A 72,089-nucleotide genomic window follows, 5' to 3' on the forward strand; every position below is an offset into this window, starting at 1 on the left:
AACTGAAAAATAACTAGTAACTCCAGCTGTCTGATAAATGTAAGTACGGTACAAAATGAAATGCACTTACTTTCTAGCACTGGCTGTATATGTGAAAGAAAGCAAGCAAACCTGAATTAAAGTGCTTTAGAAAATAGATTTTAAAACTCTCAAATCCCCCTCAGTGATGACATGAATCAGACGAAAACATTACAGCAAGATTAGACTTTGTCGCTGTGTTTGTAACTGTGGCTGTTACTCATTCTCTATCTGGCCGCGAGGCTGCCATGCACCAAGTTGTTATAGTTCTAACTTTGTTTGGCAGCCAAATATGATAAGATCTTCTCTTTAATGCGTTCCAGATGGAGGAAATGGTAATTTGCATCCGTTATCAATGAGACAAGATGAGGCTGTGTCAAAGAGTTTGAGAAAATTCGATCTCTCCCCCTCTTCTCTTCCCCCTTCTGTATTTGTGATCTAAGTCTCAAGTAGTATCTGTCGACCTCAGATACTCTCAGAGCAACTTGAACTTTTAAAACAGTTAATTAAGAGTTGTTCTGACACTTTCAGTGTTGATTTCTCAGGCAGGAAATCCATATTCATATTTCAGAGAGAAGAAGGTCATGCAGTGCAATGCCAAGAGACCAGTCACCCGTAGATGTCTTTGAGCAGGACTTTGCATCACCTCATCAATTTTTAATTGATTTATTCATCTATTCATGAATTAGCTTAGCTTGTCTCCAAAGCACACATGAATATCTAAAGTACACACCAGGCCCCTAATGTGTAATTGCATTCCCTTGTTGTATCAATAGTCAGCTGACTGTCACTCATCATCATTGCTGCTAATGGTTCCAGGTTGTTTGCTGCTCAGGGAAGCTGACGAGGAACTTTTACCCTTAATGAAGTTGCTCCCAAGAGAAGATTGTTGAAATTAGAATTAACAGCTAAGTTCCCAAGACAAAATGCGGAAAATAATGTCTTTAATCAGGCGTGTGAGGACTATCGAGGCATTGATGGGTCTGCTGGGCACTGAAGACTGTTTTCTGTTTAAGTGGACTGAACATTGACAGTTGCTTTGGGCTCCTGATATAATCACCATGTTGACTCTTGCTGCATTTCTAACAGCACTGCCTAAATAAGTAAGAATTTAGAGTTTGCATGCATTGCAAAGTTCCCCTTGAAAGGACCAGTCTATAGGATTTAGTGGTGTAGTTGCTGATTGCACACAACTTGCATCTAAACGATTATAAAAACATGGCAATTCTCATTGTTTTCAGATGATTACATACTCATGGAAACATAATTATGTTTATTGTATTCAATTACTGCCATATCGGTAAATAGAGCCCACTAAATCTGACACACTGGCCCATTGAGTATCTTGTCACATGTGACACAACTATGCACATACAATACAGCAAAACATTGATGCAGTAATGTCAATAATAACATCAACCATTTAACACAACCATGCAAATCTGTATGAATCAACATAACATCAATGAGCAATACTCAAATAAAATGTTAACATAATATTAATGTTATATAAGAAATTGTTCAAAAGTAAGTAAACTGGTAAAATCACACACAGTACTGTAACTGTAAAAATATAACACAATGGGGTATAATACACCCCATTGTTAATAAAACACAAATACACCCTTACATACCCACGCCATGCAATGGAGACCATCAGGCACACAGGACAGGACAAGTTAGCAGAATAACAATAATGAAAATAAATGTCTAATATATTTTGTTCTTTCGAGTTACAGCACTTGAACATTTTTATTTCACTTCATACCAGAGCATGCAGGCTCGTGTGGACAGGACTTTGTTTTTATAACAGTCTCATAATTTTTAAGATGTGATAAAATTGCTGTGACAACGCTTCATAATAAAATCAGATCACAGTTAAAAACTACAGTTTAAAAACGAGTTAAAGGATCATAAAGTAGACTTTTGCTGATTTTAGCCCATTAGCTACAAACTGCATTCACTTTACACTGCTGCTGACATTCTTCCACACATACTTTTGTTCATTGATTTTTATCACTGCCAGGTAGACACAGGTTTCAGCTCATTTCACAATGTATGATAATCAACTAGCAGTGACTTAAATGTACTTTAGATACATAATCCATCTGAGTGAACATTTATTTTTCGTTAAAGCTACACATAATTGCAAGATAATTGTGCCATTGTTGCATGAAATTATGTTCTAAAAAATCCCACCGTTGGCTTCTTCAGGAACGTTCTGACATCAGTGGTTCGTGTCAACAGGCTAAACAACATTTAACATAGAAAACAATAAAATGTACAAAGTGTTTTTCACAGCAGCTACATTTTTATTTTTATCTTCTACATTAGACGTTCTAACATCACAACCCATGAATGCAGCAGTGTGTCCTTGAACTATCCTCCTTTTATAATTTTTCAACAAGCAACTACTTAGAAGGTAGGAAATAAGACTGAAAACATTTTATTCTTTCAGAGAACAAAGGCACGAAATAGATGTGATGTTAGAACACGCAATGCCATCTTTCTTTAATCCCCCCAAGACCTCGTTCATAACTGGAACTGACAGTGCTTTTAGAAAGATGAAGTAAAGTTAAATATTAATCTAATCAAAATATCAGACATCTACCAGAATTCAAAAGTGCAATGTGCAATAATGTTTTTATTGCCACATCTACAAAGGAATGTGTTACAGCAGCAGCTTCTCCGACAAACACAATATTTGTAATATTGTAACAATATCTTGTAACGGTACACATCCCAAATCTAACTCTGAGTCTCCACCAAAGAAATTTGTGCACTAAATCTAAACCATGTTTAATTGTATGTTCTTGAAGCTAGTAAACAGACCGGCGGACAGCAAGTCATACAAACCCACAAATAAAAACTAACAAGAAGTGCAGACTCCTGATTACGACAGACACTCCAGTTCCCAATAAGAGCAGGACAGATGTTCCAGCATTCCCCTTCAATTTCCTGTTCATATGAAAGCTGCTGCACTTGAATTAGACTAATGCTTAGGGAGTATTGTAGCAGCAGGGACTCTGTGTTGGTGCGTGGTCTTACACGGTGTGATCTGAATGATTAAAAACGCTTACATTTTAAAACAGCCGCAGCATGCACATTTTCAGATACACAAACACGACGACACTGAGAGCACTTCACGCCCTCAACACGAGCGCTGCCATTAATCCGTTTTTAATGCCGAATTAGGACGAATATCACACGAGGACATGGCAGCATGGAGAATATATGTAATCTACATTTTAAGGGGCTTGAAGGCTAATTACAATTGCAAATTGCAAACTTGACTCCTGGCCCTCTTTTGGCACAGACCCAGTTTGAACTGATCATTAAAGGCTGCATCCACTCAAAATTTGCAGTCCTCAGATCCTCTTAGTGAGAGGAGAAAGTTTGGTGTTCTTCTGTTTGAACTTGTATTTTTTTTATTAGTTAGATTTCTAAATTTAAAACAGAAATCATATACGCTCATTTTTAAATAATGTATTTTCATTTTCAGCAGTTCCACAGTCGTATTAGGTTATGAAGAAAATAAATAATCATATATATTAACTTGAACGACACTTGCAGAGTCCAGACCTCCACCAAGGCCAACAGTGCAGTCTTTTATTTAAATAATTTGTGTATCCGCCCCATGATATACGCTCCTCCTCCTTATGTGGGAGGGAGGGTCAGCTTTTACACATCTAGTTTAATAACTTAATGGCTACCATTGCTGGGATTTGTAAAAAGCCATGCTTTCAAAGCCCTCTAAAGTTCCCTCTAGAAGAAACCTAAACTTTGTGGAAAATTATGACATAAACCTGCTCAGACATTGTTGGCAGCTTTGTGGCAGTAAACTAACCTCATGTCACGCATAGCTGATGGCTTGATGCAGAGGTTGAGATGAACCTGTATTTATGTTTGGTTTCTCAGTCAGCGCTGTGATCATGAAATGGTGGACAGTGACCTGGCAGCTTAGTGAAACTTGACAAAATAAGTGTGTAACAGCTCGCATATGTGACCCACAATCAAATGGCTATTGATTGACTATAGAAACACATACAACAAGAACATGAATAACTAAACTAAGTTTCAGCTGTATGAAAAGGAATGGAGTGGACTGAATGAAGGTTTTACCTTAATAATAATAATAATAATAATAATAATAATAATTAATAATAATAATGGACCTGTCTCTGTCCACCTCTTATGTGGATGTTAGCTGTGATCAACAGTTTTGTTGTTTGTCAACAGAGACAGGAAGAGGAAGAACACATTTATGTATTATCCTTTTATTTAGAGGCTTTAGTGCGGACAGCGCTCTACATAAGGGTCCTGAAAAAGCTCTTCATGCATGGGTTTCCACACATAAACAGTGTTTTTGAATACAGCCGGCCGAGTGTGGATGTACTCGACTTGAGCAGCTGTGGTGTGATGCATTGCCTCTTTAAGGCAGACAATCCAAAGAGAGAGAGAGAGAGAGAGAGAGAGAGAGAGAGAGAGAGAGATGGAGAGGTGGTGGGGGTAGAGAAAGAGACAGAGAGAAGTGAGAGCCAATAAGAGGCTTTGGGTGCAGACACACTGTGACACCTTGTGGTGGAGAGTGAGGGGGTGGCAGAGATGGAGAGAGAGGGGGGCACCACTGGATAGAGAGAGAGAGAGAGAGAGAGAGAGAGAGAGAGAGATCAAAGCAAAGAAAGAGACAGAGGAGGAGAAATGAGGGTGAGAGATAGCAGCGTTGCAGTGAGAGTGAGCGAGCGAGCGCCCTGCCTGCCTTTGCAGCGAGTGTTTACTCCACTTTTCCTGAGAGCCGGTTATCTTCCCTCTGCGTGAGTCATGGAAGTGATTTAGGTGAGTGGAGCGGCGCAGAGCGGCAAGCGAGAGCCACAGATCTGTTTGTGTGTCTGCGCCGTGGGCAGGTAAGCTCGCTCTGCATCTCTCTCTGGGTTTAATTTCACAGTTTTTCTCCTTTTATCTGCTTTTCCCTTTTCTGTCTTCTGTGAAGAGGAGCAAACAACTTCTGCAGAGTTTGTGTCTTGTTTCTTCTCTTTTTACCCCTCCAATAGACTTCATTCTCTCAGTTTCTCCTCTCAGTGGAAGGATAGTTTGTGCTCATGCAGGCTGTACAGTGAGACTGTGTAAAGTGTGAAAAGCGTGCTGCAGTTTCTCTGACAGTCTGAGCAGCATTTAGTGTCTCTGTATTGACAGGCAGGCTCTGTGGGACTGAGGTTTGGAAGAGGATGAGAGGGAGATGAGTCAAATCTCTGCTTGAGGGATCAGGAGGGGAACAGCATCAGTAATGATCATCCTGATCTATTCGAGAGGAGAGAAAGAAAAAAGATTATCCTGCACAAATAAGCCCTGGCTGCTTGTCAGACTTTACGCATTTTTTTTTTTGGTTTGTTTTATCGTTTCACATCACAGCGTATCTCAAAATGTGTGCATCCGGATTTTGTGTGTGATGGATCTTTCCCCCAGGCATCCCATCACGTCCACGCTGGCTCAAGCGTGCGGGCCGTGGTTTTTTTTGGAGGCGTAGAAGGCAGGTGATCAGAGATTTGTGGCTCAGCCCTCCTGAATGACAGCTGAGCTCTATCACAGCTTTCATCATGACTCAAACTGGTAAACTGCAGCTCAGCTTGTGACACAAATCCCCGTCCCCTCAGCAATGTGGGAATAACCTGCCTTCATCTCACGGTTGGATTAGAGTGATTTACTGTTGCTCCTCATCAGTCCGGGTGTGTTTGTGTGGGGTGTGACCTATAATGGTGCCTAATGGCATCATGTGTTTTCCAAGAGGACACTGTCAAACGGGACACTGTCGCCAGCCCCATGTAGTTGTAATATGGCATTTGTTATTAATGTTAGCTCTCCTCGTGACCCCCATCGAAACTACAACTGGCAGAGGTGCTGGACAAGAATTAATGGACCTCTTAAAATTAGAAATTACATTTATTGCAGGCTGGATTTACCGTCAGCAAGGACCTCCATCACTCTCTGTGTGTAAAGGACAACTCCAGAGGATACTTTTATCTTTGTTGGCTGGCCCACAAAACAATCCTCAACACAGGCCTTGATTGAATATACAAAATATTAGGGTCATCTCACTCACTCCTTCTCCACATTGTTATCACGTGGCTTCAAAATGCTTCTCATTGATGTAGCTGCTTCTCCTTACCTGCATCCGCTCTGTTGTGATTGGTATAGATTTTATACGGGGGAATCAATGTGGAACATGACTTTTACCTGGACTGACCTCATCTGTGTGCTCCATGGTAAATAATAAAAAAAAGCGTCCCTGACATGTTTTTACATCCACTTCATGGATTTCTTTCTTGCTCTGTGTGAGCTGTCTTGAACTTTTCAAAACTTTAACCACCTTCCTCAATCCTCAATATTAAAATTTCAGTATCACAGCTGGGTGAAATAGCTCACGCTCCAGGATCAATAAACAGGCAGGAACAATGTGAGGGAGAAGCAATGCGGCTTGTAAACAAATGTAACAATTTGTGCCGAGGTAGCTACGCTTACAAATCAGTGTAATTTTGTTAACGTCAAAACTATTGAGCGAGCACAAAAACTAAATTGGAGGAATAAAGATTTCAGATTGTGCAGGGACGAGTTTTCAAAACAAAACCACTGTTTTCTACATCGAGCAGAAACTTTGACAACTCATATTAACTGAACTTGCTTAGATCTGGGGCGCAAATCATCTTGAAGATACAAAGTTGTCAGTGCTGACGCAGGTCTGGCCTTATGTGGTCTCATGTGTTGTCCCATTGTGTTTACAAATCCTGTGCTTTATTGCAGCAGTAACCACACCCAGCAGTGATTTCACAGTGCACTGACACACCCCAGAGTACACTTCAACATCACTGCAGCGAGGTGACAAATTAAACCACTAGAGATTTTCAGATCTTCACTTAGATGTCAGGTTGTTTCTTTAAATATTGCAAGTGTCAAAGCTGATATGAAGCCTGAGGCAGGACATGTTTACATGACTGAATATTAAACACAATCACAATCCTTATTAAACCTAACCATAACCAGAGTTCTTTCTGCATAAACTCTGAACTTCACTCTGTGGTGCTGGATGCTTTGCACATCCAGCATCCATCTAGCTTGTTTGCGTTTCTGTCCTGAAGCAAATGTCAGGCAGCAGTTGTTTTGGTAGCAAAAACAAATTAGTAAGATAGTTTCTTTTTTGAGGAGACTGGATTGCACATCGATTCCTGATCAGCTCTGTTGTTAGCAGACCTCCTGACAAATCATGATTCACGGTTCAATCTGGTAAAACCGCCATGTACCTCCTAGTCAGCAATGTTTCTCACTGCTAACACAACACAGAAAAACAAGTAGAAATCAGTAGTCAAAGATCAATTTCAATATTTTAAAACAGCCAAAAACAACCTAATTTTTTATTTTATTTAAAAAAAAAAAGCATCAATCCAGATTGGAACAATGGAGAGTATGTTTTGTTGTTTTCTCCTCTTCAGCTTTCCCTTTAACAAAATAAGGTGAAAAATGTGGAAGGTGGGTGGACTGCCTGCTTTTACACAACAAGCAAGCAAAGTCTACAGAGCCATCTGCTCGCACCAGAATTTAGTTTTTAATCACGGCTGCAGTCTCACAAGAACCACACTCCCTCTCACTCCTGCAATTTAGCATCTTGTACTCAGAGTGAACAGAACACACAGCATAACATGTTACGTGCATCGAATCCAAGAAGAAATCCAAGCATGGCTTCAGCGCCATAAACAGATGCTGCATTTGGAAAATGAGTATGCGATTTGCTGCATGTTGCCTCGGTGTCGACACTGGCAGAGTTTTTTCTTCTTTTATTTTTTAGGGTTTCTCTCATGTTACAAAAAGGTGAACGAGGCACACTTATCTTAGAGTGGTCCTATTGGATGTAGAAGAACATGCGTGTGTTTGTACGAGATAAAAATTGTTCTACTTCTCACATGGATCTAAATGTTCAAATTGATGAAAAATATCTTGCTTTCATTAAGGACAGTGACTGACAGCGCCAGAATAAATCAAATCAAGATTCAAGATATGCAAATCGACAAACCTGCATGTTTTTAGATGATAGAAAATAGCTCCACAGTGGAATTAATAAGACAGCATTGCTCTGGAGACGGTCGATAATGAGCCTGTTTTTTTCTTTCTGTCTAAACACAGATGTAGTGTTTTGGAAAAAAAAAGAGCACTTCCACTGGAGATTGCTCTGTTTGTGAAAGTCTGAGTAAGTCTTAAGTCTGACTAACCACGCAGTTCCCTGTATCAAATGGCCAGACAGTTCATTAGAGGGTGTGTGGGTGAAAACGCATTACAGTCTTTTAAGTTCAAAAACAAAATGCATCACCACATATTGCTTTGTTCTTCCTCCTCATGTGTCTTTTTCTCTTTCAGGCGGTCTCATTTTATGATCACGGATCCATGCCAGTCCACAGAATCCTCCCACAAACAACATACGACCTGACCACATCAGCAGGCAGGTAAGAGGTTAAGTCAAAGACAAAGTTTGTTTTAAAAGTGCTGAGACTGTGAAGCATTTTCTCACACTGCTGATAAATGAGTTATGATGGCACATTTTAATTGTTTCCACTTTTGTCACCAGCACAACCACAGCACCACCTAACAGCCTCTGTCACCACTACATCTCAATGTGACAGTTTTCTGCTTTAATTAGATGCAAAATCTAAAAACACCCTTTGTGTCAAATTGATGATTTATGCCTTCGAATAACCAGGAAGAAAGAGCAGCAGAGATTCAGCTTATCATTCTACTCATTGATAGGATCTTTCCATGTGATCCTGATCAAACTGAGGTAAAAAAACAAACACTATATCACCTCAGAGAAGAAAGGTAACAGAGAACTCTGTATAGATTAAGCAAAAGTTGGTGACACCTCAGAAAATTAGACACATTACTTATGTTAACTTCGTAGCATTAATCATTCAGAAGGAGTAGCTGCTTCTCAATGACAGCAACAATTAAAAGTTTCCCATGGCTCGGTTCGCTGATCCGCTGTGGTGAGACCCCAACGTACGTGTGCATTAAAGATTCATCTAAACAGCTGCTCCTGGCTCAGGACAGCATGTGTTCATGTTCCAAACTGTGTTTCTGAGTAGGAAAAATCACAGGCTCTTCTTTGATAAACATCCAGGGCTGTTTTCACTGCAATAAAAAAGGAGAGGTTTTTAACATCAGTAAACTTGAATCGATCCTGAGAGGGGAAAATATGGTGCTGCCCTTCTAAGTGAGAGATGCTGAATGAAGAAGGGCTGCAACTACTTCGGTTTGACTTAATAACTTATGAAATGTTCAGCCTGTACAGTGTTAGAAAATAGTGAAACAGACTGGTGATGTCTTTGCTTGTGTTGTCTGTCCGACTGTTCATAATGTCACATTTAAAAAAGCAGCAAATGATCACGTGTGAGAAACCACAGCCTCATTCTCAACCACGGCTATCAATTATCCAAATTGTCCTTGAGTAATCAGTTAATGGACTAACCACTGAAGCACTAAACTCAATCTTCTATGTATTTCAGTATCAAACTCTAATGTGTCTTTCTGTCTGTTGTGAATTGGTTCAGTGTGATTTCTAACCGCACAGAGTTTGTGTGAACTTTGATCTTGAAGTGCGAGATGAGAGTCAAAGGAGAGCAGCATCTTCGGCAATGCGTCTGTTGTCTCTGGAAGATTAGCTTTTTAATTTCTCTTGTGTTTCAAAGGCGTTTGATCAGCCTCTCTCTAACTTTTGACAACTTAGAAGAGGAAAGCCTACAGCAGTCCCACAAGGCTTAATTACCCCTCAGACTGATAACAACCCAGTAAGAAGGGAGGACGAGAAGAGAACAGGAACTAAGAGGAGATAGAGATGGTAGGATTAATGTAGATTGCCTGATATTACCTGGCCTCTGATCAAAAGACTGTGTTGGCAGGCGGAGCACATAATCCTCTCAATTTCTCTTTTCAGTGCCAAAAACTGCTGGTGCTGTGTAGCTCAATGGGCAGAGCAAGACATCACTGACCAGCCTGTTCCCAGTGGGAACACTCATTCTTCTGTAAATACATATCTGAAGCACTGAATCACATTAAAGCTTTCATCAAATAGCACAGGTCAGGGCACCAACCTCACAGTTCTGATGCTGGGGACATTTTTGCAGCATTTTTTCCATGTCCATTCTTCCATTTGGCTCAATTGTATTCATAATCATATTCATATTAAGCACTTCTGGACACATTTTCTTCTTTCATCATTATCTTTTTCTCCTCTGAAGCACTGATCAAAGTTCTCTGAAGTTATTGTCCGGATATTTACTTGAGGTCGTTTTAACATTTTGTGTCAGAGGACAAGAGAGGTGCTCGAAACGCAAAACACTGACAGAAATTTAGATCATTCGCGTACAGAGTACATTTCAAAATTATGACTAGTTGCTTATTAAAAATAGCTTTATTGCTTTTAGTATAACATGATATGGCTTCTTATACAGATAAAAGTCATTCTGTTTTTCTATCTTATCTTAATATGGATGAATATATTATTGAAGGAGTTTGAATCAAATAGCTGATGTGTATACACAGAGGAACAGACACATGTTCAATACAGAAAGCACCTAAACCTTGTTAACACAAGAAAAATCTCTCTCTGCTGCAACTTCTCATTAAAATTAGTCATGTGTTTATGTCCTCTACTGAACGTAAGATCACAAACCATGCTATATCAGGTCTTGTTTTGAATGGCATAGATGTAGTCAACAATATTCAAGTCAATAAACCTGACAGAAAATGTTGTTTGCAACCCATTTTTTATGGCTAGAACATACTGTTATACAGTAGCGTTTTTGAGTGTGCTTTTAGCTTCCAGGTAAAACAACATGTATCTTGTCTTTTAAAGGCCTAATGGTCAGTGAAGAGCTACAGCAGAGTGGTTCAAAGGTCCAGTGCGTCAGATTTAGGGGGATCTATTTATAGAATATGACAGAAATGCAATATAAAGTTTATACCTATGTTTTTATTAGTGTATACTTATCTGAAAATAAGAATCATGATGTTTTTATTGAGCCTTTGTCCCCCAGTGTTGCACCTCCATGTTTCTACAGTAGCCTAGAACGGACAGACTAAACACTGGCTCCAGACAGGGCAAGCGGGGATGACTGCAATGCAAAACTACACTCGTAGATGCCACTAAATCCTACCCAGATTTATACATTGGGGGAAACTTTCTGGCTTGAAACACAGCAACTTTATCCTCACAGAGATGTCATGATGTTACGCTGCTTGAAAGGAAAAAAAAGATAAAGATTATAAGATGCACTTGGTCCCTAAGATAAATCTTCTTATAATTGTGTCATATTAACAAATAAAAATAAGTTATTATATTGTCATAGTCAATATTCCTGATGTTTGGATGAGTGTTTATTGTTGAATAGGTTTACACCAAAAGAAACACTTCCATGGTGTGATCCACCTCCACACTGAAGGTTAACTTCTAGAGGAGATATCAAATGATGACATATGATGATATCAGATATGAGAAGAGGTGAAAGTAGTGTCCGTGTCTAATGATTCAAATATCCACTTTCACCTCTGTTGGCAAAAGTGTAATTATGACAAAGTCATGTGGGGCGGAAAGAGGACGAGTGGATGAGTACCATCGTCAGAGAACACACACCATCCGTCTGACCGAGGAGGCGATAATCAGACGTTCAACAATGGTGCTCAAGCTCAAGTGACTGTTGTGTTCAAAGACTTGAAGAGATGTTTTATATTTTGCAAATTAGTGATGTTTAAAGTCAGAATGAAATGGATCATGATTGCTGACACAGGATGTGGGAAAGATGATTTAATAGCGCAAACTAATGGGCTGACATTGGTCAGACAGAGAAAAGCTGTTTTATTTTGTTGGAGGCAAAAAGAGATCGTTCAGTAATCTGCAATGTTTCTATTGATTATTGGTTTATATGAAATCACTAACAACTAATGAATGAACAAACAACTACTGAGCTTCTGATGAGTATGTGTCATCATTGTCACATAAATAATCTAAATAATGTGTTGTAGTTGGAAATGGCAAAAGTCTCAGTTAGTGTTAGAGTTGCGATATCACAATATAAAACTATTATTATTACTATATACTATACTTACTATACCGAACAATAGCAACAATGTATCATATTTTATGACCATATGTTTTTGATCTCTAATCTTAATCTGTAATGTAATTATTCCAATTAGTATTATATGCAATATTCTGCTTTGAAACTTAAATCCCCTCAGCCCTCTGAGACCCTGATGAGGATAAGTGGTTATGGAAAATGGATGGATCCATGTAATAGAGTAGAAATGTAGATACTAGTACCTCAAAATTGTACTTAAGTGCATTGTCTTGATTAAAGGACTTGCGCTACTATTGCAAATAATATTTGCATTTATGCTACAGTACTACCGCCACCAATAATAATACAAATAATCATGATAATCAATATGAATTAGTGGCCATTGGTAATCTAATTCAATAAGACATACACCGCTGCCCACAAAACAAAGGAACGGTCACTAAAGATTAATTTAAATAAATGATAAGCAGTAATGTTATGGTACATAATGACTAATAACCAAATCCGCCACACAGTTCAGTATCACTGTCATCATATTAGAGCCAGAAGGATAATCATATGGAGCTTATCAATCCTTCATTGATATCAGCAACCTGGTCAGCCATGAAGAGCACACAAGTCAAATTCCCAACGCATGGTTTGACTGTGACTCAGATCAGGGATTATTTCACTAATTAGTGAGGATCTGCTCCTAGTCTTTGACACAAACTGAAGCTCGCCAGTGATCAGAAAAGTGTTTGACATTCAGGGCTCACTCATTTTTTGCAAATCCCAGGGAGGATTTCATCACAGACTCCTGCCTGCTAGTGAGCTCTCAAATTCAATTTTCTTCTTTTCCATTTCTACCCTGCAGCCATGCTGTGCTGTAGCAGTTGTTGGTCCTACAGTATGTGAGCATGCCACAGTGACATCATGCTTTTGTTTTCCATTGGAATACTGAGCAGCATCACGAGGGTGTGACTTCCATGCTGCGATGTGATCTGATGTAGGTGTAGTGGTGTGATACGCTTCCAGAGGAAAGCTAATGGTTGACTCACTCCTGAGCCACAATAGTCCCTGGAGGTGATTTTATCTTTACTGTTCACTTTACTTCCCCTTTACATTTTGTTCACCAATGTACATCATTCTACAACAATCTTGCTAACGCTCATTTGCAAACTCAATAGCATGTTAGTTTAGGAACGCTAATAGCATAATAGCGTCACACAGTTTATTCCAAAATATATATTCATAATTACCCCCTGACTCTTGTCTAATGACGGTCTGCAGTTTGTGACCATAGCTGAACTTGAGGCAAACCCTGACCCTGCGAGCAGACCACTGAGCGTGGCGCGACCAGGCCTGGCTGCTTCAGTTTCATGGTCCTGGAATTGTGCATGCTGGCTGACTGTCACTCTGTCATGGCTATGGGAATTTAATCAACAAATAACAAATGTTGTTCATCCCAGAATTAGAGAAAAATCAACAAATCCTCAACAAAATATGCTTTGTGCTTTGTTTGTTTGGTGATGCCTTTTCTCATCTGACCCCTACATCATTTCTGTGTGCCTTCCAGTTAATCACTGCTCAAAACTAAATCCATTTGCACACAAAAAACACTTAATTAGGCTCACAGTTTGGGTTTAAATAAGTACTTTATTAAGGTTAGGGGAGCTTCGTTGTCATGGTTGCAGTAATAAACACCTGCTAAAGGTTTGGAAACAATTATTGTCACAGAAAAAAAACAATCTTGTCTTTCATTCAGAAACAGGAAACTGTCAGTTGTCCCCTGTGTTGTGTGTAATGATGTTTTATTGATCCGCCCCAACCTCATATCTACGTTGACTTTTTTGATCAATAATAACGTTATCTGACTTCTAACTTTGCTCCTGTTATAATTACGACAGCTAACAGGGCAAAGGGACACTCACATATAAACATATGTTGTTTTGTGGCGCTGCTGAAACAACTGATGCTGTCTTCCAGTAGAAGTTACCTACTGGTGATACTGGAGTGCTTTTGTTATCTCTTAAGCTGTTTCATTTGGTCTTCAGGTTCAATGAATAAAACAGCTTTCAAGCACTGTGTCCTTCTGAGGATTCAGTCTCAGTCATGCAAACTTGTCACCCCTTAGCAAGAATCATTGTTTTCCAAAATATCCAAAATAAGTCATTTGTGTGATTCATGTGGATCCAATTGAGTTTTTGAAATTCTGCATTTAGGATTTCTTGTTGTCGGCAGACCAATTTTTGGCTGCATGCATGCCTTAGGATCACTTACAGTAGCATTATGATAACATTAATTGTTGGTCTTGGACTGTAATTAGCCTGATTACATTGAGTTGTTTCAATGTAGCAAATCCTAACGTTAGATGGATGTAAAGATATGTTAGCCAGAGTATTTGTTATTCCAGGGTCCGCTTGTATAACGTTATTGATGTTAAGGCTGTGGGACTACTCGTTTAACGTAACTGACATTTTGTTGACAAAAACAACATAAGTTGAGCTTCTCAGACAAAGTGCCAGCTTAATGTTAACACTTAATGTGAAATTCCTAAATGTCTTTAATTGACCAGAGCAGTTGCAATAGATGAAGTGAGTGAGTGAAAAACACGCTCTTTACCACCTGCCCCCACTAAATATACTGAGATTTCCAACCACTCCATTACATAACTCAACAGAACTGTACAAAAAAGGTAAAGAATAAAAGCAGTAGTAACAGTATGGTACAGTTTCAAATAGGCATAAATACAGATATCTGCAGTACAAACACAACACAGCAGCAGACGGTTTTCAGCTTCAGTAGCCATGCACGATATGAAGTAGATTATGCTCTAATTGACAGGGACTGTAGGTTTGGTAAACGCTGAGTGACTTTTTGTGAGCTTTGTTCAGCACCTCTTTGCGTTTATTCCGTGCGAGATGATGTGAAATATGAGCCGCTGCTATGTTTAAAATGTCCCAGCAGGCAGCTACATACAGTACACAGCTTCTCAAGTCTTAATAAGCTGAGTTTGTCTCTTCTGAAGGCAGCAGGCTTGCCAGGCGTCCCCACCTTTGGAGGACCCAGTTTCACAGTTTCCTGACAGAACCCTTTGATCATTGTGGAAGTCAGCGACATGCGACAAAAAGCATCTGACTGTTATTTTCTACAAGCACAGAGTCTCAGGTTCGTTCTTGGAACAGCTTGAAGAGACGGATGATGAGAATAGTTAGTAAAATAATTTTTTATAATAATTCTTGTGCCAGATCTGTTAGTGGGGATCCAGTTGTCTTTAAGCCAAGGTCCTTAAAAAACAGAACTAAGACAATGTGACAATGTGACCGTCAAAATTATATTTTAAGTCCAGAACCAGATCACAATTGAACAATATATGAATATAAATATACTTTATACAACATACATCAACCAAAACAGCACATATTTCTAAACTGTCCATTATTTGAGCTTTGTAGAAATGATGATTTGTCAGATATATATTTTGAAAATGAAACTCCCAGTATGTTGTTACAGTGGTATTTATTTCTTTAGTATTGACTTGTAAAGAAATAGCTCATGGGGATAAAACACTTGCATCATTGGTTACCAGTGTTTACTACTCTTGTATTAATCATCACTAGCGGTATCATCTGATACATCACATCATTTTTTAGACTATTTTTACATTTGTTCTTGTTGGCTCTTCCTCTCCAGATTGTGAATAAGGCAAATGAATCCAGACCTGTACAGCATTATTTAGTGGACGTGTGTGCCACTGGTTGCTTGGATTTTTGGGAAGCTGGTGAGGGATCAGTTTTATTGTATTGGTGTATTAATTTAAGGAAGGTTACAGTTGTCTTAAATCTGATGTTTTTTTCCTTACACAAAGTTATGTCTCCCATTAGTGAACTTTTGTTTGTCATGATTATTTACGTTATTACTACTACTGCTCTTTATTGCATTTTCTTTTTTACACCCATTTTTCCACCTCAACCAAGTGTAAATATTACCCTTTCTGCAAGATTTTTTTATGTTCGTTTTCTGGGATTTGTGAAAATAGTATGAGTTCATCTTTTCTTCTTCTCAGAGGAATAGTATCACCGTGGACCAGACAAGTGCCTCAGCAGTCTCAGAACAAGAAAAGTGTTAGCTCCAATTCCTCAATGAAAGTGAAAAGCTGTTTTTATGAAACAATGTACATCATACATTACGATCTCAGTCAGAAAATTAGATTTGATTCAACCTGCTACATGCATGCAAATGTTCGATAAATCCAGAGCTGAAGAAAAAGAGGGATATGAGAAGTGTATTGACTAACTGAATTAGAATTGATCTAGTGAGCAGAGAGAAGATTGTTTACACTTCCTGCTGTGGATTGTTATGATGGTGGTAAACTCTGACAGAGCCAGGCTCTCATTATTCCTCCAGGCAGACGTGCAGTCCTCAGATTGGGAATGAAAGTGACTTCAGATGGTTTAAAAATCTTAATTGATGAAGCTGAGGTTGGCGTTGGAGGTCCTTCTCTTCTCCCACATGCTCCTCTCATCAAAACAGCTTCTCACTAAAGCAAAACAGTCACAGGGAGAGCTGCTGCTGCTCTCAGCCAAGATAGAGATTCAACAAACAAAATGAAAAATGTTTTCTTCCAGTGCATCCATGTCTGCACTCTAAAGGCTAAGAGATAAACTGTGAGACAGAGCACTGTCCTCAGCTAATCCTTTTAAGAGCACCAAAACAAAATCCAATCCAGAAAGATCCCGTTTTAATGTAAATGAATTTCTTTAATGGCATCATTTGTTTGCTGGAGCAGAGCGGCTATGTGTTAACTCGCTGATAATGTAGAAATATACAAATTAAAATGTTCGTCTGAATGGGTTAATGTAGTGTTAATACAGTATATTCCAAATAATTGTTTTTATGGCTTTTGAATTAGATCAGATTTTTTTCCTCTAATCTATTTCAGCTTAGTTCAGTCACTCAGACTCTATGTAATATAATTCAGTTCAATTCCATTCAAGCCTATTTCAATTAAAACAAATCAAGTTCTGACATGTTACAGCATCATTTAAAACAGACCTGCTTACTCATTTTAATCAGTAGATTCTGTTTACTGATGACTTTCATGTCAGGATAATGAGGATGGGGTCTGAGACCCTGCGGTGGATGAACTCTGGTATGATTTCAGCAGGTGAAGAAAATGTCAAATTCAATGAGATGATAAGATGTTAAATTCAGCATGAAAGTTCGCCTCGGAAAATGTTAACTCAATATCCACATGCTAGCTTTTAATGGGGCATTGACCTGACGACAAGTATGACCTTTCATGTTGAATTTGAAATTTTATTTTATGATTTTTGTTTTGTCAAACAACTTTTTTTGCATAGAGCGTGTACAATGACTGAAATTGGAAGAATATAACCAGTTACAAAAGTGGCTATAAAGGATAGAACAGGCATCTATCATTAGAACCGCAGTTCTCAAAGTGTGGGGTGCGCCCCACTGGTGGGTCTTTATTCAGACATCCCAACTCTCCCATAAGTTCCCGCATTTTGATAGCGTCTCCCTGAAGCCCGCAAATGAGATCCAATCTCCCTGAATCTGGAGCAAGACCTCACACTGGACTAGAAAGTGACTGCGTCTCTGTGTTTGTGTGACTATAAATGCAGCGTGTGTGAGAGCAAAGCGTCCTTATAGCTGTATGTTGCCACTTATTAGAGCGATCACCCACCCCCGGGGGCAACACCAAGTGTAACAGGAAAATGTTACGCTTGGCGTATTTCATTAGCATTGTGTTGGAGTGATGGGGGCAGGTGGGGCTTGAAAATTCCCCCTTGTACAAAGTGGGGAATGACCTAAAAAGTTTGAGAACCACTGCATTAGAATAAGATAATTCATAACAAGAATAAGAATGTAATAAAAATAAATATATAATAATAAGAATGAATAAGAATCTACAGCCACTCTGGTGCCTGTACTAGACACAGTGGTGCTAAGTTCTAATCAGCATGCCAACATGCTCACAATAACATTGCTAGAATGCTGATATTTAGCAGGGATAATGTTAACCATGTTCAACATCCATGTTGGCACGTTTGCGTTCTATCACAATATAGCTGAATGTATGAAAGCAGTTGATGTACAAACCTAAACGTCTCAGACGCAACACGAAAACACATGACAAGTCAGGAGAAAGCAGGACAGTGTGATCTGTGACAGGCCGGAGACAAGAAGTACTTGACTCACTGAGAAGCGGTAAAAGATTGTAGCATTAGTCATCAAATGACGGTTATTTACATCAAACTGAGATATTAGAGAAAAACGCGAGTGTGGGTTGTACGCTAGAGGAAGCTGTGCTGTGCCGAAACAGGACGCCTTCCAAGAACGGGACAGCCTCTCGCTTGTCTGATTGATGAGTATTCTGGAAAACATCATTTTGAACTCCCAGTGATCTCTGGAGGATTTATTAGCATCCTATTATGTTCATCTTATAGTAGCAGCTTCTGTGGTACACTCTTGGCAGGCACCTGAGTAATGATGGTTTTGTTGCTCTGCACTCACTCAGGCTACATTCACAACATGGTTTTTTGGCTCGGTTCCAAATTTCTGCTCTATACGATGTTTTGGATCATAGTTCCCATCTCTGCTTGGATGTAATAAAATAATCTTACATCAATATGGGCTGACAGCAATGTCAAGAAGTGTTCAGAGTGTAACAAAAGCCTTCACACTTTGATTTGCTGCCAGATTTACACCCAAGTTGGTAATAACCAGAATTATGACCGCATGTCAAGTGAAAGATGGATGACTAACAGGGTGAAATGAACATGAACTCTGAAGTGCAGACTACATGTTGTGGACAGATTATATGAAAACCGTGCTCCTCCACCATGAAATATGGTATCATGAATTAGACTTCAGTAGTGTAGTGTACTTAGTAAGTAAGATTATAGTTATTGAAATGAATGATAAAACTTGTAAAAACTTGTAATTATTTCCTCTTAAATATATTATTTACCACCTCTAAACTAGAGTAGTTAAAACAAACCAAAATATAATGAATGCATAATTCAGGTATGGTAATTGCTAAGATCTAGGAGTTATTGCTGAAAAGATTGCAATAAACACAAGCAGTCAGGTGATTGGACAGCTTTTGAAGCAGTTAAACGGTAAAATTATTCCCCAAACTTGTTCACTTGTTCATCACGGTTTACAGAACAACTTGGTTCATCTTTGACTTACTGTGCTCACTGTAGTTGTGCATGCTGACAGTTTTCCTGTGTGATGAAGCATTATTGACATGCTGACATGTTGTGTTCATATTGTGTGTTTTACCTCATGATCAAGGGCTTTAGATAATCTAACTGAACTGGTGAGTTGTTTACAACCTGTCTCGTCATCTGATTGCTGGTGTGTTTTTGCCCTGTCTGACCTCTTATAGAAATGTCGCCTGAGGGGATTGGGGGATTCATGGTTCAGTTAACAAAGTGCACAGTTTCCAAGCTTCAATGAATGCTGCTTTCTTTTACAACCCCGATTTTCCCCAAGTTCCAAAAACAATTTGACGTGTGGACTCACTCGTATCCAGATGAGCTTGGGACCTGGGATGTTTTTTGATGTATGACTTTGTCTTTGCATGGTACAGTCTTCACTTGTATTTGTAGATGCAGCAAGCCCATGTAGTAATATCCTTTGTACAATCATCTTGGTTTTAATGCCATGTTGTTTGATGGATTAAAGGTCACAGTGTTCAGTGTTCAGAGATTTCTTCAAATCTTCTGAATCTTTTAATGCTATTATAGATTGCTGATGGTGAAATCCCTACAAATTGTGCATAGTTCTTATACTGTTGGACTATTTGCCCACTCATCATCCCAACCTTGCTTCTGAACAACAGAACCTTTCGAGGATGCCCTTTCGTTCCCAACCATGATGCTTTCAACTGTCACTAATGAACTTATTTACCTGTAAAATGTTCCAGGTGCTTTTGAGTGTTCCACAGCTATCCTGGTCTTTTTTTTTTGCCCCCTGTCCAATAACGTGTTGCAGGAATGAAAGAGCATACATAGAGTTTGAATATTAAATATCTTGTCTTTATACTGTATTCAGTTAAATATAGGTCAGACAAATCATTGTATCCCATTTCAGCTTTTTTAGAATCAGGGTTGTAATCTTGACCATGATCTCTCTCCAGCCTCAACCAGTTATTTGTGTTTGAACCTGCTGGCAAAGCATGAACAATGGTTCACTCACATATGCGATCTCAGTGACCAGACTTGTCATCTCTACATTCATGTACATCTCACATAGACACAACATTCTTCTTTCTATATTATCATTCTGTTCACACGCTGTCCCAAATTATCACTTTCTCTTGACACTTATTATAGCAAAGGAAATCTGAATTGGGACACGTTCAACTGGAGCGAGAATCTCTGCTTTCCTTAATTATCATATCTCTGAATCATCATCTTGTGGAAAAAAATTGGGGAATTTTTAAAGGTCTGATTGAGCTTCAGAGCTTTGTGCGCTCTGACACCTTTCCCTCCTCCTCCTCCTCTCTCTCTGTGGAGCTGAGCTGTGGGATGATTTTACAGCGAATAGTATCGTTTCAGAGTCACAAAGATTCTGGGCGTCTCAATGCCACTCTGCCGCTGATGTTTCCATTACACTTGTCGCCATGGAGACTAACATCTTCTCCCCCATATTCCATTGCATCTCTACACTGAATCCCTCTGTTTCCCATATACGCATCTCCCAAACTAGTGGCAATGAGACTGCGCCCTTTTTACTGCTGTCTGCTTCGACACAGATTTCCCCTGTTCCTGCAGAGCTGAGTGAAAGTGATGGCCTTAATGACTTCTGTATTTCAGATGTGAAATCTCAGTTCACCCTGTGGACAGATAGCATGTACTTTGCATTTATGCTGCCCACAATGTCATGAGAGCAGAGTGACAAATAGCATGCATCTCACCTTGGGGCATTGTTGACTTCTCACAGGAGAGCTGTTTGTTATTGAAAATGTGGTTCAGACTAGCTTGACACTTCCCAGTACCCCCTGGTGCTTTCGTGCTGATAGAATTTTATTATTGGCACGTCCGGGGTGATATCATATCCCTTCGTCCTATTGCCCCACAGGCAAGTGAAACGCAATAACAGGAGAATTGATTATATGTGAACCACAGAGTAGCACTCAGAAAATGTGTTTACTGTAGTCTCCCTCCCGTCTAAATGCCAAGAATCAGCTCTCAGCAGACGCTCCTCTGCCCGATGAATGATTAATGAGTCAGAGTGCTTCCATAACCGGCTTCACAAACAAATTTCCACCCAGGTAGATCAGCAGTATGTCAATCCTTTGGCAGCGAAAAGGAAAATGCATCGACTTACATTCACGAAATTAGGTCTGAGAGTAGAAGGTTGCTGGTTTAAAACTGCGGCCCAACTGGGAAAAAAGCCAAGCATGCCCTGAGCTCTGCATTGATCTCAGTTCTTTTAGATTAACAAATGGAAGCAGACAGAAACTAAAGCAAAATATTTCATGGATGATGGTTATTATTTATTTATTGTCCGTCATGGACTCAACAGAAATTAGCTTTTTGTGATCATCTGTTATGGCACACTCATGTGTCCATGCACACACGTCTTTCTCTACTCTCATCTCCGGATGGCTGCCTGCTGACAGACTCCTAACAGGCAAGACCCACCTACTTGATAATTTGCAACCAATAAGAAAAGGACAAATGAGTTCCTGTGATGATGTTCTCATGATTGATTCTGATAATTAGCTTATCTGACAGACTAATTTTTCTTGGATATTTGTCATTTTTGGACTGCATATGGATGTTTTACTTAAGACTCGATTTTGTGCTGCAGGTCACCCCACTTCTTGAAACGATCATTGTAACACATGAAAACAATCAGAGGTTGTTGTAGATATTAGACTGGAATCCTTTGAATTTACAACTTCATCACATGCTCCTCATGGCATTATCCTCCTTATTTTTGATCAAGTATTGAAACATACACAGTGATGTGACTCATAAAGAGTGATGTAAAAACCACATAATGCCTGATCTGACAGGTCAGTCTGTATTCACATAGCACACAGATCAGAAAACAGGTAGGATCAAAAAGATCAGATTCACTGTTGTTGATTTTTCTGCTTACGCTGCACGCTAAGACTGTGTCATAGAATTCTGCAGCAGTGGAAATGTAGCCAAACTGATAAAGCCTCCAGTCCCTGAACCTAGCACAAAGAACCCACATCTACCCAGCTGAATGAGTCAGGGGCCAGTGCTCGAAGATTTGAATGTGATAATAAGCAGCAAGATACTGCTGTGTACTGCTCGGTGTCCACAGAGACTCCCAGCACATTTTTACTCAAATTCTGTTCTTGAGTGCAGTTCATAGACTATTAAAAGACTTTTTACTTTTGCATCATCATATTTAAATGTACTCTCCTGATCTGACATGTGATACACATCCCTAATATTTCCCTTCATCCCCTTCTTCCTCCTTCCATTCATCATCCTTTCTCCTGTCTTTCCTGCCGTGTTTCCTTTGTCCTCTCTCCCTTCTCTCTGTCCTTCTTTACATGTTCTCCAATATTTGTGATGCAATTAAAATATCAAAAATTAAAAAACAACATTTTTTTTGTTTTGAGTATTTTCAGTATTTCCTTGCACGGCGTTCATATTTATGTGACAGTTATTTAACGCTGTGCTGATTCTTCACTGCAGTAATTTCATTTTTGACATTTTACCACTGTAACATGGAAGAAATTTACTTTTTTCTTTTAAGTAAAGGATTTCATATTGCTTCTTCCACTGCTGGCTAACAGTCACAGGCAGTATCTCTCTGACATATAAACAACATTTTACTGTCTGTCAGAGCACGCCAAGTGAAACCAGCACCAGCAAAACTTAATGGAGCTGAAACCTTTCTGTGAAACAGCGGGGAGAAACAACATGTTTTCTCTCTCTGTCTGACACTTTTGTCAGCTTTGAAATATTCTGATGTTCCTTTGAGCAACACTCTAGTTGTTGGTGGTTTCTCTATATATCTGAAGCTGAGTGCTGCTGCAAACAGCATGCCAGCCAGGTTTCTTGGGGTAAATAAACCTAAGATAAGATAATGTTATCAGAGTTATCAAAGACCATTAACGTTTCCAAGGTGACCGTGTTTCTTAAAATGTCCCCCTCTCCAACACTTTACCACCCACCTCCAGTCCATTGCTTCTCACAGAAATTTTCCACCATTCTGCTCGGCGTTGACGTCACACAGCTGGACAAAAAAAGCTGGCTGAGTTAGTCATTCTGCCCCACGACTGATCCTGAACACTTCATGATAATCAGACATGCTGTTCCTGAATATTCTGCTTTGAATAGAAAAACTGACACATGAAGTCATACACTGTGACAATCAAGCCACTTTGATTCATTCAGAAGAGAAGGTTTTAAACTTGTGAGTACCTTTAATACATCAAACACTTCTAATTTAAATCAATACAGATTTATTTCCCCGGCTGTGAAGCAGCACAGATTTCCTGTTCTCTGCTACTTAGCTGAAAGACCTCTCTGTGTCACTTACATTTAAAATATTTTCAGCCACGTGTATGCTGGCTGATGAGCAATCACAGCAGGTACATCACAGAACACAACTTATTTCTTATTGTCTGAACTCCACTTATTTCTGTGTTTGGTCACAAGTTTAGAAGCACATGTTAGCAATGAATAAAAGTCAAGAAGAAGTCAAGAGGCTGAAAATTATTTATTTGCAATATCATAGAATGATGTAAAAACTATGAGTGTGCAATGTGTTTTAGTCAGTAGTCCAGTAAGTTCATGTTTACTGGTGTAAACACTTTTTATATGATATGATATGATATGATATGATATGATATGATATGATATGATATGAATATTTAATCTCACGAGGCTGAATCAAATCAACCAAGCCACTGTTTTAGGGTCTTTGCAAGGCCTCCACACTGTGTGGGTGGTCTCAGTCAAAAGTTGGAAATCATCAGAAAAACATGAATGAAATCTTAGATCATCCGTCCAAAACAGAGGCCTTAAAGGCAACACGTCCACAAGACAGGACAAGTTTTGGACAGAGACGGCCTTCACCAAGTTTATAGGATCAAAATCTCACAATGTGACTGCTGCTACAACCTGTGCCTACACATTAACCAATTAAAAGTCCTGCATGAAATGGTTCACAGTAGAACACTGAAAACACACACTTATTCAAATGTTTTTGAAAACCACCACTAAAGCTTGTTTTTTGTTTTGTTTTGTTTTTCGCAGCATTTTATAACAGTAGAGAGTCATGGAGGAATGATGATGGCGTGTCGCTGCTTTCATGTATTTTTAGCCACGTTATCATTGTGACTCTGAGGATGACCCACACTGAAATATCAGCATCAGAAATGCTTTCTAACCATGCAGGTTTTCACACAGAGTTTGCCTTGATATTTTGGAGCATAATGGTAACAATAAACACAGTAATAAAAAAGTAAAAGTACTGCAAAGGTCAGAATCGTAAATAGAAATGTACAATATAAAAAAGTCAAATATACTGTATGTTTTAAAACAAGGTATCTACATTTTGACTGGATTTTTTAGGTTGTTTGTAGTTGCTTAAAATTCATCTGGAACTTTTGCTTGAGCCAAGTCAAGTCCAAACATGAAGAAGTGCAGTTTATTGAGGTTTTAAGGTGAACCCAATACATCAACCCATTTTTAAATAGTAATGGCTCACTCATTTAGATTTAGAATGAAAGAGCACTGATATAGATCTGATTTTAGATGGGAACATGCAGGTTGTTCAGAAATCACTATAATCTGTTGATTCAATTATCACTACTTCTTATCATAACTTTCACTCATCTGAGATACAATATGGTACATTTAGAGACCAGAACATTAAAATGTAACCTTGTCATTTGAACACTAAAGCATATTTAAATTATTAACTCCCTTTGTTGTAAAGGGTTTATGCTATTAAATAAATAAATAAATAAATAAATAAATAAATAAATATATATATATATATATATACATATATATATTGTAAAGTCATTTACACAGCAGACTTATTATCACTCAAAAGTCTCCTTCACATCCATTTGGAACCCATTATCTTACCCAAAATCACCAGTCTATTCATGTCCACTGTGAATATCTAATATCTGTCCTCAAACTACTTTCAAATCAACAAATTAGCTTGTTGAGCATAAACAGGATTATTTTGGAAACAGCATGTTAGCCTGACTGAGTTATGTCACAATGGAAGGACAGGATGCTGGAGTGAATAAATCCTCCAGAAACAAATTAATAAATGGCAGGCAGACCTTGCAGAGTCACACACATTAATATTCAAGGACAAGGCCTCTGCACTGAAAGATTCTGCTCTCATTTATGTAAAAACAACAGTAAGTAGTAAAGACCAAAACTTTAAAGATGTAATTGTCATTTTATGGCCAGACACTCATTTTCACAGGCTGAAATGAGACTACTTGACACGCTGTAAAAACAGCTCTGGTGGGCTGCATTGTCAGCTCAGATGTTCTGTTAATGAGGTTTGGGTTTCTGTACAATGCTGCTTTGCTTGATTTCTTTATCCATGGTGGCTATTTCAGTATCTTCTTTATTCCTATGCACCATTTTCCCAGAAAAGCTGAGTGTAAAAGCTCCATGAGGTGCAGGTTGAATCACTGCTGAGTTATATAAAACACTGATAGGAGCTCGGAGCTAAGCAGAAAAATGTTGCAGATTGTTAGTGTAAGTGTTCATAAACCTGGAAGCAAAATCAACACGCTGTAAGTAAATTTTGTTCTTCTTCCCCATAACAGCCATGTCCCACTGGATCACACTTGAACCATTGAAGGCTCTTCACAGTTTTGGTTGAGGAGCTCAGCAGCTAACGTGGCTCTCGACAATTGTTTTGGACTGTAGCTGTAAATGGTGCTGAAAAAAGAAGACGTATTAAGAAGTGGCTGCAGCTTCCCACCACTGTGATTGCATTTTCCACTTTCCACACACAAATCAGACTCCCTACAGCGGAGTGTGCTGTCAGGGTCTTGTTTTGATCACTGTTGTTCACAGATATCAAACATCAGAAGTGAAACTTGCATCACTTCCTCCCCACTGCGATTCCTTGTCTTTCCCCAGCTACAAAATGAAGCACAGCTGTCACTGACAAGACTCATGACTTCAATTAACCGTTTTATTCCCTCTCTTTACGTCTAGTTTCTACAACTTAAATTAACAGTGTTAATGAAAAAGTAAACACTTTTTTTTATCTTTCTTTGAAGGACCATAACAATTTGTTTAAAACTTAATCTTTTAGCTCATTAACTATGTACTAAAAATACTATGTATTTTTCATTATCCAGTTTTTTTTTTTTTTTTTTTTTCATTATCCAGTTTTTTTTTTTTTTTTTGGTAACCACTGCTAAGTGAGTTTAACATGGATGTTCATGAAAAACTAATGGATTCCTAAAACTGAAGAAAAAAACAACTTGGAAGCATGTGTTAACAAATGGATTAAGAGACATAACAGGGAATCTGCTGGCCAGACCTCTTATTATACTTCTAATCAAATTTACACTCTTTTTATGCTGCTTGCATTTTTAGACCTCCTCAGTCTGGTTTCTTTCCAACTTGATGATGCTGCACGAGCGGCCTCCGTCGTTTGCTCTTGTGCCACCATGATAGTGATATTAGCCTTAGCACAACATCACTTTCATCGATGGAAAATGACATGTTGGTCAAGCTGGAATACGTAAATAATTGAACAGTAGCCGTGTGGTAATGATGGCAGAGTTCTTGGCTGCAGAGAGAGTCATTTGTGCTCAGAGCAATCTAAAAATTCCAGCCCACACCGGTGACTGGGGATTGGATAAGTACAGTAGCTAATGACTTAGTTTCAGCATTGCATCCAGCACAGCAAATAAAATACATTTATTACATGTATCTAATCACTGATGGACGCAGAGGAACAGCTAAACATTTGACACAACAAGCAAGAGAATGAGCAGTAGAGGAAGTGAACGAAGTCATCGCTAACTGTTAAGCTGAAGTACTAAACTACTGTCACGTTAGCTAGTATCCAATCCACTTTATTTATATAGCACGATTTTAGCCAACACGGGGTTTCCAAAGTGCTGCACAACAAGATAGAACACAATATATAGCACAATAGAAACAGAACAACACATGAAGTAGATAATAGAAAGATAGAAAAAAATAAAAATAAAATAAAAGGACTACCCGCACATGATAAAATAAATAAAACAGACAAAAATAAATCCGTAAATAACAATATGCATGTATACACATAAAATCAACCATCTACATGGTGTTAAAAACCAAAGAGAAGAGAAGTAGCACTAGCGCGTTAGCGAATAGTGTGTAAACAATTAGCAACAAAGTCGAGCGCTGTGAGCACACGCAGGCGAGTAAGCACAGGTGAGCTAATGTAAGTTTAGAACAGAATAGTTTATTGATCCCTCGAGACTTCCTTTTTGCAAAACATCGTCTTTGCTCGCCATTCTTTTCACACACCTGTGTGAAATTACTGAAAAGCTTTCGCAGTAAGTGATACAGTGATTTGTAATAACCACTGGTACGCTCCTTTTTTTTAAGACAGACGATTTTGGGAGCTCCTTCACAACAAAGATGAAATGCTGCACTGACTTCAATCCACCCTTCCAGGACAGAGTCACATCAGCTCTGCCTGCTGACAACCAAACATGCACCATGGGTGCATGAATATTTGGCACAGGGCTGGCAGATGTGCCTGTTTTCATGCATTTTTTTTTTATCTGGTCTGCCCCTCTTGTCCAACAGCAGGAAGAGGGTAACTGCAGGAGGCTGAAGTCTGAGAAACTAGCTGCCCACCCTCCACCTTGATGAATAAGTAAACACATCGAACCAGGCAGAGATGCGGTCGGTAAAACTCCCAGCTGGAAGCAAAAAGATTTGCTTTCTTCTGGAAGAAATGCTGTTTACTCGACGATGATTCCGCAGCTCGCTCCCTCTGAACTCTATTAACATTTTCCTCTGAGTCTGGATCTATGCATCAGCTTTAATTCGGCCAGGAGATTGCATTTCAGTGCCTCAATCACACTCGCGATAACCCTTTCTAAAAACACAAAAGATCTTGCCTCAGCCTTAATATCTCCTGTCAACATGGTGATTTCAAGGTTGTTTTTTTCCTTCTACATGAAATCATTTTTACATGAATTGATTTTTGGAAATGTTTAAAAACCCTGAGAATCTGTTGTCTCACTTAGCAAAGGAGGAACACAACACTGCAGTAAATGCCAAAACTAGAACAGTACTGGATAAATCACATGATATTTCTGTATTTGTGTTTATTCTGTGCTCTTGGTTTGATGTGACTTGTTGGTAAAAGGATGATGTCAGATTTTTTTAACACACTTAACAGCGATGAAAGTTGTTGGGTTGTTGCTTATGTTGCCAGGGAGACGGGAGAATGATGAAGCAGATCAGTTTTGTGTCTTAAACTGATTTTTAACTACAGTTCCCCCCCCCCCCTAATTTTTTGATTGTTCACTACTCAAGATTATTCAAAGCTGCTGTAATCCATTTTTTATATTAACCGTGGGTCAGATGACTGACTGTCAGATGATGATTATCATCAACTCTCTGCAGGTCTCTGCAGCGCTTTATAGCATCTTTTATCTCATTGTTGTGGTTTTACAGCGTTGGTGGTGTCATTTCTAGCCACAGGCTGCGCTTAAGTGAAAAAGCTCAGATAAACCAACCAACAATATGCAACCTGCTCAGCACCGAACAGCAAACAAAACTTTGGATGCTCTGTTTTTTTGATTTTTTGTTTTATAATATGCATAAATATGCTTGCATTTGTGTATAATCACCTAATCACCTCAGAGTAAGAATCATTGTGGTCCTCTTCCACAGAGTCCGCCATGTTTGTACAGTAGCCCAGAAGGGACAATCTAAACACTGTTTGGTTGTGAGTTTTACTGCCGCCGTAGTTTTCTCCTTCAAGAGTGCAGAGGGTTGTAAACTGCAACTACACCACTAGATTTCACTAAATTCTACACACTGGTCCTTTAACTCAAGGTACACTTACAACCACTTCCAGAGCTTGCTACTACATTACACAGTGTTCATCAGCAAATTTGATTTACTCTACCACCGGTTATTCTGTGACTGAAACATCTGGACAAAGCTAGCTGAAGTTGTTGTTGTTGTTGTTGTTGTTGTTGTCTAGCTGTCGTCTAAGTGCTGGTCAGGTCAAGAATGAACATTCAGGCTCTCGTGTTTGTCTGCCCTTTAATACTAATAACAAAACAAAACAAAAAATCATATTTAAGCTGAAAGCATTAACGCATAAATCCCAACATGAATCAGTCTGTTCAGTTTCTTCTCATTTCTTGAGAAATGAATCAAATTAAAGATGGGCTCTGTCACTGCAGCATGACTTATATTTTTAAAGCTCATTCATATAAAATCGCTGGAAAAACATGGAAAACAAACAGCAGCAAAGTATTTTCATCTCTATCCCTACTTGCTGCCTGTTTACCTGCCACACCCAGCTCAGCAGGGTCCATGTGGGTTTGTACACTGCCTCGATGTCAACAGGCAAATGAACAATAGTGTTTACCAAATGGCTTTGTTGTTCAACACAAGCTTATTAAAATGGCATCTCATTATAGGCCCCGAGTAGCCATTTTATGAGAGACTAATTGCATTTTTTGAAAGCGTTTTCTCCTCATTATTATTCTGCATTGCATATGGATTTGTTGTGACCATAACAGCCCTACATATTCATATTACAGGAAGCTTAGAAACGGTTGGGAGATGAGCCAAAGGCAGAGCTGTGTTGGTGAGCAGACTGATGCTGAATTTCAAACACGAGCTTTTCTGCTCTGATGTAAAAACAGGCTCAGTGTGTTTCCTAGTAAATGTCCACTGTCTGTTCACGTTATTCTTTTTACTTTTGTTCTCTTTGTACAGCCAAACTCTACATACAGTGTGCAGTATATACTGTATGGGAGTATGCCGAAGCTGAGGTTCTTCCATGGCATTTGAAACAGCAATTGAGACAGCCTCTAATCATATCACGAGCTTCATGTGAATATATAATATGTAACGAGTGTCACACCAAAACCAGTTCAGTGCTCATTAGTGCTCAGCACAGAGTACAGAGGAGGGTTTTTTCTACTCGTAGAAAACACGTGGAAATGAGAGGTTAAACTGCGAAATCTTGTGTCGTCCTGGAAATTCATTTCAACATTCTCATATTTTCCTTCAGCTGAAAATGAACTACGAGGCCTCTGGAGCTCACAGTCGGTGTGATCAGCCTTGTTAAAAGCTCATATTGTCAGTAAAGGGGCTAAAATATGATGTGTTAACTGATCAGAGTCAGTGGCAGTATAATATTAGCGGCACAATAATCCAAGCAATATTTGACTTTGAATCGTACAGTTAGGCATAAAGTTCAGCCTAGATTCGTGAGCAGGCTAAATTCTAGGCCACTGTTTGTGTTCTATGTGTTCAGGCAGCAATGGTGAATATAATTAATGAGAAAAAAGGATTCAGGTTTATAAATGAATCATAATGATCCATTTTATTTTTTTGCCAAGTACAGAGCAGGAAGGGCTTTCATAACCAAAACAAATACAATACAATGACGCTATATATCTATAAAAATAAAAAATAAAACAGAGCACTAAAACGGAAAAGGAAAGAGACAGTGGTACAAGTAGTGACATTAGAACATTTAAAGGTTATGCCAGGATAGTGAAATGTTTTTATGACACTGGTTTCTATAATTACAGGAGTGATTGACAGAATGTCAGTAAGACGGTGCAAGTTTAAATCAGACTTCTGCTGAGAGGAACATATTAGTGTATGGTACAGTCCCTGTCTGTCATAGCAGCTGAGTCATCACTAAAAATGTCCCGTCTAAAAAAGAGTGGGAACCTCATCCAGAAACCTTCACATTTTGACCTGATGACGACACAAGAACAAATTAACTCATGACTAAAATGTATCAGGGGGGTGACATGAATGTTCCAGATTTCATGGCAGTAAAATTATACCAATTCAGTGAAACAAAAAGAGTCTTAATATCACAGCATTACAATAAAAACCTGTAAAAGTGTAAACTGCGAGTCAACTGCACTCTGATGCAACGACCAGCTTCACCGCCCGGAGCAGAAGCAGCAGGCTGAGCGCTTTGCTCAAAGGCACTTCCACAGCAGTTAATGAGTTTGCAGCATTTCTTCTTCGCTGTCACTTTTTACTGTTCCCCAGCTGTTGTGCCAAAATGTTTGTCCTGTAGATAATGCTTATCTGCTGGCTGTGACAGTTAGTCAGTTTCCCAGCAGAGAAGAAAATGAGAGCATTATTGTCATTTCACATTTGGGGTTTATGTTTTTCTGTCAGCCACTTTTCAAAACCGTGAAAGAATATTCATCATCTTGGAGCAGGATTGTTGGTGAACATATTATTATCTTAAACAGACAGACGCCACTGATCATACAAAGACGTTTTTGGCCTGTGCTGTGATATTTTATATTTTTAGCAAATACACAGCTTCTTAGAACTCTTTGAACTGCAGAGAAAAACTACCTTTTTGTAGGCTATGAGGCCGCTATTTCATAATGGTTATTATATATAATAATGTCAGCCTGTATCAGTCAGGTTTTCTCAGTCAGATTTCTATCCTCTTAAAACTCAAAATTAATTTCAAAATAGTCACAATATATTACTGCTTCTTTAGTTCAAGGAACCTTTTCAGATTATCATGACCATTGTTTAAAATAATCACATCTCTAATCAATGGCCATGCAGTACTCATGATTAAAGGAGGCTTTAGTCCTAAGCAGACATAATTCTGTACTTTTGAAGTGGTCCTCTGTGTGCAGCAGACCTGCACTACATGTAAATTGCATCTGGAGTGTATTTACCTTTCAGGTCAAAGACGAACATGAAAGGCTTTTGCAGTCCCAGTGGTGGCGACTGTAATGAGGATTGGCTCTCCTCAGCAGTCAGTGCTTTGACCCACATTAGATCTCTGCCCGAGGCCCGCCGTGGCAGGATGGAGATGGAGAATAATAGCTGTATATAGTGACTAAGACGCGCATTGTATATTAAATTATATTCACAGAGTTCCAACAAGACTGTGTGAAGTTCATAAACTAGAGAGGATTTAAAAAAAAAAAGCCATTAAAAGCCCTTGGCACAGATTCCCCAGCACATCTCACGACTCTAAAACTTACTGGATCTCACTGCAGAAGCATTGTCTGTGTTGTACAAGTTGCAGTGGACTTTAAACCTTCAAGAAATATGTAGGAACATAACTCATTTATTGTGTTTTTACTCAAGACAGGGTGAGAAGATTTTAACCTAAAGCTGTTCATGCAGGATAAAAAGATAAAACAGCAGCAGAAAAATGTGAAACAGTGTCAGAAAAGATGGCTAATAATACTCTTTTTTTTTTTGTATTGTCAATAAATCACACGAAAAGACCAAATCCAACATTGAACCGAACATGTAACACTCATTTGTGTGACCGTTTTCATTTCTCTCGATACATTAACTACTTCAAATCATCAGAGTCATTGAGTCAATGATGTGAGCCAGCTGTCATATAGATACATCACTGTGGAGTATCACATCCATCTTTTTTATTCCCTAATGTATTCAGAGAAGGGTTTTTTTCTGCTGAGAAGGCAGACTATGTTTCAGCATTTCACACAGTAACACACATTCCCGCTTGGGAGCCTCCCAGTACAACCATCACAGTGACTTTACTGGGGCGAGAATTTGCTGTGGCTACTGATGCAAATAGGGATTAAGTGCCTTGCTGAAGGGCACCTTGGTGCAAGTTGAATTTAAAGCATTGCTCATTCACTTTCCACAATCAGACTTTCACAGCCAGTCTAGTTATTGACTGAAACGCGGCAGCCACAAGCTTGTCTCCTCTAACTTTCAATCAGGCTGCAGGCCATCAATTTTCTAAATTAGTGCGCAAACCAAACTTTGTTGGTTGTTAATCTTCATTTCAGGATGTTTCCAATACGTACAGACAGATATTAAATTGTTAAAAGATTGATTGATTGAACATTTTTATTTCGAACATGTAGCAAAAGAAAAAAAAATCATACATACATATTTACATACCTAATCTACATACCCAAGTGCACCATACATATTTGTAGTCATTATCCTAAATCTGTGAGCCATCTTTTCAATCTGAAACCAAACTGACTGTCATTCAGTAATTTGTGCTTCAAAATGAATTTATCTTACAGTGAAACGTTCTCCCAATATTTTAGAAAACTGGGGGTGTAAGTAAACAGGCCTGTAGTCAGAGGTATTACTTAAGCAATTTTCATCTTGCTTGGAAATTTACCAATTAAAATGATAAATTACAGATGTGTCTTAGTGGTTTTACAATACCACCAATTACTTTCTTCACTATTGTCATATCAGTGTTATTCCAATCGGTGGACGTCTTTGCAGGTCTCTTTGGTCCCACACTTGCAAAACACTTGACGATAATGTTATTATGGTCTTACTGTTATTAATGAATTACTGAGGGTAACTGGAATCTCTAGTTGGTTTCCTGATGATCCTGAATAGCCATAACCTTTACTGCTGTTTTTATCTAATATGTCATTATAGTATTCACTCCTGCATGTTCTCATAATATTAGTTATTTTCATATGTTTTATATCTCTTTTCCGCCTTTTGGTTCTATATCTTATGAAGTCTTGTTACAAAGTATTTTTTTTCTTTTTACAGGCATTTTGCAGTGCCTTTGTCATCCATTGTCTATCTCTATTTTTGTTCTTCTTGTTCATATCATTCAGTTCATATCCGTCCCCAATCCTTCTCGGGTCTGATCCTAGACTAAGATATAGCTATTATTGTAAATAGATTCTTGAACTGACTTACATGTTCTTTGATATTTTGGAAGTTGGCACATAGGCTTTTACCGTTAAAGTGAGTAACTGATATTTTGTGATGTGTCTCAACAATCATATTAAACTGTTCCTCCAAGCTTCGATGGATCAGCTGTGGTGTCTGTCTTTGCTGCATCTCTGTGCCTCCACGTCATGACAGCTTTCTCTGAAGTGAGGTTTATACTGTAATGGGCTGAAAACATCAATATTGGATGATCCTGTAAAACCCTGGATTAAGTCTAAATGCCAAAGCCTTTAAAGGGGCACTCCACAGATTATACATATGAAGATCAGTTTACAAGTAGTACTACACAGCTTGTGAGAGAATGTGTGTAACTTGTTGTTGTGTAATGTCTTTTGTCTTTTCTAAAGTAAGTCTGATGATGTGATGTGGATTGGAGGATGAAGATGTAGGTTGGGACGCATTTCAGGTTGCATCATGAAAAAGATGTAAACATATCTTAAACTGAACATACAAATCTAAATGAAAAGCTAAGCTAACGTCTATGTGCAGCTAAATGGTGTCATGTCAGAAAAAGCCAGGATATTTCAGCATCTGGTTTGTCCAATATTTTCTTTAAACTACCTTTGACGAGTCCCCCCACTGTGCCCATTCCAGTAAAAAAAACAACCCTGCATCTACGGTGTGTGGTAATTTCACTTCATATTGAAAGGAGTGTGGCTTTTTGGTTTTTCATACTGATCAGAAAGAAAAAAAGCACTTTTATGTCACATGGGAGGAGAAACAAAAGCAAGACTCCTTCAGCTGCAGTATAAATAGAGCGTGTGACGGCTGGCAGCCTTAATATGCAATTAAGAGAGTAGTAGGCCATAATTTAATCAATCAATTGCTGCATTGCTCCAATATCGTAGGGCAATTTAACCTGTACCTATAAAAATAATTTGTCCTCGGGCTGCTTAGATGTAGTTTCTGGAAATATTAACGAGAATTAACTTCTTTGAATCACAATTCGGCTTCATTTTCCGGGCTTAAATTAGTATTAAGTACAGTTGTAATTTTGTGGAGTTTACATTTTAAAACAAAAGATTAGTGGACAGGACAAATCTCCTCTCATTCCCTGTTCTGGAGAAACTCTTAATGTGCACCAGTAAAGATGAAACCTCCTATGGGAGATTTAATGCTGGAACTCATTGGTATTCCCTGTCTACCTGTTATTATTTTACCGTCTCTAATCTAAAATGACTTCAGTCGTAGAAATGAGCTCACTGGGCACACACGCTGATAATTTGCTGAGAGGAAAAAAAAAACAAAAAAAAAAAACAGCTTGGCAGAGAAGCATTGTAAACAAAAGCAAATATACCCAACAAATAGTGCTTATTTATTCATAGGTGCACCTCTATTTCCATATAAATGTACGTGACCTATGGGAGGCTTGTTTGTTGTTTAGATTCACTCAGAGAAAGCAAACAAAAATCAAATTTCTTAGAAGTATTTTCTCTCACAGACAAAGCATGTGGCCATTATTTTGCCTTGTTAGGTATTCCTTCATCGTCTCAATATCTGATTTTGCAGGCTGCTATCTCAAATAATGGTGTGTGCGTGTGATTAGAGATGCTCATTGTGAGGGCTTTCATAATATTGACTCACAGCTGTCATTGTGTTTCCACTCACTCCTGCCTCTACATCTCTCAGGTGCCACCGTGGAGATTTTTTCGTGACAGAAACACAAAATGGCTCACTAATCTGGCAGATGGCAGATGATTTTTTTCCCCCCTAAAATGGAACTCGAGCAATGAATAACACAATGAATAATAAGTTGTTTATTGAGTTATCGGCAGCAGACACATAGGCCTATGCTGAAATTGTCCCTGTCAACGGGGAGCTCACGGCTTCTCACGTTGAAGGCTGAGTTTTTGCCTTATGCAACATCAGAATTAGGGAAGGTGTCATGGGATCAGTACTTTTTTTGGATGCGGTGCCAAATAGGACAGATAGTGAGCCGGGTAATTCTTTTTATTTTAAAAACTGTCAATGCTAAGAGTAAATATCACACTGAACAGAGCTTTAAGTGTTTGTTTTCTATCACGCAGTGTTACTGGGTGTTTGCTGAGTTTTGAAACATCACTGCTGCATACGAACTGAACAGATGACTGACGTTTCCCCTCGTGAACGGTTAGATTAACCACCAAACTGATCCATAATTAGATCCATTTTGCCTAATCCAATGATAAACCTTGAGATCAGCCGTCTGTATTTCTGTGTCAGTGCCGGTGGCCACATCTGTCATGCTGAGTACCTCATCACAACCCAATTAAAGATGAATATCCACCCAACTTTGTGATTATTACTTCAGGGCTCCAACCAATGATTATTTTAATTATGCTACACTAATCAATATTTTATATTAACAATGGATCAAATGACTGTGTTATGTAATGGCTCATAGTGACACACCTACAGAGAGTTATCATCCAACTCTGCTCTATGGAACGTTGTGGCGTCTTTTAGCTCAATTGTTTCGGTTTTACAGTCCATAACTTTTTTGTTTTTGTTCACTCTAATCAACCCAGACAATGTTAGCCTATTATTACCCTCATGAGTTGGTAAAGACCAAAACAGAGATAAAAGCAGAGTGAATATTGGACATCATGTGGCCAAAAATAAATAAATATAACCTTTTCTGCTGCTTGGTATTATATTAGTCATAACAACTTTATAAGTTCAGTATTTAGGAGGATTTTTAGTTTGTTCCGTTATCTCTGGTGGCCAGAAAATTCCATTATCCCCGATTTAATGGCATATTTGTCATTTTGTTTGATTTATCAATTATTCATTTAGTCTATAAAATGTTAGAAATTTTCGAGAACCTGAGATGATATTTTAAAGTTGCTTATTTCAGAATGTTCTGCTGCCATATATTGTAACACATAATGGTCACATAAAGTGCATTTGTTGCATACCTTTTCTTCATGTTTCCTAGTTCCATCTCCGCTGTAGTTGATAAAATGATAATAAATGCTAGTTGATAAAATGATAATAAAAAGTTAATTTTGAACATACAAGCCCCAGAGATATTCAGCTGCATCAATTTAAAAAAGAAAAAAGAAAAAAGAAAAAAAAGAGCAGCAAAATTATCACATTTAAGCTGAAACCAGTGAATTATTAGATTTTTGCTTGTTAAATGACATACATGAGTCTGTTACCAAATTGTTGCTGATATTTGTTTTCTGTTAATAATTGACTTGTTGTTTTAGTACTATGACACGTTAGTTGCACTTTTAACACTTTTCTTTCAGTAAATTATCAGCTCTGCTCTGATAAGTGAGTCAATCCTGATTTAAGCTCTTTGACTGAAGCAGGTAATGAGCTCATTGTTATTCCACTCACAGAAACCTTCACCTAATCTTTAATATGCCATTACCCAAATGTCCACGGGGATTTAATTACAGAATATGTAGCTGGTCATGTGTACACATTCTCATACATCTTTATTCACGTTTGATTGACCAAATTTCTGTTTTCTTCGACTTCTTGCAGTGAGAGGCGTGATCTCGAGGCTAATGTGGAGTCAGTGGAGAAGATGAGGTGTTTCAGGAAACGATCCATGTTCCCCTTCCTCGGCTTCCTCATCACCTTTCTGCTATTTTTTAACCTTTATATGGATGATGGATATGTGCTGGTAAGATGTGTCATCTTTGAAAGGTTGATACTTGGTTACCATACATTGTGATGATGTTCTACTACTCTTGGCATTTTCCTAGTACCCTCGTGTGTTCTCATATTCTGAATTTTAGGAGGCTGAAAAAAGACAGCTGGGAGAGACATTGATGCATCCTGCAAACTCTGAAAGATACGTACACACATTCAGAGATCTATCCAATTTCTCTGGGACTATCAATGTGACGTATCGGTACCTTGCAGGAATTCCTTTGCCACGTAAAAGTAGGTATTTCTACTTATCTGATACTATTTTGGTGTTGTTTTTTTTAGGTTTTTGAGCTTAGTCACTAGCAGCAAGACATATTTAAGATTTTCTACCATAATGAAGTAACTATTTATGTTGACAGAGTATCTGACCATTGGCTTGTCATCTGTCAAGAGGAAAAAGGGGAATTATCTTCTGGAGACGATCAAGTCTATCTTTGATCAGTCTAGTTACGAGGAGCTCAAAGAGATTGTGGTTGTGGTCCACCTGGCAGACTTTGACCTGGTTTGGTGTGAGAACCTGGTGCAGGAAATCACCAGGAAGTTTGCTCACCACATCATAGCTGGACGCCTCCTGGTGATTCACACTCCAGAGGAATACTATCCATCTTTGGATGGACTGAAAAGGAACTACAATGACCCAGAGGACCGGGTCCGTTTCCGCTCTAAGCAGAACGTGGACTACGCCTTCCTCCTCAACTTCTGCACAAACCTCTCTCACTTCTACATGATGTTAGAGGATGATGTGCGCTGTTCCAGGAACTTCCTGACGGCGCTGAAGAAGGTGATCACCTCCAGAGAAGGTTCCTACTGGGTGATGCTGGAGTTCTCCAAGCTGGGATACATCGGGAAGCTGTACCACTCCAAAGACCTCCCTCGTCTGGCTCATTTCCTCCTCATGTTCTACCAGGAAATGCCCTGCGACTGGCTCCTCATCCACTTCAGGGGTCTGTTGGCCCAGAAAGACGTGATCCGCTTCAAGCCCTCGCTGTTCCAGCACATGGGCTACTACTCTTCTTACAAAGGAGCAGAGAACAAGCTGAAGGACGACGACTTTGAGGAAGACTCCATAGACATTCCTGACAACCCTCCTGCCAGCCTCTACACAAACATCAATGTCTTTGAAAACTATGACGCCACCAAGGCTTACAGTAGTATTGTTGATGAATATTTCTGGGGGAAGCCTCCGTGCACTGGAGATTTCTTTGTCTTAATCTTTAATAAATCAACTAAAATCAGCAGAATTAAAATTGTGACTGGCACAGAGGACAGACAAAATGACATTCTTCACCACGGAGCTCTTGAAGTTGGACAGAGGTCTGTGGAAACTAAACAGGGAAGGCAGTGTTCATCCTACATCACGTTAGGAGAGTTTAAAGGTGGAAGCATTGAGGTTACCAATGTGGACCACAAGATTGGCTTTGACATTGAGTGTGTACGAATAGTCATCACCGCCAGTCAAAAAGAGTGGCTCATCATAAGAACTATCAGTTTATGGACCACACAACCTGTAGGCCAGTTTAAAAAGTAACAGAAAACGTTTTTAAATCATCATCTGTATGTACAGTATTAATTTTGGATGCTATTGCTACAAGTTCATTTTGGACTACTTCTGGGATTCCAGCAATCCATATTTTCTTGGGTTGTTCAGAGATCTACTGTATGTTTTCAACGTGATGTATTAAAATGACCTGTACAATATGGAGCCTTTATACCTATGTTCATTTTCCTAAACTGAATGTCTCTGTATACAATTGTTCATACTTGACTGCGATCTTTTCTGTTCTAGTAAAAAAGGGCATTGCACAGATTCTAAACTTCAAACTGTTGAACTTGACTCTTGTAAATGTGCTGTTTGTTTGTTTTTTTAGTTAAGACATTTTTATAGATGTCTTAAATAACTGCCCACATTATTTTGTAAAATACACAAATAAAGTGAAATGAATGAATGAATTCAGTCTCTTTATCGGGCTGCATTTTTAAGAAGTCATGTACACAGACTCAATAAATTGATGTTGGCCTTTCATGCAGTGAGAAAATGAATGAGGATGAGCTCAGTGCGAGCACCAAAGAGCTGTTTCCTGCATCTAAAATTAACCACAAACTAAAAAAAATCAAGACGGAAAAGTTTTAACAGCTCATTAGACCTTTTCTTGATATGTAATTCTGTCAGGACTTGTGAGGAGCTGAGGTGGAGCTATCAGAACAAGCCCGAGGGTCTGATAATGATATAAGAATTGTAATTGCATCTCCCATCTAAAAGTGTGAGAATAGAAAAAAAATTATAATAAAAAATCAGTATGAGTAATAGAGAACATCTGTCAGTTTTTAAGGCAACTTGTTTCTCCTGCAAATGTAATGCAACAATCAGCTGCTAAAATCATTGCAATAATTACTTAATTCTTTAAAGAGGTATTTTAACCTCTACTTGAAATAGCTTCCCACTAAATGATTATTTTCTCACAGGAACCTGAAGTTTACAGCTCATCACCAAACAGGTGAATTTATTTTTATGAGATGACAAAGATGCAGAATCCTATTGTTACCATCCTCACATTATCTGTCATATTGTCAAATATTTATTTCAGGAAACTCTCATTTTTATTAATTCGATCACATCTGCTGAATGTTTTTTTACATACAGAATTAGTATTGACTATATCAATGTATTATAACAACTCATCCCTCTCAGTACAGCCATGATTCTGACTTCGGCTTTATTTGGTTTGGTATCCTTTGCTGCCACCTGCTGTTTTTTTTTAGAAAGACACCAGGAGACTTATTAATCAGCAATCAAACAAAGACAGCTTTCTGTAACAATTGCTTGAGCAAATGTCCTGATTTTTAATTTGAGAGTGTAGCAAATCCTCACATATGTCTTTTTATAGACATATAACATATACAATACTATATATAAACATTATAGAATCACATCATCATCAAACCTGCTAATATTTACTATAAAGGGTTGTAAATTACTTGATTGATAATTGGACCAATATAAGGTGAATATTACAAATCTATTGACAGCTCTTATGAAGTAATAATTTGCTAATAAAAGCTCAACTCAACTTAAATTAACTTAAATGAGTTTACATTGAATTAACCGACTAAATTAACCATCGGTTTTACAATGACCCATTTTAAGCTTTTAGTGTATTATTAGTTTATTACATTTATAGATGTGATTACATGTTTGGCAGAATTTACATGTGGATGCATAACACAAATTAATTTAAATGACATTAAATGATCAAAGTAGCTGTAGTGCTATTAGATTTTTAATCTAGTTAGAAAGAGAGATTATATTTTTAAGTTAATTCACTTGACATTTTCTTGAGGAGGCATCCTGTCCAAAATCACAAATTTGCCTCAAAGGGTGTTACAACATGTACAACACACAGAACACTTTATTTTAAAGCCTTGATCAGAATTAGGAAAACTCCCCTAAACAAACCTTTTAAGAAACCTGAGAATCAGTTTCTCTTCCAGGATGAGCAGACTTGCAACAGGCAAGTACAGACAGACAATAAACAGAAATAATAGAAGTAAAATGACACTATGGAGAAACAGAATGACAATATTAGATAAAACAGTATATGAAGAACATCAATCTGTGGTTGATTGTGTCCCTTTCCCCCTACGGTCTGAGAGAGTTACAGGTGTCATTTGTGCTGCAGCCTCTTCTCTGTATGACTCCCCTTCAAGTGTTGGGTATAAAGCCATCTGTTTTTTGCCAGTATAAAACAGATGGCTTGGCATCAGATAAAGCCAAATCCAAAATGAGTTTTCGGGTGAAAAATAGACCTTCCGCCAGAGAACTAAGTTCACTCAACTTCTCAAACTCTGTTAAAATGTCATTTCATTGGGATGCATCAGGAGTTAATCTGGTTTCCATCATCATATCAACGTCCTGAACCCTATTTTCTGCAGCCATCTTCTTGAATTTTCCTTTGCCTTTCATTTTGCACTTATTTCTGTCTCTTTCTATCTATGATCTTCTCTCTGAATCTTATATTATCCTTCTTATATGTGTCCCCGGGTGACCTGTTCTGCTCTCCTGCCTTTCAGCCCAATCCAATTTCGCTCATCCTATTTCTCTGCTCATTATATTCTCTTCCTCTGCTTGTTTTTTCTTTACCACCTGCTGCCTCCTCGATCTCCTGCAGCCATATGTAAGCTAAATCAATCTCCCATTATCTTCTCCCTGCAGTTAAAAAAAAGAAGGATAGCAGACGATGTGCTCTCCAGTCGGAGAGTATCATAGCATGAAGAAACCAACCATCACAACACCTTTAGCTCTGAAAAACATTGATTTGTGTTCTCATTATTATATATATTGTGTATCTGCTTGGTCAGTATGAGAGCAGTTAGGGGTTGTGATACACTGGTATTGACGATAATTGTTAAATTTTAAGAATGAAATAACTGAATACCAAAATCGAATACAAACTCTCAAAGAGGACAATTTTATCAGCAATACAGAGAGAAAAAATGGAATCATTAAACAAAAACACAAGAACAAATAAAATAGAGGCAAATAAATAAAATACAGGCATAAACAGAGCAGGTCATTTAAATTTAAATATGACTTAGAAAAGTAGGAGACGAGAAATATTTAGGCAAAATTTTTTTGTAGTTTAGCTTTTTGAGTGATGGAAAAAATATCTTGAATTGATGAATAAAACAAGAAGGTTTAGAGTTTCTTAAAGTCAGTGCTCGTCCTCCATTACGGCTCAAATGACGTGAGTGAAACCAAAGCGACACACTGCGACGTCATCCAAAGGCGCCCGTGTTGTGTCAACACACCTGTGTCGGATCCTGACCGCGGAGCTCGTGCTGAAGTCCGGACGCTGCCTCGCGCCTCTCACGTAGACTGTCCGGTAAGAAGAGGAGCTGCTTTCTCACACACACACACACACACACACACACACACACACACACACACAGCAGAGGATAACACCGAGCCTCCACAGCTCCGCCACTCGTTGAGTGTTTACCTCCATGCTACTCCTCGTTAGCACGCGGCTGTGAAGAAGTGACGCTGCTCGGATCAGCCCGTGCTGTTTGACTCGAGCTCACTGCCGCCTCATAAACACAGTGATGGCGGGTTGAAGAGTGGAGCTGCCACTCACCACAGTGTGTGTCAGCGTTATTACACAGTGCTAATGGAGCTAACTGAGCTGCTCCTCTGCTTGTTTACCTGAGTTTACAATTACAGATCAATCACAAAGCATCGATATAAGAAATGTTTTCTATAGTCACATCATGATGATATTATTATTGTCAGTCCGCCCGGCCGCAGTGATCATGTAGTGAAGATCTGTGAGAGAGTGAAAGTGAAAAACTCCTCATGTTGTTGATCATGCTGGACTTTGATGTTTTGTTCCTGATAGTGAGTGTGTACTCAGTGAAGGTGCTATTTTCTCATCAGAAATATAAGATACATTACCTAAAGAAGTGAGAAAAAAACAGAATGTGCACCATGAACCCGTGGATCGATAACCTTCATTAAAGGAGAAGACTGTCAGCTGAAACTCTTGACCTGATCAATTATTTTGAGAAAACAAATCTCCAGTTTTCTTCTATCTCGAGATAAACAAAAAATGCATCGATATATTTACAAAATTTCAGCCAAGTCAATTCAGTATGTGTCATCAATAAATGTTAAACTATGTTGAAAGCGAACGTAAAACTAATGCAATGCACCCAAGGCCCGTACACCAAACATTTAGACTGAAGCATCACGGTTTTGTTAAAATGAATGAATCAGAATACCATACATTTGGGAAGTGAAGAAATATATTAACAATAATCCATTATTTTGAAGAAGAAGCTCGGCTTGGCGTCTTTCAGACCAGGATTTACCCTTGTCCAGCGGCTTTGTGATCGCTCACTCTCTCCTTTTCTCTTCTTAGCTCCCCCCGTCGACGTCCTTAGGTCAATATCTATGTCCATCGGAACTGCTAGGCCCGGTTACATTGCTTGCTCACAGGGCTCTGGTTCTGGCACAACACTGGGTCCACTCATCATCAGCATTCCCCGGCACCCTGAGCCTGAAAACCTTCTCTTCCTGCTGGTCCAAATTGCCTGTGGTACAAATCTTGACAGCCCGGCTAACAAACTGATCTAACACAAAGATACATATTCATTCTGTCATTTAATTTAGAAGTCGCTCATGGGGAATGTTGGTGTTGGATTAAGTTACATCAGTGCCAAAACTGAAAGACCCATACTGAAAATGTTCTGTACTAATACCTGTACCATTACACTCCCATTGCTCAGACTAAACCGCAGCTGCTGACAGGTTTCAGATACTCGATTTTTCCTAGCCTGGTTCCAGACCTGTCACGTCCGACATCTCTGATATTTTCAGTGATTCAAAGAGAATAATGAGTAAAGGCTTCAAACTGACCTTTAACTGTTTATGTCCCACCAGGCTCTGCAGAACTGAATGAGCCCTCTGCCAGTGCAGTTTGGTAAGTGCTGCTGCTGCCGAGATGGGCCAGCAGTTCTCAGGTCAGTCAGTTTTGCCTCATCTGCCTGAGAAACTGGTGAAACATGTTGGACTGGTGCGGGACAGCGGCTATCTCACCTACGAGGAGTTTTTGGCAAGAGTGGCTGAACTTAACGACGTGTAAGTCCCAGTCTGTTCCGGACACGTGATGTAGGTGTAGCAGAACAAATAACTGTCCATCATACAGTTTATGAAAAACTCCCAGCTCAATGAAGTAATTCATCAAAAAAGTGATTTAACATTGTTTGTGTCTGCATGCTTGTATGTAGCTGTGTCCATACAGCAGTAAAAACCATGCAGGATGCTGTATTGAGTTGAACACACCGTCTCTCTTCTGCCTGATCTCTCCCTCTCTCAGTACGGCCAAGCTAGCTGCTGGACAGCAGAAGCACCTGCTGTTTGAGGTGCAGCCAGGATCCGATGCCACAGCCTTGTGGAAGGTGGCCGTCAGGGTCCTCTGTACCAAGGTGAGACCAAAGAACCTTTTGCACGGGAACGTCGCATGCCAAGAAAAACATCTGTCCACACATTTGAGTTTGTGTTGGAGAGTAAGAGAGCGAGAGATGCAGGAAGCTGATAAAACTTTGTTGGGAGGAAGTGCTAACTCCCTCACGGTCATCTGAGTTAAATTGATTCCTAAAAACACTGAAATGAGTGACGGTGCAAGACAGACAATGGTTTGTCACCTGTTTCCAGTCCTTTGTACATCTGGGCATGTGCATAAAGAGGGATTACGCCTCTATAGGTACCCTTTTATAGAGACTAAAAGGAGGTGGGTATTGTTTTGATTGGATGATGGAATGGGTGGAAATATTTCAGTTAATTAAGTTGGATTGCTCGTGTTGTGCATTTCATTGATTCATTCTGAATGTACAGTATTTTTTTGTTTATATTGCAGAATTTAATATGTATTTGTTGGGAGAAACAAATCAAGGAAAATTATGTTTTTTATTGTTCATCGTGTCCATTCTCTCCCTTTCACAGACCTGTGTGTGTATATGTTGAGAATGTTTTTTAGTGGGGTCAGTTTGGTTTGTATGCTATGGGAAGAGCAGCACCTATTTTTTCTTGGTTAAAAGACCACCTTTGTTTGATGAGAGAATAAAAGTCAACCTGTTTTCTGCACACCTCCTGGCCAGCGTGATGTTTTTGTGATCCTGCATCTCTCTTTACTACAATTGTGATCATGTGCAGGAGAAAGACTGGGCCTGTACTACACAGATGTTGGCCTTTTTAGAGTCAAACTGAATCGAAACCGTTTGGTCAGAGCTGTGCAGTGTTTACAGGAAGCTGAAATGCAGACTCACAGTAACTCACATTTATCATGTGACCTGCTGCCTCTTTCTGTACATGTCATGTGAGGCATGTTGTCAGCTGGATCTCCAACAGGACAGTGGTTCTTTTGTTTCGGTCTGTAATTGATTGATTTGAGTCTTAATTGATAAACTGCATGCGTTTGATTTATCTATTCCTCTTTTTTCTGCATCTTTCTCTACACCACTCACTCCTTCGACAGCCACACCACCATCAACCATAGTTTTATCAGCAAGGAGACAAACTGACCAAGAAATCACAGCAGCATTTTGTATGTTTGAGCTTGAAAGCGTTTTCATATTAGATTGCACAGTCTCTCTTTAATCTGTTATTATCTGAGAGGCTGATGCTCATTCTCTTACTTACAAGAAGTCTATAAGATAAGTACTATTCAGCATGAAACCTCGTAGGTTCTGCCTGCAGTGCACGTCTGCTAACAAACATAACCAAAGCCTTTAGGGTGTCATATCACAATATAATCGATCTCGTCTAATACTTTCTCTCTGCATGTGGGATATGTGACTCAGTATGAAATTATTGCAGCCAGAAATATTGCATATTGTTCCCTCAGTGATCCACTTGTAGTTCATTATGGTTATGGTTATGAGTCATTCTGCAATTTGATTTTAATGGAAACACACAGCTGAGTTTGTTCAGTGCTTGAGAGACAATTTACATGCCAGTAACAAACTGAATCAAACCTGTGAGATGAACTGAACTATGAGTTTTGTTCCACTGATTATGTAAAGACCTAACCATGTGTTACCGTCCCAGGATGATCAGAGGCGGACAGAAATCACTAAATTTAAAGATTCATTGTTTTGGCTGTCATGTGTACAGACATACAGAACATTATACCCATGTGAGTCATGTGATTGCTTTTGTCTTTCCCTAGATCAACAAAGAGAACGGCATGGTCGAAGTATCACGTATAATGAACCTCTACCAGTTTATTCAGTTATATCGAGACATCACCAGCCAGGCTGCTGAAGTTCTGTGTGCAGAGGGCGCCACGGAGGGCCCGTCTGCACAGCTCCCCTCCACGGACTCCTGCCAGGCCAGCATGTGGATGGGCAGGTACTGTAGGTGCACATGAAGTGGTCCTTCAAAGGGTCAGTAGAGACCCTGTGACCAATACAGTATTCACCTCAGTGTGCCGTTTTCACATTTAGAAATGTGTTTCGTACAAAGGATTATTTGGTGCATAAGAATGGGATCATTCATCTTGAAGTGGGGTGCTCATTGATATGGAGGTACTATGGTATCTACTGACAGTAGATGGCAGTTAGCCTGCGCCCAGTTTGGAGAATCAGTCAGGGATCTATCGTCTATCGCACATAAAAACAAACCAATATCCTCTTCAGTGCATGCTGCATCAATAATATTTTCACTGCTTTACCTTGCTTGTTTTGCTGTTGTACTGTCCCACACAAAACAAGCAATGCTGCAGATCAGCTGCTTGGATCAGAGTTACAGCGGCACAGCTAAAAATCAACAGCACCAGCTTTAAAATCTTTAGAAATGTGTTGTTTGATTTTAGTCTGTCTCACAACTTTCTGATCCAAGCAGCAGATCTGCTGTTTGATTTACAGAGCAAGGAATGCATTTCAGACTACATTATATGTACATTACTGCTGTGGATCTACTAAAAGGCAAAAAAAAGAATAATGTCATGACCGGCCTTCTGTTTAGCCACGACGTAATGATTTGAGATAGAGGTGGACTAATCAGTGTTTTTATTTGTAAAACGATCACGTGTAATTTGAAACGGTTCACTCACAGTGATACACCTAGTCGCAGCTGCTCTCGGCGAAAAAAGCTGACATATTCTGATGAACTGGACACTTCCTGCTCAGCACAAAACCACAGACACACAAAGTCAGTGTCTAATTTATCAACATAGCAGACGGTTTGCAGCTAAAGAGTGTTTATATAGTGCTTTACCTTTGCCTCTCATTTACCCATTCAAACACACACTGATGGCGAGATACCTTGCAACGTGCTGTCCTGACAGTGTGAGCACTTTGAGGTTTAATGTTTGCCTGAGGAGTGTTCGACTTCTGGACAAGAGGAGCATGGGATTGAAACCACCACCCCTGTGATTAATGGCCACCACATTTCGATCAGATGTTGAGAGTGACCAAAAACGGAGGTAAAGGGAGGTCCAGAAACATGACACCAAATGAATGCTAATGCCTCTCTGTGTCTGCTGATTTGCTAACACGTTCACCATAATAACTTTATAGAAGTCATTATATGTGTGTTTACAGCTTCTGTCCCCAAGTGGTAAAAAGAAACACAGGCTGCTTTAATGATGGATTTTACAAGTTGTATTGCTGTAGAATGATTGACTGTTTATCACTCTGGAAAAATGTGCTGCCTTCCTCCTTATAATTATAATTAAAATAATTAAAGCAGTCTATTTAAAAAAAAGTTTGTGTGCTCATGCAGGGTGAAGCAGCTGACCGATGAGGAGGAGTGCTGTATCTGCATGGACGGAAAGGCCGACCTCATTCTGCCCTGCGCACACAGCTTCTGTCAGAAGTGCATTGATAAATGGTAAGATGACAGACCGAACTTGAGTTCATGTCAGTAGTTACCCGTGTGACAGAAATGTTTTAGTCACGCGCAATATGTACAAACAACATCAGTAATTACTGCAAACTCTCTTCTGTGTCTGCAGGAGTGGGCAGAGCCGAAACTGTCCGATATGTCGCCTGCAAGTCACTGCTGCCAATGAATCGTGGGTAATGTCTGATTTCCCCACGGAGGAAGAGATAGTCGACTCCATCCTCAATTTGGCTGATGAGGCAGGCCACCCACACAGGCCTTAACACACGCTGAGCCAATTAGACGACAGGGGAAATCGTAGACCTTACATGTTGCAACACAAAATGTCACTTTCACTGAGGAGGAGAATTTTAATCCCCCTAAAATGCTAACATCCAAACGAAACCAGCAGTTTTCTGCTCCTTATGTTCTTAGTGACAGGGTTGGGGAATGAAACATGTTTCTTTTTAAGTCCTAAAAAAATCCCAGGATGCTCTATGTAACCCAAGTATTGTAGATGTGGTGCTTTATGGGAACTGTGTGTTAATACGTTAAGTATATGTATATTATTATCTATTAATATAGCACACAGAATGACCTAAAGTACAGTAATATGTGAGTTCATTTAACTACCATGGAAGGATCCAAGTTGAAGTTGCCTTTCATGTTAAAATGAACGGGACTGAAGAGGAGACGAACTGAGGTCAGCCCTCGTATGCAGAGAGGGTTGTTCAGACTCATATATTCCTATTAGTACATTTAAATAAATAGCTAGACATTTTGTTGGGGGGAAAGCTTATCTGCTTTCTGGCAGAGAGTTTCTGGCAGACCACCACCTGGTTAGCCTAGCTTAGAACAAAGATTTGAAACAGAGGGAAATCTGCTGTCCTGACTCCAAACCAAACTTATTTGACATATATAAAGCTATTCTGTAGTCTGTGTAATGTAGCCCTGCATGTTTATATCCCACATGACATGCCTTATGAGCCATGTTATGTGAACCTGTTCTTCTGATCTACTTCAGAACCCAGCTACTGACCTTACCATCTTTTGGGTGTACAGGACTAACTCTTTTTATATGATTTTAATGACATAGCTTGCTGTGGTGTCTTCTTCACAGTTGGAAATAACCACTATTTGTCATCTCTGCTGGTTTAATCTTTTTACTTATTATATATTATATATTATATATATTTTAATGACTATAATTTTATTAAGGTTATTCTGAACTGATTGCTGTAGAAGTACTGTAGTTTACACTTCCAAAACAGCCAGTCTTGTCCGTGTGTTGCTCCGCTTTGTCATGCCTATATCTAAGATAACTGATTCATGAGACAGGCAGCTTTTAAGTTACAAATGAACTTATGTTAAAGTTTAAATCACAGAATAGTTTTATTTCAAGTAAGTATTTCTGGTCGGGTTTCTAGATCTCCTAGATCACAGGCAACACTTTGAGTTGGCTGGTTGTGATTTATGAGAAGTGGATCTAGCTGAAAAATATTTGTGAAATAAAATGTGAAAATGTATTGAGCTTAATTTTTCTTTTCAGCGATAAATTTCTATTTAATTTAAATTGAATTCATTATCTAAAGTTGTAATGATATGATCATTACATTTAGCAAGTTCAGTTATTTTTGCATTTAATTAAATTTGGGTAGTTAAACAGATTTTTCCAAATATGAAATTTAACGACTGACATGATTTAAGTTTTTCGTCCTGAATTGATATTTGCTGAATGTTCATTAAATATACCATAAACATGTGAATTTTAATTTGACCAAAAGTCATTTTTGGTTGTCGATGCTGACAAATCTCACCTTGAAACCTCACTGTAGCTTTCTTTGTGATTTTGCACTACAACAACAGATGATTTTATCTCTGTGGTGTAAAATATTATCTGATGCTGTAATGTGAGACCAGGCACAACCAAAAATGTGCTGCAGTTGGAAACTTTCTTAACTAAATTTAAGAGGAGTTGGCTGTATCTCTGCACGATCCATTCAAAATGTATAAAACAAAGTTGTAAAAGGATCTATTTAATATGATATAAGAATGAGAAAATGCTCCATGTGGTTCCAAGGCCACTTTTCTTTTCTAGATTACTGTAAAACATCTGGTCCTACATACATGCACATTGTGTGTAACTTAGCTAATTCAGTGGAAAGAGGTGTGTTGATTCCTGCTGCATTGTCCTTAATAAAGAGATACTCACTTTTTGCACTTTATGACTTTTTGAATTCACTTCCCTGTGTTTTTTTTTTTTTGTTAAATCTCTTTAATTGACGTGAAACAAACATGAGAAAGAAGCAAGACTGGTTCCTCACTAGCTACTGAAATGATCAGCTCTGGGATAAATTATGCATTACAATGCATTATTTTATGTTTTAATGTAAAAATTCCTCACTTCACTTCACATTTGCTAACGTCAGCCAAAATAACTGGAAACTGTTGCCGCTATGTAAACATGTATGTCTCACACACATATGCTTGTACAGTAGATATCATGAACATGTAAATCATCATCAGAGTGCATCCAGAAGATGTTAAAACTTGTTCTAAAGACGCCTTAATAAAACATCACCTACAATTGTTGAAAATTGCACATGTGCAGTACAGATCAGGCAGCGGCAAGGTTGGCCGGTTTCGCCATCCAACCCAACCCGAAGCTACAACCAGAAAAGATTTGTCAACACTAACTACATGGACATTTGGTAGAAATAAGTCATATATTTAACCACCGTTTGTTCTTTTAGAGTTTAAGTAAGTTGCTGTCAGCTAACTTTAGCTCAGTTTATTAGTCGGGCTGCCTGGACTGTGAGTCCAGTGCACCAGGGGAGTGTTAGCATGTGTACCCAATGTGGTGCCAGAATCAGAGCTGGGCGAGCGGGCAATGTAATGAGAAAAAATGGAGGCTTAGAAAGAAAAGGAGAGAGTCAGCGAACATAAAGCTGCCGGACAAGAGTAAATCCGGGCCTGACTTTTATTCGTTGGCGAGAGCTTGGTGAAATAAAAGACTGAAAGACAGACACCGAGCTGGACTGACTGCTGTTGGACTAGTAATTCATATTAGCTGGCTGCTATGTCTTGTGTTGTTGACCTTGCTTGATGTTTGGCTGTTAGCAAAGTTGTCACTGCCTAGTTTTTAATACTAAGTTATATAATCATAACAAATACACAAGTACAGCTGTCCATATTTACCACATTGATATTACACTGAAACCGGAGGCAGTAAATTACAAAAATACCAATTTTAGCTTTGTTGCTTTAATAGTACAACATTTTCAGCCAGTACACAATACATATATTATGTTTTATTATATTTTAAAGATGTAGGAAGTAAGTGCTTGTAATGAAACTACTGATATGAGCACTCTTATCATAAATTCAAAAAGGAAATTGTGGCTGGCGCTGTAACGTTTCCTGTGTGTAGATAAACAGCAGTGTATAGTCCTTTTTCACAGTAGCCATTTTGTCATGAAATAGTATGTAAACACAGTTTTACCAATGATACTAATTAAGGTTCTGTTCCACTCAGGTCAAACAGAGTCGGGGTGCTGCTGTGCTGCTTTCTGCAGCCTTTGTTTACATATGAAAAACTACAACATATGAAAAATGAAAACATGAAAAAGAAAATAATTCTAATCAGTTAGTCTCTTCACAGTTGTGATAACATGAGTTCATCATAAAGCTCCTACCTCATCAACTAAATACATTTTTTTAATACACTCCTTTTCAAATCTACAGTCCACATGAAGTCCTTTGTAACATACACACTTTGTACTCATTCGGCATCACATCATCAAATCATCATATTCTGCTTCTGAATGTTTCAATTCTAAATTGGGCGTTGTGGCCAATGCCCCTTCATGTATTCAGATCCACATATTTACGTACACTTCACAATATGTAAAATAAAATAACTCTATCCCAATAAAATGTGGCACACAGTGATGGTGGCAAAATTCACAGATACGGAATTGCATGCAGCCTAGAAGTCAAGTTTGCAATGCCAGATTTCTGCACCAAGATAAACATAAAATAATAAACATTCCTATTTTTAAAATTCAGGGTGAAGAAGTTTTATAAAAATATGTTACAAAAATATTCAGACAGAGTTTGTGCTGTCTTGGTTCATCACTCAGTTTGGTTAGTGCCAACATCTGCCTTGACTGCGTCCACAAGAAAACTGAGCTCGTTGCACAGTGTCTCATGGCGGTAGGCCATGCGGATTTGTGCCACGTTTGTCCGCTGAATGTCGTTCCCCTTCGGTCCGTCCTGTAGGTAGTTGGATCCAATGAAGTGTTTCTTTTCCTGTGGGCGACAAGTTGAAAAAGATAAAAATCTTCTCAGTATGTGACTGTATGGTAACAGTTGTGTGGTTAAATCGTTGACCTTTCTATGTGTTGTCAACCCAGGTTCTTGTTTTAATATAGGCAGGGCTAACATAATGCAGTCAGTGTAGTTTAACCAGGGGAGGGTTTGTATGGGCTTTTCACAGTGACATAAAGTCAAGCCCAATACGTTCAGATGGATCAGTATATTGACCAATACCATTTAGAAACAGTGTCATTAGTACATCATTTGTCCACCAAACTAAACTGTGAAATGTCTCTTATTTGTATTACACACTCACTCAGAGACATATACAGTAGTTCACAAGCTTTGTTAAACTCACTCGGCTGCCAGTAATTCAAATTCTTCAACTGACAACCGGAGATATGAATCATGAGCCAAGATTTGGGACTGTCAGGCTGCGTGCAAAGTATGTAAAGCTTGTCTCGTCAGCCAGCTGTGATGGGAATAAGAAGGGTGATGAGAAAATGTCCCTGTCCTTTTGAATTCCTCCAGTCTTAGAACTCAGTTATCTTATCAAAAAACTTTACCTGATGTGAGAGTCCGCTCTGCACCACACTATTTCTGGCTATCTCACACAAGTCACAGGTACTGAGCTTCCACAGCTGGGCTGCAATGGCATACTCCTCCATCAAGGCCTCCTGAAGGGGTTCAAGGGATCGTTTGTGATCAAATGTTACCAAGAACATGTATCACAAAGTGTTTTATTCAGTATGACAGTTTGGCTTTGTGATTCTTACTACAAGAGCTGAAACGATTAGTGTCACAGTTATTTATTTGTCATTTGTCGACTAAGAAAGTCAAAATTCTACAATTTCTCAGGTTGTTCTCTTTGTCATATATCATAGTTAGTTGTTTCTTAAAGCCCAAGGTTGAAATCTTAATATGTGATGAGCTTGTTGACCAGATGTCTCAGAACTTCTGCTGTCAGCTCTGATGTTGAAGTGTTCTCATCCCTGTGGTTCTTACCTTGGTGTAGTGGAACTGCATGGGGTCGTCGGTGGACAGTGACACTCGCAGGCCTTTCTGCAGAAACTCTCGGAGAGGGTTCTTGGAGTATTCAAGGAACAGGCTGTTGTTGCTTAGTGGGGACATGGCGATCGGGACCTGGGCTAGGTAGTACAGGTACTGCAACACAGGACTCTGAAGAGGAGGAGGACAAGGACGTGTAGACACCAAAGTAATGTCAGTAAAGCCGTGTTTTTTTGACACGTGACTGGAGAAGATTCACTGATACATGGAGTTAGTTGTTGTGTGATACAAAAGTTTAATTACATAGCCTACACTGCACATTCATTTTGTTTATTTAGTCAAAATACTTCCAAATGTCACTCTCACACCTGTTTGTTACTCTACCTGTAACTTTAGCACGAGTGATGTATGACTGAAACTGCTGAACGTTATCTGCAGAGATCAACATTTTTGTCATATAGAAAAATGCAGTTTCTCTAAACAAATTAAAAATCAGCATTCAAAAGTACCTTTTTGAGGTTGAGTCCGTGAGAGATGTTGTCAGCTGTGAGAAAGGCGGTAACCAGATGGGTGATGGAGCCAGCCTCTCCACAATGGGGCCGGAACTGGAAGGTGTTCAGTCCTCGCTCTCTATATAGGGACAAACAATGATCCAATGTAATACCAGTAGCAATACATTTGACAGGGTTCATTTCTTTTAGGCTGCTCAAGCTTTAGGTTTCTAAAATGTCAGCTAAAGATTCAATCAAGCACCAGTCTGCAGCCTAGGCAGACATCATGGCCATCTGCCATTTTCATCTTTTTATTGATACACCATTTATTTTATTTTTTTTACATTGCCCAACAATACAAAGTAGTTCTTAAAATGTCTGGTGTTTGGATTCAACCTTCATTACAGATGCAAAAGACATGTAAATCCTGGCTGGAAAGCTGAACATTTGTCATGAAATCAGTATGAGCACTTTGTCAGGCCTGTGATTAACTTGCTACCTTCTTGTAAGTAGCATGACTCCAAGGTGCTAATTGGATTAGCATTGTCATAAAACCACTGGGGTACCTTGTTGCATGCACACTCAGGATTGCAGGACTTACTTGCGCAGGTTGTTGAGCACCATGATGTTGGCATACATGTAGAACAGGTAGTAGGTGTAGGGAGGGTTGTTGTCTGTGGTCCATGCCTCAGGCTTTGGGCTTTTGTAAGAGAACATGTGGTCACTGTGTTTCGACTCGTCATCCACGCTGTCAAATCCTGTTACCTGAACACAACAAAGATAAGAATAGCACATTTGCAAAACAAATATTACACAACCATGCATGTTTTTTTTCCACCCATCTAAAGAGATTCAAGTTCAAAAGACAGTTCTTGTTCTTGTCTGCTCAGTTGGACTTCAACTCCTTACTAAATATCATAGAACAATCAGGGTGAAACTAACAGATAAGACTGCTATTTCACTTTGAAAGCTTCCTGTTTGTTACAGATCACACCCTTCATAAAAGTACTTACATATTTCAGGAATACATGTATTGCTTTGTGCTTTTGTGGATTGACTGTGGCCTCAAAGAGGGGGAGGAAAATGTTCTCTAGCATCTTGGCGTAGTGTGGAATTAACTCCTTTGACCTGAAGATGTCACTGCAAGCCAAAAGGAATCAGATCAGCTCATCTCCCCAGACAAACAACACACACATCTCAGTTTGTTTGCTCCTTTAGAACAGTCTGATGAGCTTTACAAGTATTCCTTAATTGTTAGCTGCGTTTAACAGTGCAACAGTGATATTAGGATTTTTTATTACTTCAAAAAGTTAATCTTAAACCAACTACCTGAATTTCATCAGTCGTTATTTAAAAGAGGAAACAATATAATAACTGTGAACATGAGGCCTTGGCTTACGAGTAACCTTATATGTGGCTTACAGTGGCTATAACAATTATGCAACAGTTGGTGTCAGGTTGCTTTTTTTTCCATGTCTTCCTTACAAGCACATTTAAATGGACTCTTGGCCCCACTGAGTACTTACTAGATCCTGGGAATTTGGACCATCCATCTCATGTTGGGGGAGTGGACCTTATGCTGGATGAACCATGTTGCTAGGCTCTTCCACTCGTTGGTAGAGCGGCCGTAAATGGACAGACGGGGCTCAGCATGCTGGTACTTACTCTCTTCCAACTCTTTAGCCACTTCCTGAAACAGACGGCAAACCACAGGAAGTAGATGGTGTTTCTTAGTAAAGCAGAAGTAACTGACACATAAGCCTGCACATAAACGGGTGCAAGACATCTACAACTTGTGGCACACCAATTATCACAGACGATTAAAGTCTTTGGTTTATCTGCACAAAATACACTGAAGATAAACTTAGTTTGAATTTGGAGGAGAAAGAGAAATCCTACTTGAAATAAAAGGCAATAAGTGAAATAGCGTGAAAGTAAAGATCATTGATTGCATGGACTTTTTTGTGTGTTTTTATCCTTAAAAAAAGAAAGAAATCTCAGCTGTAATAATCTCAGCTGCATTTTCACATATTTTGTGTCATAGGCCTTTTACACTGCAGACACTTTGAAAGGAGAAGGCACAATAGCTTGCCGTCTACCATTACCTATGATGTTATCTTCTGCCGGCCTCGCCTCATTTTACCGTTCTGCTCTCATCCAATAAAATGCTGAATTCATTTGAATGCAGCATAAACTATGATATTTGTGACATTTAGCCAGCATACCAGCACAATACCCTAATAAAGCAACTAAATGGAATACAGCCATCATTCATCTCATCATTCGTCTTCAGTGTAAAAAAGCCTATAGGCCTGTTCTGTAGACTGCACTTCATTGATCTGTCCCTGACCCTTATTATCATTCCTATTGCTTCATGGAGTTCATGACTTCTCATAATTCTAGTGTAGCTCTATCCAACTTTATAAATCTAATTAGACTGGATAAATGAAAACGCCGGTGTTCTGGGCCTTTCAGTAATATAAGTCCTTTAACTCATACTACACCTTGATGAGACGTGCAAAGTATTCTCCCTTGATGTAGTTGTCTGTTTTCAAGTAAATCTCTCGCAGCTCGCTGGCTCCCACAGGGTTGTATTTGGAGTTGAACTTGTCAAACCGATGAAATGTTTGTCTTCCCTAAGAGAGTAAATCATGAGAGAGAAAGTGAATCTAATGTACTGATGAGCACATTCTCATTCCAACAAAGTGACGATATTGATTATTTTCAGATTACACATTAAGAGGACTTTGCATGGAACATAGAAAATGATTGCATAACACCATATGAAATGTATGAACACACATAATTGCATCCTTGTGTCAATAAACACAGGTTAGTGAAACGAGCTGTAGCTATTTGAATAATGACAAATTAGTTCTTGTCATGCACACAGAGTTATTATGTGATTACCTGACCTCAAAAATGTTGTCTTTTTTAATAGACTCTACAAGGGAAACCTGATGTAAACAGTCTGGCAGAAATGGTACTGGAAGTTTAAATTTTTAAGAACTTGAAGCTTACAGCGTGCACGTCCAGAGAGTCTACGGTGAGGTTGTAGGGATCCATGTTAAGCTTGTTGAAGACTTCCTTGAGTGTGATCTTCTGGCCGCCACTCTCCAAGACCACACGATCTGCTTCTGTCTGGTAAGTGGCCTTTATAAATTTCAGCAGATGCTTCTGGTTCATGCAGGCAGCGGCGTGTATATGTGTATCCACCTGTGTTTGACAGTGGCAACGGGTATGACTTAATTGGACGAGTTCCAGTAGATCCATAAACTTCAGTTTATTTAGATTAAGTGCAATAAAGTTAGAAATAACTTCTGCTGTACTGAGAGCCCTTCAGGCTGAAGCAGAGTTGGAAAATACCAACTAACCTTTCTGACGTTGTAGAAGTCTCTGTGTGGAACACATTTCAGCTCTTTGAGCTCTGCCATTTCATTAAGCATTTCATGAAGGTAGAACTTAGAGGCCAAGAAGTTTAACCGTCTGTGACAGTAGGTTTTCCTGTGAGGAAACACAACATAAGATCAGCAGAACATTTCATATAGTGTAGGAAAAGAAATTAGTTTTAAGCATCATCCTGTTGACTAGCTTTCTGCTCCAGACAGTTCAAGAATGGCAAGTTATTCAAGCCATCTTGTGAAATGTCAGTGTAAAAACTGTGTGAAATGTCTATTGTTGTTAAGAATGTTTAAAACAGTTATGTACTGACGTTGGTCCGTCAACTATCATTGCGAGGACATGACTCAGGTCTATGGCAAAGGTCTCCAGATCAGGATAAGGGAGGGTGTGAGGCATCTGTTGTTTCAATGCTTCAGCATTGTCATAAACGTGAATTATGCCATCCTTCATCTGCAGCTCATAGTTCAAGTCCTCAGGAATTCCCTCCATGGAGTATGGGTCCTCTCCTTCATGAGGGTAAGGCAAGATGTCTGCAGAGGATGGAAGTAAACAAACAAAGAGGAAAATAAGTCATTTATACTCTGGGACTGAGATAGTATCATAACCTCATGTCAAATAACAAGACTCCATTTACATTATCACCATTATTCTTATTAACTGTGTGATCGATAATAATCATTTACCATTAAAAAAAAACATTTTGCTACAATATGGTAGCTCCCAGTAATTTTTTAGATTTGGTAGTACACTTAATCTGTGAGACAATTTTCAAATGTTGTTAACATGTTTGTCACTAAGGGAAGATCATGTTCTTGCACCACCTTCTGTGACTGAAGGTTGAGTTTGTTAGTTTGGTCATTGAAATGGCTGCTCTGTTGCTAATGCTAACTATGCAGTCATCTACTTAATCTAAACAGACACTTCATGTGTCTTCACTGTTTGTCATGGTTAGAGCTGAGGAAGAAAGCTGTTCCTCTTTATTCTGTTTTAAACTATGTTCTTTGTAAACTGTTTCTTCTAACCCCTTAAGCTTATAAACTTGCTTTATTAAAATTAATATATATTATATATATGAATCTCACATTTATGGCTGATAATTAAAAAAAAATATGAATGAAAAGATGATGAAAGACTAATTCTGCCGTAGCATGCACATGGACAGATTAGCAGTACTGGTCATTTCCATGTATCATATTTTATCAATGACGTATTTTCTTTCTCTCCCTCTTATTCCCTCTTATTTGCACTCAGGAGAAGCTTCTGGAAGCTTGCCCCCATAGTTCCTTGACTCACACACTCTTCACACCAACTCTGATACACAATACAAGGTTTTAAAAATAGGCTTCTAGAATAGTTGATACAGATCTAAGCTGGTCATTATTATGCAATGCACAACAAAACGAAAACAGCATTGCAATAACACTGTAACCTGTGACATCGAATTAATGTTGAACGCTTTAATTTTTACTATTCAGTCACGGAAACACATTGCATTCAGTCTATTTTGGGTATTTAATCAATGTCTTAAGTTGTCTAAACTTTAATGTGAGAGTGCCATTCAAATGTTATATAATTGTGACCAGATTCATTCCAAAAGTAGACAGACCAAAAACTTAAATTCTGGACGCTGCTCTTTGGCCTTGGCAGAATGTTTAGCTCTGTGATTGCATGTTTTTTTGCTGAAACGCACCTCAGTGGTCATGTAGGCTTGTACCTTTTTGACTTTTTATACAAGAAACACAGTTTTTAATCTTTTGTGCTGATGCTTTAATTGGGAGTGTTTGATATCCATGCAAGTAGTAGAAGTGTTCTAACCGTCACATAACATTGTATGGAAAAAATAAACAAGACTTTTACTTTAGGAACCAGGGGCTCCCACAGTAGCTACAAAGATTTTCAGGAATATTAAATATTAACCAGTAGAGTTCTTCTAATGAAAAATAGGAGGTTCTCTAAATGCCCCTACCTGGCAAGACCTCATCCTCTTCCTTCCATTTCGCATTTTCGGCATTACGGAGGAATTGGGCAGCGGTTCTCGGGAAGTGGTGGTAGGCCAGCCTGGAGTATTTCTCTCTGATGAACAGTGCCTTAAGGAGACTTTGAGCTGCCTGCTCATAATCCTCAACCGTGATCTGGGAAGGTCATGGAAAAAGAGAAACTTTGGCCAAACTTTATTTTTTGCTCTAATGTAGGTAAGAACCTAAAGATCTCTCATCCATTTTCTACGACCACAGAGTCTTCACCATGGCTAGAGACATTTTAGTCTTGCTTTCATTATTTCATACATCCACTCCTCTTAGTGATAGTATTCATTTTTGGGTTCATGGAGATGTATGAAGCTAGTTACACGTTCATATGATGTGTAGTTGCTAATTCTGAGTTTAAGTTTTAATCCTGTTTACCCCTGCACAGTAATCTCCACTGATGGTCAGTCTCTGGAAGTCTGGAAAGTCTGGGAGACTAGGTTCAGGCGTGACGGGGGACAGTATTGAGGACCCCATAGACATGGCCCAGTCGCCAGCGACAGGTAGCTGCAAAGATACCGACTGCGAACGCTTCAACATGAAATTCTTCTTCCTAGAGACACACAAGAGGACAAACATTAGTCTTGACAGAATAAAAGCTCACAAAGATTTTCAGTGTTTTCTTTTCTTTGTGTAGTGTGCAGGAACACATTTTTATCAAACATATTTCCATTTCCTACTTCTTTGTCGACTCCTGAGATTGTTGCTCAGCCAGCTCCTTCTGCAGTGCCCGCTCCCTGTCCTCATGCAGGCCGATGGGACAGTCCTCCGGCACGGTGAACAGTGCCATAGCATCCTTTGTGTCTTCCTCTTTCAGGGCAGAGGCGTACACCTTCTCTGCTAGCAGACATACCTTCTCATCCACATCACTCATTGACATTCTTTGGAAAAGCTGAGGCATCTCTGAAAGAAAGATTCGAGCTCCAGTGAATACTTTTTTGCCTTGCTAAGAAAGGTTAGCTGTACAACAAGGTATCTCAAAAGAAAGTGTATATTATAATTCATGGTTTGTAATATCAGTGATAGAGACCAGTTGATTTGGTGAAGGCCTACAGTGAAGGTAGGGTTTTGCCAAATAACAATCATGACTGAGCCTTTTCCCTACAGTTAAAATGTGAATTTTCCTTCACATAGTTAAATGTTATGTCAGGAATTCAATGGAAAATCAGAAAACCTTCACTGGTGCTTGGCAAATATTAAATTATTATTGAATTTACATTGTGATCATAAGAGAATTAGTTACTCACAGTTGTCATTAGCAGTAGTTGCTGAAGTATCTTGTGGTTTGTGTACTTGTCACTCAGAGTTACAGTTTTGATGCAATAACAGAATGTGAGCAACTCGCTAACATGTTGTATTTTATCTCACTAATGTGATGACATATTGTAGGAGAAATATCATTCGTGGTGACAGTAAATAAAATACGAATAAGATAAACATGAGACCCACAAATCCAAGTTTGAGGTAGCGGGTGATGGGGTTAAGAGATGAACTTGGCACATTTTGCAGCAAATCATCTTAACTCACACCAGTAAACATGTCTTGAGTGGCTGACTTGTGTTTCATTGCTGGCTGAAGAGTTCAGTCAACATGTCAGGCATGTTACAGTCAAACAGTAAACACAGTTAATCACTGTCCCAGGTTGAGACTGGCAGTGTGACCTTAACCCCTGAGGGCTAAAAAGGGTCACCCTTTTTGGGATTACACAGCGTTGGGAATGGTATGCAAAAAAAACAGAAAAGCATTTTGCTTCCACAGTCTGTTATTTGTCTACTGGTCAGTCACTTTGTTTAGCTTACTTGATGTGGAACATAGTGCAACAATGTTATTGCTTTCAATCTAAGTGCCACATTATTATGCAGTTTACCTGCTATATAAAGTATGAGTTTGCAATTTATACATTAATGAGTTCTCGATTGAGGGGCATGATTTATGTATAGAAGATTATTTGACACTTGGCTTGATATTAAGGTTCAATGTTTTTCATTGTTCCTGCATTTTTGCATGGTAATCTTTAAAGTTAGTCAAAATAATCTTTCTTTCTAACTCTATCTATATCTTGGCGATTTACATTTCTCATGAATTCCCAGCATCCCCTTGGGAACAATAAACTAAGAAAACATTCCCAAAGAATCTGCACATACGTATCATGATAATTGACAATTCAGATTTTTCTGGCTTTTACTTTAAATGGAAAAGGAATGTCTGACTTTGTGGTTTAAACGGCTGCTGGTAGCATAACATGTTTTTTGTTCCCAAGACATTTTGGATGGAAAACAGTAATGTTTATTTGTATTGACCTCATTCTCTTATATGCCCATGGCATGAACAAGGGTCCTATTTTTAAACATCAGACCCTGTGAGTTTATTATCTGATCAGAAGAGATGAAGGACAGCAGAGTTGTTTTTTAGATAGCTTGACCTGCTTGTGTGAAAACTACTGTTGCTATCCAATGTTGCATCAGTAGTGGAGATGTTTGGCTATAGTGATCATCGTGTCATCACTGTTGCTAATAATATTTATGTTGCAGCCAGTGTTGACCACTTGGCCAGTTCTACCATCAATCCCTGTGGAGGCATTTGAATCAACAAGGACAAGACAGGATATGCAGTACCATTGTATCAAGTAGCAAACTCCTCTGCGTATATTCACCCTGCTAGGTGGTTTACATGCAACTCTATCCATCTGAAAACTTTGAGCAATCTTGGCTCTTCACAGATGCCACCATTAACATTTGCCCTCACACTGGCACAATTTTCTGAGTCTTCCTTGGCTAGCACATTTTTGAAGCAGTCATTCCTGGTGAGCCACTCAACATGTGTACATTCTCTCTGCTAGAACAGCTGAGCAGCTTCTAGGATGACCTTGACCTACATCCTCCTATAATAGAAACCTGACTCACATAAAGTAGTCTGAGTATGTCGGCAGGGTCTTTCAACATATCATGTAAAATTTCAATTTATGTGCTGAACTACTTTTGCAACATAACATATTTAAAAAAAACTTCTTACAGTAATAAATAATCAAGTAATACAATACTCACATTTTAATAGAATTATCTACCCCTGTTGTTTCAGCTGTCACTTTTGGCTAAAGGCTCGTCTGCAATCAAATTTGACCACCTCAGACTGTAGACGCTGAATGAACCTCTTAGTAGATGTTATTTGTCATCACATTTGCATCTCAGTGTCACTACACAGCTTCATAATCAGTAGAGGAGGCTCTCTCTGTCTCTTACCTTCGGTTGTGGTTTTGGCCATGTTTCACTCTGTTTCTGCCTGTTGAGTCTTTTGAGCTCCTGTTGACTTTTTCAGCTTTAATGTGTCTGCTTCTGTCTCTTCGAGACTCCCTAGCTCTTATCTTATGGCTCCGCTATTTTCATATGTCTGCCACTTGTTGTTGTGTCTCAGAACAATTTGAATTGTTACGGAAACCTCTTGACACTCTCAAGACCGTCCTCAGGTCTTGTGTCTTGTGTCTGTATCTTTCTTGGATCCACGATGCGTCTCTCTTGGGTTTTCACTCCAACTGTCCGAGTCAGGCTTTGCTCGGCTGTTTATGTAGTACAGTGCCTGTATGTATAATGCAGCTGCTAGTTGTTGCTGTCTTGAGTGTCCCTCTCTATCTCTATTTTAGGGTGTTGAGAGCGTCATGGCAACAGGGGCTCTTAATACAAGCTGGTATGTCACAACTGGCGGCTAACATGTGAGCAGCTATCTCCTGGATGGAGTGATGAGGCAATGAAATGTTACAGTTCTAGGGTATTAAGTCCTGGGAAAGTACATTTGAAAAACTAAATTTTTCCCAGATGACAGAGTTTATTTAACTGTAGGTTTGGCCACTGGACATGTGTTTAGACAGACTCAGTGTAAACAATCTTTTTTAGTATCCATTATCAAAAAAAAAACAAAAACAACTCCAGCAATGCTCTGTGGTTAAGTTAGAATTTATAAGTTTATGCAGCTTCAATCTGTGTGTTTACCCAGCATTAGCTGCCATGCAAGGTGCCAGCTGCTCATCAGTTTTAGGAGCTAACCATTCATACACATTCACACACCGAGGGTGCAGTATCTTGCCCAAGGACACTTCGACATGCAGACTGGAGGAGCTGGGGATCAACCAATTATCTGATTAGTGGACGACCCGCTATACCTCTGAGCCACACACAGTATAACTTAGCCAGTGTAGCTCTGAACATGTTGCCAAGGGCATTACACTTTTTTTCATGCCGCTCTCTTGCAGCTTAACAAGTTAACAATTGTTAAGCACCAATAACTGTTTTTAGATTAGAATGGCAAACATTGTGAACAACAGCGTGGTGAACTGTGACATGAGAGCATGTTTTGAAAAGTGGAAGTGAGAGTAACACTGGTGTCTCCTAAGAGAGACCATTTTTGCTCTGTGTCATCATATGACTGAACTATTTACTCACCTCTCCCTAAGCAGGGTGTAGACTGCTGCTTACAGAGGGGTGTGTCCCTTCTCTTCATTTTGACCTGTATTGACCAAAGATAAATGGACAATAATTGATTAACAATGGAATAATGCACATTACATTAATGAAATAGTAACTCGGTTAAATTCTGCAAAAGACGGGCAGTAAATATGTGACTCCAAAGTTGACTAATGTTGACTTGACACTGTGTACATAGGGATAAAGTCTTGCATCATTTCTGGGTTAATCTCCATCATTAGCTTTTGTTTGTCAAGTAAAGTATTTGCCATGGTGTGTAGGGTTGGGTCAGTTTCGGTTTTACAAGTCTGGGCTGGTGTACAAGCTTGGCTTGAAAAAATTTTTTTTGGCCTTATTGGCTTTATTGTACAGAGACAGCTGAAGAGTGACAGGAATGTGGGGAGAGAAAGAGATGGGGAATTACATAAAGCAAAGGGTCGGATTCGAGCCCTGGGCCGCTGCGGCAAGGACTGAGCATTTGTACCTGGGGGGGCTGCTCTACCAACTGAGCTTACCGACACCCAGCTTGGACTGGTTTTTGATTTTGTGTAAACTGACTGAGCTTGAATTCAGAATTCACTTAGAATATCATCATGAGCTATTCTGGCAAATTAAAGAGAGACTACTACTCTCAGCTCTGTGCAGCATATACAGTATAGCGTTAGCAAAGCAGCATCACAGCATTGCATGTGTTGCAGAGTTAGCAGTGTCTTTATGGTAAGTCGCTAACTAGGTTGTGAAATATATTGCAGAAAAAGTTATTCATCAATGACCCCATCATTTCCATTTTCAGTGTAACTCTGAATATGACCCCTGACAACAGTCTCGCTAATCACATCGGTTTGCTATGTTAGTGAGGTAGCTAGTCAGCTAATGTATCGAGTAACGTAGCAGAAGTGCAAAACCTGTTTGCCATGTTAAAGTTACTGCAGTGTTACAAACCCTCCAGTGTTTCAGTAGACACAAACCCTTCATGTCTTAACAAGGCTTTCATTGTGAAACATGCAAAACCTGCAACTCGACTCTCAGTGTGTTCCACTCAGAGATGGAAAGATTCTTTTTAACTTTGTCTGAAAAGCTCAAAGTGTTAGTGCAGTTTGAGAAGCTCATAGGTTCTAGTCAAGATAGTTAGCATTGAAACAACTGCTCCGTTGAAGTTTAGAGAGTGTGTTGAATGCTAATAAAATAATATTTGTTTGTTTGTCTAGTAGACAAACATTAAACTTATTGACAGAAACCTCGGTGTTATAGTGTTATTATTTAGCTTATCAGGAAGTACACTAAAGGAGACCATCAATGGAACAAGACATGTCTGAGTGAAGCAGACATGAGATAAGTTTCAGAAAGGAAGTGAATTCTTGGCTCCATATTTAGGTCATGTTCAACTGGTGCTGAGGTTGTCAGAAGATTCATGTTGCAAACAAGTTAAAATATAACACAGAATTAAAAAAATACAGATTTAATTTGTGCAAGTGAGAAAAGTTTGTTGTTGTAGCAGTGTTAAGTTGCAACTTAAATGCTGATGAGGTTGAGGCTTTACACAGCACTTGATTATTAAAATGTGTTTGTAATGATAGAGCTGTTGGAGGCTCAGTGGACTTAGGAGATAAAAGTGCAGATCAGTTCTTTGCAGCCTCACTCAGGCACATATGACAGTAACAGTGAAAGTCTAGTATACACTGCACTGGTTGTGAAATTTCCTGTTTCTTTTTTCTTTTTTCTTTTTTGTGAGAAGAGTGTATATGCAACCAACACTGCAACACTGAGTCACACCGAGGGTTTATTACTGGGCTATAACTTGCTTTAAAGGTTACAGTGGACATGTTGAGACTAGTTGCAGATGAAATGTCTGCATAGCAAGTTGATGCCTGGTGATGGAATGCATTGTATTTGAATGCATGACATTCAAACCAAATACCATTTAAGACATACAAAATCTAAAATATGATTAATGACCAAACATTTATCTAGCAAGCTAAATTATGGCCGAGTGTACTTGTTTCTGTCAACAATTTTTACTAATTTACTAATTATTTTAGCTTTAATTGACTGTCTAGAAAAAGTGTGGTTTCAAAGCTAACAGTCATCAAGTCATCAAAACTTTCTTATAGTCTATAATAGTTCAATTAGATTTGGCTAAAAGGTTGATGAGCAACATTTTTTGTAGATAAAAAGCTAAAAATATCTTTGCTTTGGATGCCGTTGGCAGTCAGTACACCAGTCAGTCAACCACTGACTGACTGAGATCCAGAGTGAAATAGCTCAACAACTATTGGATCATTTGCCATTTAATGTTGTACAGACATTCATGGTTTCCAGAGGATGAATCCTACTGGCTCTCTCCTGCTATCATGATTTCCTTTTAGTGAATTGTGGTGTAAAGTATTTGATAGATTGCTATCAAATATCGTTCACATATCCATGGTGCCCAGAGGATCAACGAGTTAGGTGAGTTACTGACCTTTCCTGTAGCTTCACTATGACAGTTGCATTCGTGGCTTTTGGGTGAAATGACTATGACTATAACTAATGCATGTCTAAATCTCTTGGATCCTCTAGTTTGTCCAACAGTTCGGTTTATGACCAAACACCTTCAAAATTCATGACATTCTCATCACCCTTTAGTACTTTTTGTACTAATTAGCACAAGTTAGCATGCTAGACTAAGACTTTATACATGATAGACATCATATCAGCCTAACATTTTTACTATGTAAGTGTAACAGTTAGTTAGTGAGCTGGTGAGAGCTGCTAGCATAGCTGAAGAGACTTCATAATTATGTGATGTTATTGTGTATCATCACATGCTACAGGAGGATTGCTAGGATAGTGTCTGGCATCTCTCACTACATATCCACATTGTAAAAGCACTCACATGACCTCAACAGGCACTCTTATCTTGTACCCCTACAGTTGCACATGGTGCAAGATAACAGTCCATGGCATGTACATTTTATCTGTCATGACCACAGAAATAAATGACTGGTTGGTTCACAAATCGGTTGATTCTAGAAACAACATGTGAAGCAAAAGGTTGGATTGTGCTTCGTTCTTTCCAGGTAGACTGTTATTATCGTCCCAGCTTAGTCATTGACTTCAGGGCTGACGGTTTATTGTACAGAATCAGCCTAAACAAACACAAGCTCATTAGACTCAAATTATCAGTTATTATCTTCCTCTTTCTCTGTTTTATTATTTTGCTTTGGGGTTTTGCATGGTGCAAGTTAAGTTGTACATTTTCTCTGCTTGTCAAATAAATATGTTGCCCTCTGGACTAACAAAAAGCCAAATTGTTCACAACAAGTATACGTGAGTAAACTCTGTAAATGGAAATTATCATCATTATTGCTATTATGAAAACATTGTTTTACCGTAACTTAAATCCTTCCTTGACTTAACTTGAACTATATTAGTTGTTGCATTTGCATAAAGATTTCATTTTCTAATTCTGCACCTCAGACACACAGTGTTTAGACAATAAAAGTTCTTCAAGTGACCTGACCTGGCTTGTCTTTGGACTGTGTGGTAACAAGAATGCATAGAGTAGAATATGCTCCACAGAAGAAGAGCTGAGGCTGGGAAGTAACAACCTAACAACTGTAACTCTTTATGTTTTAGTTTCCAAAATGAAACAACTACAAAATATTTATTCTTCTATTATAATACTTATAGATGCTTTCCATTCTAGAAAACAAATATTGGACTAAAAATCATCCACTGTATTCAGAAAGGTGCATCTTTACTTTAGAATATTAACCTCCAAGACAGAAAGATTTCTCTCAACAAATGCAGAGCGAGCATCAGTACAAGAGTGGTGTAATGATAAGATGTGACTACAGATTAAAGAGTTTAAAGAGTTATAAAGTCAGCTGCAAAGAATCGTTTGACAGCAGTGTACTTACTGTTTGTAGAGTCGTGCACAATGTTAACACCTCTTAGGACTGCAGAGACCCTTATTAGGTGTCACAGGACAAAAGTCTTATCAGAACAGCTTCTCCAAGCATGCAGAGGCACTCCACTACCAGTCTGAACGCGTTTAAACGAAAACATTTACTGCACGCAAGATTGGTTTGAGGAAGTGCTCTGCATCAGTTTGCCCAGTGCAGTAGAGGAAGTGCTGGAGAAGGCTTGTGTGTGTATCAGTACTGACACTTTATTTATAGACCACACCCCTCCTTCTTTATCTGGATGTGTCCATTGTGCAGAAACAAAACCAGGTGTATATGATTGCACCGAAAAATGTGAGTAGAAGTCCTGTGATGGATAGAATTTCCACATAAATAGTATGTTTTGTCCAGATGTTTTTTTAACGTTTTAAAGGGAGAAGGAAGTGCTGTCTGGGACTCACCTGGGGATGAAACACCTGGGCACAGATGTCTAATCTTAAAAGACCTACAACAATGATGCCTTTTTTCATCACTGATAATTAATAACTTACCAATAAATAAATAACCAAATCTAGTTGTATATTTCCCTTTATTGCTTAGTTATCTTATGAAAACTACCTTTGGGTTCTTATCAAATGTCAGTAAAAATTACTGGTAAAGTGCTTTTTATTTGATCTAAGAGATGCAAGGGGGTGGATCATTATTTAAAAGTGAAAACTGCATTTTTTTTTTAGCAAAGTTAACGTCAGTGTAATGAATGCCAATGAACATCAGTGGTACAGATTTGTCAGTACAGTATTCATATTCTGGCCATGCTAAGATTTAGTGGTTCCAGAGTGGTGGAGTAATGTTTACAACACCACCTTCAGGTGAATTCTTGGCTCCTTATTAAGGTCAAGTTTGACTGGTGCGAAGTTTGTCAGCCATGCAGCCATGCAACTATGTGTAGAAGAGCAGATTTCATTTGTGCAAGTGAAAAATGTTTGGTGTTGTAGCAGTGTTGTTTGCTCATGCAATATATATTTGTAATGATAGAGCTATTGGAGGCTTAGTGGACTTAAAGAGATAAAGTGCAGTTCATGTATCCCAACTACACACAATTACTACTACAAACAACAATACAAATGTGTCAGTACAGTACAGTACATCCATCGGTGGTTCCAGAGTGGTGAAGCAAGGCTTACAACGCCACCATCTGGACAGTCAAGGAAACTTCTCCATCCACCTTATGGCCTACAGATGGCTGCTTGCACCCTGACTTCTCTATTATTACAATATTTCCTGGAGAAGAATATTTAAAAATGTAGTAATCATTTTAACAAAGACACTGATAAAATAAATGAATTTAATGTACCCATTATACACTGAGGGGTGACTGGTTTAAGACTTGCTGCTTGAGTGTACATCATTATTCACTGCAAACAGTATTTCTCTGGAAGTTCAGTACTTTCATCAGTTTCCCAAAAACTTCCTCGACTGTGGCTCATGCTTCATTCCAGGAAACCAAAATATGCTTCAGGCAGGACTCAAGTTTCACTTTCACTTTCAGGTGGAGCTGCAGTTCAACAGTGCACTGTCTAAGAGTGAGTAAAACAAATTACAGTGGGTAGATTAAAATAGTTTGGGAATAAACACAGAAATGAAGTGGTGAATTTAGATGAATAAAAGTAACCTACTCTAAACATAAAGATACCCCCACCCAATAAATAAACAGTTGTAATACTTTATCATTTCTAAACTTTGATAGCTCATGTGTTAAGAATAGTTAAAAAATGATACACAACAAATAGAAGGCTTCAAATAGGCCTATGATAGGTGATCGTATTGGCTGATACTGCTTCCAGTGATCAGTAATTGGCCTTATAAATCGTAATCCTATAAATGAAGCACCCTTAATAATAACCACCAAGTATTTAGCCAAGCTGTAGTATAAATAGTATTTTATATTTGAACATGTATAAGGAAAATTTGGGGGAATTTTTAGCCGTGTCATAACCATTCATACCTTTACAAACTAATGTGTTTTTTACTAGAGCACAAGTTTGGACATTTTTCCTTTAAATGTCCAAACTGTTCTTTGAGGTCGACCCGGCAACAAAATCCTGTGCAAAACACTGTCATGCAGACCTATATGAGCAGACAACTAGAGAAAAAACATTTGTTACACTTTAAGTTGTGTAGCCGGATTGATACTGGATTACTGAGGCCAATACTTGACTGTTAAAAATAAAATACAAATTTAAAAACATAAAAACGTAACATAAATAATCTTTACATGGATCCTTTAGATTTTTATTTTTATTTTTTTTTAATAAATTGTGACCAAAAACATACTCTGTGGTGGCTTTTGCAGTTGAACAAGCATCGTGTCAGAAGTATCAACTACATAGCATAGTGTGTTTCTAAACTACCTTAAATATAGTTTTGGGATTTCCATGCTGTAATTTATTGTTAACAGCTTACATGTACACTGATACTGCTATATCTGCAAAGTCAGCTAATATCAGCTTAAATGGCCCATTTATCAGTGTACATCTAATTACAAGTGGAATATGTGAGGAATTTCTGAGGGCTACAATGTCTCCCACTTGGCAGAATAAATCAAGCAATGTTGATGTTGCAATGTTACTACATTAAATGGTGCCTTGTAAATTATATGTGCATGGTTAACTGTTCAGTTGACCTAAATAGCTCCGTAGAGAGCTACATTCATGTTGCTTTAGTCATTGGCAAGGATGTTATTAAAAAGGGACAATGAAATTAAAGTTTGATGTGTTTGATGGATGAACTTTAGGGGGAAAGTGTCACAGAAAACTACATTTTGTTACAAATACAAACAAGAAATGGTGAAGATATTATTGGTTATCATTTGAAGAATTTGTAAAGTTATTGAGTTAAAGTTCCAGTGGGTCAGATTTATGGGACACTACTTATAGAAAATGGCAGAGATTAAATATAATAATAATAATATATAATATTTGTAACTATGTTTACATTAGTGTACTGTATAATCACCGTTAAATAACAATCATTATGTTTTTGTTACCTTAGACTGAGCCTTTTTGCATTCCTCCTGGACTCCACTATGTACAAGCAATACGTTTCTACAGTAGCCCAGAATGGACAAACTAAACACTGGCTCTAGAAGGCACTTTTAGTTTGTTTTCACTAATCATTTTAAGCCATCAATTTTATATATTACACTTCTTCTGTTGGGGGAGGTTTTGATTTTTAATGAAAGCAACCAGATTTATGGACAAATAGTTTGTGATTTCAGGTCATTGTGACCACTCCGCACACTATCAGAGGAGGCCACATTCCATAGTGATTAATATCTGTATTTAGTTCTCATTTGAGTGTTTCTGGTTTGAAGGGGAGCACACTGCTTCTTTCTCTCCATTCATCAAAACTTGTATTGTCGTTGCCAAAAGATAATTCATTTTGTTAAATTGCCACGTTTACACAATTTTAGGAACATGCCGACCCAAGATAAAGTGCAGCTGATAAAGCATGTATTATTTTTAGAATGGAATGTGCACCATTGGTTCACGTATCATGGACTTTATAAAACTCATAAAATAAAATCAGTGTCATAAAATGACGGCACATGTACTGTGTCGCCCCTGAGCCTTCAAACACTAGCATGTGCATGCACAAGCAGGATATTTGATGTTAGGTCGCCAAATAAGGTCAAAGTTGCTTTAAATTCTTTTTATTGTTGCATTCATTTAGTTCAAAAACAAGGACACCGCAGCCAGCTGAAAACTATTACAATTACTGCAGTGTTCATCAAAAACAAGACATAAATCACGTTACCTAATACCATGTCAAGTAATTTCAGCTGAATCATGAGTAAATTAGGATTTATAACATTCAAAAAAGAAGCAGATTAAGGCTTTTCAGATTAAACATTTAGTATAACCACAGTAAGTGCTTTGTTGAAGCTGCATTGATTTTGAAACAACTTGGCATGCATTTGTTACACGTTGCTTACTGTAAAGCTAGATGGCAGCACAACACTTTTATCAGCTCATCAGTCCTTCTGCTTTATTGCAAGAAGAGGCTCTCCATCATTTTCCATAGCTTCCAACATCAGGCCAAAAACTGGATGACTATGTGGAAGTTGCCGTGCGTGACTTTGACCATCCAAACAAATGTAAAACATCTCTAATATGATTCATTTCCAGTAAGGTATAATCACCAGAATAATGTCTAGACAACTGGTATAACACATTTGATATGAGACTTGATTCACATGAATAATACAGGACGAGATCATTACTCACACAGTTAAGATACATACTTCATTGAAGTTAAAATCCAAAAAGAGACATGTTTAATATGTATTATTCCTGTATAAAAATATAGTTGTATGCTTAAATATAAGGTCACTTTATAT

At 38.7% G+C, this 72,089-nt stretch overlaps 4 protein-coding genes across 6 annotated transcripts in view; 2 read left to right on the plus strand and 2 right to left on the minus strand.

Annotated features, from left to right (window-relative positions):
• Positions 1-4,694: 4,694 nt before the first annotated feature.
• Positions 4,695-39,675, plus strand: LOC104925119 (alpha-1,3-mannosyl-glycoprotein 4-beta-N-acetylglucosaminyltransferase C). Of its 2 annotated transcripts, none has more exons than XM_019262382.1 (5): positions 4,695-4,922; positions 8,419-8,504; positions 37,559-37,700; positions 37,816-37,963; positions 38,089-39,675. In XM_019262382.1, exons 2-5 carry the CDS (start codon positions 8,446-8,448, stop codon positions 39,255-39,257), a joined length of 1,518 nt encoding a protein of 505 aa, XP_019117927.1. In that variant the 5' UTR covers positions 4,695-4,922; positions 8,419-8,445; the 3' UTR covers positions 39,258-39,675. The 2 variants fall into 2 exon arrangements, with proteins under 2 accessions (XP_019117927.1, XP_019117928.1); XM_019262383.1 differs by having other exon boundaries at positions 4,695-4,854.
• Positions 39,676-42,482: 2,807 nt separating this feature from the next.
• On the plus strand, positions 42,483-50,340 carry rnf141 (ring finger protein 141). The gene is made up of 6 exons (XM_010738648.3): positions 42,483-42,609; positions 44,166-44,363; positions 44,602-44,710; positions 46,453-46,634; positions 48,009-48,116; positions 48,241-50,340. The coding sequence occupies exons 2-6, from the start codon at positions 44,227-44,229 to the stop codon at positions 48,389-48,391; spliced, it is 687 nt and encodes a 228-aa protein (XP_010736950.1). The 5' UTR covers positions 42,483-42,609; positions 44,166-44,226; the 3' UTR covers positions 48,392-50,340.
• A 1,015-nt stretch (positions 50,341-51,355) lies between these two features.
• Positions 51,356-67,917, minus strand: ampd3b (adenosine monophosphate deaminase 3b). Of its 2 annotated transcripts, XM_010738649.3 has the most exons (16): positions 67,706-67,917; positions 63,783-63,846; positions 60,030-60,252; positions 59,728-59,902; positions 59,292-59,457; positions 57,636-57,855; positions 57,298-57,427; positions 56,945-57,139; positions 56,428-56,559; positions 55,450-55,613; positions 54,937-55,063; positions 54,525-54,688; positions 53,942-54,062; positions 53,430-53,603; positions 52,991-53,101; positions 51,356-52,418 (listed from the first exon to the last, which is right to left on the minus strand). In XM_010738649.3, the coding sequence occupies exons 2-16, from the start codon at positions 63,838-63,840 to the stop codon at positions 52,242-52,244; spliced, it is 2,337 nt and encodes a 778-aa protein (XP_010736951.1). In that variant the 5' UTR covers positions 63,841-63,846; positions 67,706-67,917; the 3' UTR covers positions 51,356-52,241. The 2 variants fall into 2 exon arrangements, with proteins under 2 accessions (XP_010736951.1, XP_010736953.1); XM_010738651.3 differs by lacking the exons at positions 63,783-63,846; positions 67,706-67,917 and adding an exon at positions 62,589-63,358.
• A 3,469-nt stretch (positions 67,918-71,386) lies between these two features.
• Positions 71,387-72,089, minus strand: part of LOC104925107 (ADM) — a 3,417-nt gene continuing 2,714 nt past the window's right edge. Inside the window, exon 5 of the mRNA XM_010738652.2 lies at positions 71,387-72,089. This exon is cut by the window's right edge and continues 271 nt beyond it. The gene's annotated coding sequence lies outside the window, so the exon portion shown is untranslated.

Source organism: Larimichthys crocea, chromosome X (genome assembly GCF_000972845.2).
Source record: "Larimichthys crocea isolate SSNF chromosome X, L_crocea_2.0, whole genome shotgun sequence".
NCBI lineage: Eukaryota > Metazoa > Chordata > Actinopteri > Sciaenidae > Larimichthys > Larimichthys crocea.

Excerpts from the sequence above, each read along its gene's own strand:
- LOC104925119 (XM_019262382.1), top strand. The coding sequence starts at position 8,446 with ATGCCAGTCCACAGAATCCTCCCACAAACAACATACGACCTGACCACA. Across the intron at positions 8,505-37,558 it reads CTGACCACATCAGCAGGCAG|TGAGAGGCGTGATCTCGAGG; the intron begins GTAAGAGGTTAA and ends GACTTCTTGCAG. Across the intron at positions 37,964-38,088 it reads AATTCCTTTGCCACGTAAAA|AGTATCTGACCATTGGCTTG; the intron begins GTAGGTATTTCT and ends TTATGTTGACAG.
- rnf141 (XM_010738648.3), top strand. The coding sequence starts at position 44,227 with ATGGGCCAGCAGTTCTCAGGTCAGTCAGTTTTGCCTCATCTGCCTGAG. Across the intron at positions 44,364-44,601 it reads GTGGCTGAACTTAACGACGT|TACGGCCAAGCTAGCTGCTG; the intron begins GTAAGTCCCAGT and ends TCCCTCTCTCAG. Across the intron at positions 48,117-48,240 it reads CAGAAGTGCATTGATAAATG|GAGTGGGCAGAGCCGAAACT; the intron begins GTAAGATGACAG and ends CTGTGTCTGCAG.
- ampd3b (XM_010738649.3), bottom strand. The coding sequence starts at position 63,840 with ATGAAGAGAAGGGACACACCCCTCTGTAAGCAGCAGTCTACACCCTGC. Across the intron at positions 60,253-63,782 it reads TACACCCTGCTTAGGGAGAG|AGATGCCTCAGCTTTTCCAA; the intron begins GTGAGTAAATAG and ends TCTTTCTTTCAG. Across the intron at positions 56,560-56,944 it reads ACTCTCTGGACGTGCACGCT|GGAAGACAAACATTTCATCG; the intron begins GTAAGCTTCAAG and ends TTACTCTCTTAG.